Source organism: Platalea leucorodia (assembly GCF_965183815.1).
Source record: "Platalea leucorodia genome assembly, chromosome: W".
Classification (NCBI taxonomy): Eukaryota; Metazoa; Chordata; class Aves; order Pelecaniformes; family Threskiornithidae; genus Platalea; species Platalea leucorodia.
This window is the reverse complement of record NC_138859.1, coordinates 8116902-8176507: the sequence shown is the minus strand read 5'-3', so window position 1 is coordinate 8176507 and position 59606 is coordinate 8116902. Positions and strand designations below refer to the sequence as shown.

Sequence of the window (59606 nt, the reverse complement as noted above, 5' to 3'; positions counted from 1 at the left end):
GGGGGGAGAAAGGAGGGGGGGGGGAGAAAGGAGGGGGGGGGAGAAAGGAGGGGGGGGGAGAAAGGAGGGGGGGGGGAGAAGGAGGGGGGGGAGAAAGGAGGGGGGGGGGAGAAAGGAGGGGGGGGGGAGAAAGGAGGGGGGGGGAGAAAGGAGGGGGGGGGGAGAAAGGAGGGGGGGGGGAGAAAGGAGGGGGGGGGGAGAAAAGGAGGGGGGGGGGAGAAAGGAGGGGGGGGGAGAAAGGAGGGGGGGGGGAGAGAAAGGAGGGGGGGGGGAGAAAGGAGGGGGGGGGAAGAAAGGAGGGGGGGGGAGAAAGGAGGGGGGGGGGAGAAAGGAGGGGGGGGGGAGAAAGGAGGGGGGGGGAGAAGGAGGGGGGGGGGAGAAAGGAGGGGGGGGGGAGAAAGGAGGGGGGGGGGAGAAAGGAGGGGGGGGGGAGAAAGGAGGGGGGGGGAGAAAGGGGGGGGGGGAGAAAGGGGGGGGGGGGAGAAAGGGGGGGGGGGGAGAAAGGGGGGGGGGGGGAGAAAGGGGGGGGGGGGAGAAAGGGGGGGGGGGAGAAAGGGGGGGGGGGAGAAAGGGGGGGGGGGAGAAAGGGGGGGGGGGAGAGAAAGGGGGGGGGGGAGAAAGGGGGGGGGGGAGAAAGGGGGGGGGGGAGAAAGGGGGGGGGGGAGAAAGGGGGGGGGGGGAGAAAGGGGGGGGGGGAGAAGGGGGGGGGGGGAGAAAGGGGGGGGGGGAGAAAGGGGGGGGGGGAGAAAGGGGGGGGGGGGAGAAAGGGGGGGGGGGGAGAAAGGGGGGGGGGGAGAAAGGGGGGGGGGGAGAGAAAGGGGGGGGGGAGAAAGGGGGGGGGGGAGAAAGGGGGGGGGGGAGAAAGGGGGGGGGGGGAGAAAGGGGGGGGGGGGAGAGAAAGGGGGGGGGGGAGAAAGGGGGGGGGGGAGAAAGGGGGGGGGGGGAGAAAGGGGGGGGGGAGAAGGGGGGGGGAAGGGGGGGGGGAGAAAGGGGGGGGGGGAGAAAAGGGGGGGGGGAGAAAGGGGGGGGGGAGAAAGGGGGGGGGGGGAGAAAGGGGGGGGGGAGAAAGGGGGGGGGGGAGAAAGGGGGGGGGGGGAGAGAAAGGGGGGGGGGGAGAAAGGGGGGGGGGGGAGAAAGGGGGGGGGGGGAGAAAGGGGGGGGGGAGAAAGGGGGGGGGGGAGAAAGGGGGGGGGGGAGAAAGGGGGGGGGGAGAAAGGGGGGGGGGAAGAAAGGGGGGGGGGGAGAAAGGGGGGGGGGAGAAGAGAAAGGGGGGGGGGGAGAAAGGGGGGGGGGGAGAAAGGGGGGGGGGAGAAAGGGGGGGGGGAGAAAGGGGGGGGGGAGAAAGGGGGGGGGAGAAAGGGGGGGGGGGAGAAGGGGGGGGGGGAGAAAGGGGGGGGGGAGAAAGGGGGGGGGGAGAAGGGGGGGGGAGAAGGGGGGGGGAGAAGGGGGGGGAAGGGGGGGGAGAAGGGGGGTGGAGAAGGGGGGGAGAAGGGGGGGAGCAGGGGGGGAGAAGGGGGGGGGGAGAAGGGGGGGGAGAAAGGGGGGGGGGGAGAAAGGGGGGGGGGGGAGAAGGGGGGGGGGGGAGAAGGGGGGGGGGGGAGAGAGGGGGGGGGGGAGAAAGGGGGGGGGACCCAAAAAGGGGCAAAAACCCAAAAAGGGGCAAAAAACCAAAAAGGGGCAAAAAAAACCTAAAAGGCAAAAAACAAAAAAAACAAACCCAAAAATCCCACACCACCTTTGGCCCAAAATTGTTAGATGCACCTTATAAAAAAATGTCTTTTCCTAAAGAAGTTAAACATGGACAAAATCTCAGCTTTATAAATATTTTTTCAAATTACTTACTATAAGAAGTAGTGCAATTCAAAAATATTTTGAAGGAGGAATTTCTATATATAAGCTATGTTATAAATGTATATGACATCACCAAGAGCAGTTGTGCTTATGAATTAATGCTACATAGTTTGTACAACCCTGTGGAAAATATTTAGAGAACTAAAATGAATCAAATAAAACTATAAATAATATTAGTTTTTAAATGTGTGATTATAAAGAAAAAGTTCGACACAAAGTAAGCAAAACATATACTTATTGCATAGATATACTTCTGCTGCTATAAAAGCAAGATCTGGTGATAAAAATATTTTTAACTCATTCTGAAAAGCAGTCACTGCTGCCAGAGTACATTTAATATAAATGCAAACAAAACTTACTAGATTTTAAAACAATACCCTTGATGCTATGCACTGAGACAATACTCTAAATCAGTTTATTTTCCATGTAGTGGACAAATCCAGTCAGTGTAATTATTTTTTCTTCATGTGAATAGCAAAAATCAAAGTGCTTATTTTCCTACAAGAAATGTGTTCACTGTGAGAATACTGGGTCTTGCAATACCCCACATAAAGCTTTCAATTTAAAGGTTAGTTCTAGAAATTTGGAACCAAAACATCAGGTTTTTTTTCCTGTTAATAACAATGACTACATTACAAATGGCTAAAGAACAGTTGTGTGGAAGAAGCAGAACAGTACAACAGCTCAATTAAGGAAAAAGTTTTAGTACACTTTACTCATTTTAGCCAACATGCTATATCGCCCTTTTTGCATACAAAGTGGACTCAAGGATTTCCATTGTAAGAAAGAAATGACTTGGCAAGCAAAACACTGTGTCAAGCTGCCCTTTTTTTTTTTTTCCCTAATAGACTTGGACATATTAAGACAGAAGCTTTGCAAGACATTACACAATTCTTTATGTTTTTATTATTAAATGAGAAAGTGATTTGTTACATTGTCACATTGCTAGTCAGAAATGCTGCAGTGATGAAGAAAGTCAATGCTGGGTCAACCCAAGTCCTCATTCTACAACATCTGTTTGCAAAGAAATTATAGTTATGTTCAACACAACATTCCTTGCTTTCTTCAGAGAGAAGTCCCATCATTCTTCCTCTAATGGGGTATGTTACTACATAAATTAGAAAATTTTTTTGGACAACACATCCCCAAATTTTCATGAGAGCAAAACAAGCTTCTACAAATGTTACAGAAATCTTCACATATCATCATCATCTGATGTATCACTACTGCTTGTCTCAGAATCCTCATTCTCCAGAGCAGGTTTGAAAGTGCTGTTTTTCCAGGGGCTAAATTTAAAATCACAGATGAGGCCATTTTTCAAAATGCCATTTTTCCGAAGGCCATTTTTTTGTAACTGAAATGAGAAAACAAGATGTATTCAGAGAAAGAAAAAGCTAAACACAACAGTCTATTGCATTTCAGCATTCTCTACATCATCTATGGGCTACATTAGATCCAGTGCACGACCTATTTTATATATACACACAAAGGAAAATTCACCCAAGAGCCTTCACTTCTGGGCCAGCCACCTGCATCCAAGAACCTCCAACTGTGCTAAACTAAGCTCCTGCAGTGAATAAGAGCTTACCCTCTTCTCACCCACTTCCTCAGACATCTTGCCCCAGTGATCCCTCCCACATGGTCTCTCCTGTGATGCAGTCCCTTTTTCCAGTCTGCTGCAAACACCTGTGCTAAGAAGGGCAGGGTCTGCAGTGAGGAAGGGTCCAGGAAGAGAAGCAGCAGGGAGGAATGGGTATCCCAGTCTGTCTACCTGATGCAGTTGGAAAGTCAAAGACAGTGGAGAGAAGGAAACAACTTATTCTACAAGAAAGAAATTACTGCATTTCCACACATAGTGCAGAAGCTAGGCAATAAGCCAAGCATTTAAGAGTTTAATATTTCAAATGCTCTAATTAGCATCTGTATGGCTAGACTTATGGAAATATCAAATGTTCAGATTTAACATTATGCAGGATTCTCCCTTCCAGCCCCTCCCTCACTGACCCCTATCAGGTATATAAAACACTCGTAATTAAAAAAAAAAAAAAAAAAAAATATTCGAGTCTAGATTGCCTTTTCAGACTTTGTTACTAGTGAATTAAGTGTCCCTCAATTTCCAACAGAGAAAATTCAGATTTTGGAAAGCCAAGGAAGCTGCATAAAAACCTTGAAAGAAAATTCCCTTTCCTCAGGCTAAGCTGAGGACCTGGAAAGCCTGTGCAATTCTACTACCAGCAGTGCTGAAACTACTCAGAACCACTCCCCTACCTTTCCCCTAATATTTTGAGAATAGGCCTTACCTACAACGAGCACTGGTCCCCTATCTTTTTAAAACAACTATTCTTCTGAAAGCACAAGGAGGCAAGAGAGGGGAAAGAAAAAGGATACTGAAATGGCAGCATCCCTAACCATCAAAATTACTGGAGATCCCCCTCAAAGGTAGGCATTTAGGGTAGCCACCTACAAGTTCATAATGGAACATTAACTTAGCATTACCTGTTCACTAATGACCTGGAATTCCCTCATCTCATCCTCTGTTAGTGGAGCACATGTTTCATCATTTTCACTGTCTTCCTGCCAGCCCATTTCCTTTAACAACCTTTAAAATAAAAAAGGACAACATTAAGGAATTTGCTACACACACTCAGATATTTCAAGCTCTGCCTATGCAGGTGTGTAAAGATCTGTAATAAATGGATTAATCAGTCCTTTTTTTTTTTTTTTAAACAAACTCTTACATAAAAGTAGGTTAAAAGCCTTACAAAAGATATAAAGCACAGAAGTTGAGAAGTTCTCAGGTCCTTCACAGATGATCCTGTTTTACTATGTGTTTAATTTCAAAGGTTGCAAAAATTAAACAGTAATACTTTATCTATAGAACACATTCTTAATTTCAAGCATATATCCACACCATCACTTGCACATACCAAGTATTACATTTCCTGCCATCAGGTTTCACACACAAAATAGACCCTGCTCTCTCTGCCAATCCAGTGAACATAAGGACACAAAAGCCAAATTTCATATTACCTCACTTCAGGATCTTTATTACCAGCCTAAAAAAAGCCGACAGTTTTTCATATTCTGTTTCAATTGGATGGCTGCTCTCCAGGACTACAGCAATAAAGAAAGCAAAAGCAAAAGAGAATAGAATTTGGATCATATGCAAGTTCAGCTGTTGATGCATAGGATTTCTCTTAAAAGCATATCTGGTGTTGGGACTATAGACTTTACAGCCCATTAAGCTGTGACCTTGTCATGGTTTAACCCCAGCCAGCAACTAAGCACCACACAGCTGCTCACTCCCCCTCCCAGTGGGATGGGGGAGAGAATAGGAAGGGCAAAAGTCAGGAAACTCATGGGTTGAGATAAGAACAGTTTAATAATCAAAATAAAATAAAATAATAATAAAATTGTAGTGAAAAGGAAAACAACAAAGAGAGGAACAAAACCCAGGAAAAACAAGTGATGCAACTGCTCACCACCCACCGACTGACATCCAGCCAGTCCCAGAGCAGCGATTGCTGCCCCCTAGCCAACTCCCCCCAGTTTACATACTGAGCATGATGTCAGATGGCATGGAAGAGCCCTTTGGCCAGTCTGGGTCAGCTGTCCTGGCTGTGCCCCCTCCCAGCTTCTTGCGCACCTGGCAGAGCATGGGAAGCTGAAAAGTCCTTGACTGGTGTGAGCACTACTTAGCAACAACTAAAACATCAGCGTGTTATCAACATTATTCTCATCCTAAATCCAAAACACAGCACTATTCCAGCTACTAAGAAGAAAATTAACTCTATCCCAGCTGAAACCAGGACAGACCTCCATCATCAATATATTTGTGTAAGAAGTTATCAAAGGCAAATGACTTTAGTACAAATCAAGTGACCCTGGCTACACTATGATATTCATCATATTCCTAAAGTTCAAGCAGGAAGAAAGCAGAATCTAAGTAACTGTACCTTCATTTTAAGACAAGAAATCTCTGTCAGGTGGAAAAGAATGTATCTCCTTTGCATAACTGCTCTGGTGGAGCAGCAGTGTAGGAATGCTGGTGGTGTCCCTCCATGAGAATCAACATCAGAGATGGTTCCTCACCTCAGACCCACAGTATCTTCTGCATCAAGTTTGGAGATGGAGACAATGCACATGGGAGAAGCTGCATTGATCCTCAGTGACAGAACCACAATTCAGGATGCAACAGCCTCATACAGTTTCTTTTTTCTAGCACATGCTAATGTCAAGAGCCAGGACAGGCTTCTTTGCAATTGAGTCTCACCTGACAGCAGATGCTGATATTCCAGCACAGACAGACTACAACTAGGAGTGAGTTTTGGGACGAGGGGAGGAAAAGAAATGGAGACAAATTCCTCTCATGACTAAGCTCGAGATGTCCAAAGATGCAATAATAAAAGTGGGTGCCAAAAGTGGGACAGCGGTATCTGAGCAGGAAGAAAGTGGTTTTAGGAGTGAAGACGCTGTGAAAACACGGGTTATCTGAGGGTGAAGACACTGTGACATTTAACAATGAAGATAGCAAGTTCTCTTGCTGCAAAGTTTTTGCCAAAAGGATTAGCACCTTCTTCAGGCAAACCACACACCTGTTGACCTTAAATGTTAAAGAAGATTAAAGCTATTTCACAAAAAATAGAGAGGTTTCTAAAGTATATGCCAGAACTGACACAAGAAACTGACACTTAGAGCTGAAGAACAGTGAATATACTGAAACAGGGAAGTTAGATGAACTCACAGTTGATGTCATTTGCCAGGTATTCCATTTAGCCAGATGTCAGCAAGAAATGCCCTTCAACATAACCTTCCCTACCAAAAATTCTAGGTCCCAATACAATGGGCATGCACTGGATGTGTCACTGCGGGATACCAATGACACCAATGACTGTTGTTAAAACCATAATAAAAGCCTGGGATTGGGGGGGGGGAGGGGAACAGCACTATTGAGATTGTTTAAAAAAGTTAACAGTAACAGAAATGGAAATTATATCCTCTGTAGCGTTTTAACCAAACTGGACAATGTGACAGCCAGAAACAGTGAAATCCTCAGGAAGCAACAGAAATAATATGCAAGTCATCCAAAACTACTCTCTTTTAAAAGAATATGTGCATTTGTATACACATACAGAAAAAGACTCACCATTATGAACTGCTTTTGGCATTGCAATGATAATTATATTTTTAGCAACAGTAATTTGAGTCAGAAAATTTTACTGTAGGCAAGCTGTTAACAGTATTATGTACAGTAAAGTGAATAGTTACATAGCTCCTGTTAACATAAATAAAATTTAGGGCAATAGCTAATTAATTTTTAAGCAATATCATCTAAAGTTAGCAGGACCACTGTCCCTTTAAAGCAACACTAGGCTTCTAGAATGGTTAAAAGTGTGAACTACGTAAAAAAATTAAGCTTCAGATTAGCAAACTTGACACCAACAGGATGAGTACATAATCACTGCACATTGGAAACTCCCCCAGCAGAAAGTAAGCCCAAGATATATTTTTGTACAAGACGTGCCTATACAGTTATTAGGTACACACAAGTATCCTGTGAGTTAAGCTGGTCACTTCAAGTCCAATTTACCACAAAAAGGCTTACCATAAAACATTTGTCTACATGCATGCAGAGGTCTCAGACAAAGGGCTGGTACAGTACAGAGACACAGCATCTTCTCTGGGATACCACAAGGAAAGATGCTTGCCCAGAAACCCTATGAAGTCCATTCAAAGTCACTTGAACTGACAAATGAGAGTTAGATTTGACTCCTATCTTCTAGTAAAAAAAAAAAAAAAAAAAAAAATTCATCAGCAGCCTCTAGTGGCCAAAGATTTCTGTCGCCATAGCCAATGGTGGAAAAAAAAGGAACATAGCAGGGTGTATTTCACTTTTCATACTCATGAGGTCTAAGAGGTCACGAAAGTTTCCTCTGCAGGTACTACAAAAGTGCTCTAGTCCAATGTATACATAGAATCTATCACTTAAAACAAACAAACAAACAAACAAAACCCCCACTAATTATCACTACATTTCTATAGTTGCCAGAAACAGTAAGAATTTAACAGAGCTCATGACAAGCTCACCTCCAGACTGAGTTGTGATTTCCCAGCAGTATCATTCTCAATATGATATCATTGACAGCGTCAACTAGTCAGTTAGAGAAATAATTAATTTCTTTAACAACAAGGAAAAACTCACTGGAGTTTTACATAAGATGCAGCATTTAAAGGATTATTAATACAAATAGAAATTACATGCATTGTTTTTCCTAGACATGCAGACCAAAATCAGAGAGATGAAGTCACTATGTAATTTGCTTTATTTCTTTATAATGAAATATATCAAATTTTTAGTAAAGCAAGTTTAAGATATCAGTACACAAGCCTAGTAGAAACAAAGTATATTCCATGTTAAATTAGTATATGTCTAAAAGTTAGACTTTGACAGTACTCGTTAAACATTTTGTGTGTTCTCAGTTTTCAGATTCTGACTTCTGAACTAGTAAGAATTTAAGACATGCTCGCTTACCATGAAGGAACACTCTTTATATTATAATAAAGTACATACCTATGCTCTGCCTCAAGTGAGCTTGAAAGAACATCTGCCTGAGGGAAAGTTGAAGATCGAATGATCTGTTGAGATGTAAGAGCATTGCCATTCTCTTGTGGAATTTCATTTTCAAAGTTTCGGTTTATAACTCTCTCATGATAAGGACTGTTGCTGTTATGCAAGTTAAAGGACTCATCGTCCTGTTAAAAATAATTATATATTACAAAATTTAAAAGTAAATTCCATTCACAAGTAAATGTCTGCAAGTGCTGCAATTCAGTGATTCTGTTTAATTTAAATTAAGTTTAAATGGAGATGCTCTATACTACTTCAGGGGTAATTCTGTTCATACTTCTAGAGTTTGCAATACCCGGATACTACAGATATCTTAAGTTATGCCCCTGATTAAGTAATGTAGAAAGCAACTCCCATGTTCAGCCTCAAACTTTTTTCTATAAAGTTTCAAACATATCTTAAAATTCAAACTTCTTATTTCTATAAGTATGAAAGGCAGCTTAAATACGTTATCTGTTGAACTCACAAACAAGGTTCCTAATTAAATATCAGAGCCATGCGTGTCAGGAGAAGTTTGAAAGCAAAAGAGTTCTCAAGTTTGCTTAGTTTAAGGGGCAGGTCACAGCCAACTTACCTCAACCAGCAAATTCATCTGCCACAAGTTCAGAAAGATTGGATACTGCTCTTTAAATTCAGTCAAAAGCTACCCCTACACACATGCACACATCACAGAGCTTCTCAGGCTGTTGTTACTGCAACTATAACTTACTAGCCATGAAATAAGAACTACGAAGAAAGTTTATTTAGAAAGCAGACTGTTCAGGTTCACTCAAATATTAAAAGCTCTTTAATCCTATAAACCAGAGATGTTTCTTTTAATTCTACTCATTCAGCAACTTGTAATTCTTATTTAGTAATGAGCCAAATAGCCTCAGAAGTCTTACCAACTGTAAAAACAGAGGAGAGTATGAACATTATTTAGCTAACATCCTTTTGACAACAAAATCCCTAAACTTGTCATATAAGCATTATCCATAGCAGGAGGCAACTGCTCAATCAGCCAGTTCTGCACTTGTACAAAATCATACTTCAGAGTCCACGATCAAGACCATCTATCATCATTCCCCTCCCACTCACAGCGTTGTCTGCCTCCAGAAATTTTAGAATGCTCAGCAAGAATTTCTTCAGAACAAGTACCCCAGTAAACATATATTCACCTGTTAATCATACACCTGAAAAATGCATCTCATTATCAAAGAAAATTCATAAAAATATTAAACAATTTTAATATATTAGGGCAAAATAGCTTCTTCCAAGCACGATTCAGCTGCTAATCATGATTTGCCTCATTATTTCAGAGGTGAAATCTGTTGCTGCAGGCCTTAAAATTCCATCAACAGGATCATGTTATAAAAGTCTGTTGTGTGGTTATCTCCCTATCCACTCAGTTGCACACCATGTCTTCTACTGATGATCATTAAAATGAATGTTGGAAGTAGGACAACTATTAGTTACATGATTTAACATCTTTTCACACCTGTTAGTGAAACAGCAAGGGCAGGGGACACATGCGCTTACCAACAAATACTCCAGGCTACATGTTACATATACCTGTCCAAGGACATTACAATTTTCACTACTAAAAACCTCCCCTCCCCCCCCATACACTGCTTCTGAAAATCGGCTGCGTACAATGGGACAACAAAATGCATTTGACATAAGTATCATGAAGATATTAAGAACTCAAGACAATTTCAGGAACAGAAATTCCCACCTCACGTTCAGAATTCTGAAGCTCAAGACAGTGCTTCCCAAGATCTTTTTAATCAAATCAAAATTTTGTGTATTTCTTAAACACACATGAACAGCATTACCCCCAACACCCATCTCAGGATGCTCAGCCATAAAATGCCTAATGGAAAGATGCAGACCTTTCCCAACTGACACATACAGCTAAGTTGTACAGTCCCATTACAGCAAATTTTATTTTGCTCAAAATAGGAACAGGGTCAGAAAAGTCCATCTTTTATGAGCAATGCACACTGGCACTGTTTCTTTTTTCATGTCTCTGAATAACCCTTCCTCAAAACCACTCATTTTATTTGTCTGGCTGATTTGTAATTTGTGCCCTTTTTTTTGTTTACACTTTAAACCACTCATTTACAGCAAACATAGGCTTTTAATTGCCTCATCCTGAATAATACATTACTTATCTTCACTTGGACTGCATATGATAACTATGATATGGCTTGTTGGTGGCTGGTAGCACTGACACAAATATTCTCAGGTGCCAGCTAAGCACTGCATAAACTGATCCAGATTGAAAGAAAACTGATACATAATATTATATACAGTATAGACCTCCAAGTTCTCAATTAGGAAGTAAACCCATTTTTTTTATATATGCATAAATCAAACTACTGCCCCTATGACTAGACCAAGAACAGAGAACTTCTGGCTATCTAAACACTCAAATTAGAAAGGAAATGGTTTGAGAAGCAAAACCAAGTTTTTTCCATTAATTGTTTTGTAGGATAACTAACAGCCAAGGTGCAAAACACTGCCCTCCACAAAGATTAGGTTAGTGTACTAAGCTTATTTATTCTTTTTATTGTTGCTAATAACTCAGGCACATCTGTCTTTAACATGTATAAGCAGATACTGCAGAAAGAAAAAAGAAACTACTAAAAAGCACTGGAGAAAGAGTAGTACTTGGAGCAAATTTTTAAAATTCATCAAAAGGTAATTCCTTTCCTTCATTTAGAGATCAAGACCATGACTTAACAGCTGTTTACAACCAAAAGTAGCTTATGTTCAGTCTGAGAACTGTTACTGCTGGATCTACAATAGGTATGAACAAAACTACCTTCTCTTGCCCAGCATGATTCTCATCTTCACGTTCCTCTTCCACTCTGTCTTGTTTCAATGCTTTCAAAAATTCACTCTTCTTATCAGTCCGCATTCTTGTCAATTTTGTTAAACGAGGCTGACCAACTTTGTCAATAGGGGATGACGAATTTGACCGATTACACTAATGTATATGGGGGGGGGGGGGTCAGAAAAAAGAAAGAATATTAGAAGTTTATTCATTTAGAAAACTTTGAATGAAAGATGACGACTCACAGGCACTTGTAGTTTCAGGCTTCATGTATATCCACAGTCAAAAGCAGAGGGAAGATATTTGTATTTCAGTATATATAGTTCTTACGTGTAACCCCAGAGATGAAGGCTTATAGAGCCCTGCTAACAAACAGTGGACCTTCTGAAGTGTATCACACTATTAGTAGTTTTGAAGTTTAAACCTACCAGGTTATACTTCCTAATGCACCATTTTTACTCCAAATCAAACTTACAAAAGAAATATTGCAGTACTTAAAGGCCAGTGATGTACCTTCCATATTTCTCTCTCCCACACTAACTTCCACAAACTTATTTAATACAGTTCTGCATAAAACTTACTGATCCAGTTATCTAACCAAACAAATTTAAAATTTGATAGATTTGATAAAAACTACAGACGTTGCTTTACCTCGTTCACTGAATTCTGTGATACAGTAAATGCCTTGGCAGTTGATTTGAAAGGACTGAAATTGCCAATACCATATGCAGATTCATGAGAAAATGGATTCCCAAGTTTATTTTCTTTTGCTTGGCTTTTCCACTGTGTAGGCTAAACAAAAATTTAAAAACTTAGAGAGTCATTAACTACAATAGGATTATTTTCAGGAATATTTAGAAAAATGATTAAGCAAAAGCAAATAACTACAACCATAATTTAGAGCAAATACCTGTTTTATTGTGGAAAAGAGACTGTTTATGAGCAATTCATCCTCTCTCACAAATACTGTTTACACTTTTTTATATAGAGTTAAATTTACAATTAAGACCCTCATATTTGAGGTATTAAGAATCAAAATATGAGTCTTCAACAGCTGAAAGTAGTGTTTTTAATGTAGTATGTTAAGAGAGTTAAGAACAGCTCCATTAGATGCTCTCAGGAGCACAAAATTCCTGAAACAAAATCAAAAGATGAACATGGAAAGTTGCATATGGAGAGGGACCAGAATGACACTAAGTACGTCTATATCAATAATTGGGAGAAATTCTGGAGGTACTTTTATGCCAACTATAGCTCTCCACTAGGTATCTATTTTTCTGTTAAAAACATATATACAAAAGGCATTGCTATTCTGTAAGTTAAAAACATACTTTTCACTCTCCCTTGGACAGCTCTTGCACTTCTCAAAGGTAAATGAGAAACAAAGAGATCCAATTACAGTATATTTATAAAAGAAAAATGAGAAAAAGTGTTTCCGTTCACTTTTGGGGTGTTCTGCACTTAGCAAGATTTGAAAGCATAATACTCCAGGAACAGTATTCTCAGGGGTGAAATAAGCACTTTCAGAATTAGAGCATGATTTTTTTCAGCATGTTGTTCATGCCACCAGTATCCAAGACTCACCTTTGCAGGTGGAGTAGCAGGTTTAGGGACTAATCCTTTATAAACACTTGTGGCAGTTCCATTCTTTACTGGCTGTGAATGAAGACTTCCTACTACAGGGAATCCAGATATTTGCAGTTCTTTTGTACTGCCCTTTTTAATGACCAGCATTCTTGGAGATCTAGATTTAGGATTCAAAGGGTACTCTGGGGGAGGAAAAAAAGAGGAGAGAGAGAGAGAGAGAGAGAGTGTATACACACACGCGCGCATGTGTATACATTCTTAAGTTCCTAGTTCATAGGGTACTGGATAGCCATATGGTCCAGAACAAATAGGCGTAAATCAGGAACTTGGTCCAGTATTAGTTCCACAAATAACACACTGTACAAACCTGGGTAAACACAAGTTCTGTTCCATTTTCCACAACCACCTTTTATAAAATATTTCACTTGGCAATGCAGGAATTTTACTTTTGGAAAATAAAAGATATCCTTCAGTCAAAGAAGCTAGCTACACAGTTCTTGTTTGCAAATCCAAAAACTCTTAGTTGTTAATAGTTACCCAATCTTCAAAAGAGATTATGGTTTTCATATTTCCCTTTAAGGTTACTAAAGAATTACTCATATATTTATTAACAACTCTTTTTAGAGCCAAATGTTCCACACCAAGGCTCTATAAACATGAGAGAAGAGATGCATACTACGGTAGACCATGGTAATGACCAGTTTCTCTATCTCTATGCCTCAGATGGGCATAATAGAACATCTGAAGCTTACACCATTTCCAGGTTCAAGAGACCACTAATTGGAGACATAGTCAGCTGTCATACTAAGTAACTGACATTTAACACAGTTTGAAAGAACACCTATTAAAAACAGTTCTAAAGTTTTCAAAAAGTGAAAAAAACACTTGATTTTTTGCACATGCATTACAATGCTGCATTAACAACCTTTTCCAAGATTATCTCCTCTCTCTCACAGGCAGAGTTGCCATATCCTACATTTAAAAAAACCTATCTTTAAAGCATAAGTGATCTTAGCTTTGTTTAGCAGGTAGATGTTACAAAACATTTGTGATAACTGTATGCTTAGCTCTCATTAAACTTTATGAAAAAACTTCATAATACTCACATGCTCCCATCCCACATACACAAGGTAAAATGGAATGTAACAAAAGCACACGTTTTTAACAGTCATTAAAAGGGGATGGTAACATTTCTCTTGTCCTGAATATTAAGTTTCCTTTAATAGGGAATAAGAATAGCCTTAATTTCAGTTTTTCAATTACAAAACAAGGCTTGCAATAGCAGAGCTGTAAAAAAGTAAGATACCAAGCTGTAAGCTGTAACAAGCTGCTGCAGCTTACAGATATATGTACCTAACTGAACTGTTCCTTCCTTTGCTTATGAAGAGCGATACCTAGAAAGCCTGGAAAACTTGCCCTCCTTCAGATCAAATTGAGCCACACCATGCAGCAGCCACAGCCAGAGTGCTGCAAAGGTTGTAAAACACTCAAGTTGCTATATAATTTTCCACAACTTGGTTAGGAAAAAAATTTAGCTATTGTTACTCTTTTATTGAAAGATAACTATATTTCATGACTTCACATGAAAGCTGCTAAATACACAAAAATGGAAAGCAATCCAATTGTTTAGGCTCCTGCAGAAGTTCTTAGCAGTTAGATATTTATATTGAGGGGTTGGCCTACACCTAGTGTTACCTAAGAATGCAAAACATACTGGGGAAGTATGAGAAAAAGAATCAGCAAATTAAAGTACCATTTAAAATGAGCAACAAGTTTCAGACCTCAGTATTAACAACAGTTTAAGTTGTAGCTTTTACGTTTAAACTTATTTCCTCAAAGAGAAAGGTTCTTATTTTGAGTAAGTTTATTACTTTAAAACCTGTGCAGTCTAAAGCTACCACCTTCTTAGAGTGAACAATTCACTACTTAAAGCCCACAGAACTGTAAAGCGGTAGCCAAATTTATCAGGTGGAGACGAGTAAACAAACCCGGACTACAGTTCAGTTAAAGGCCCGCTCTCAGGTTTGGCTTTCTTACAAGTAATTCATAAACACAACCAACAGCTTAAGACATTTGCTTCCAGGAAGAGACCTTAAATCTCTGCAAACTAACCTGCTCTTCCCAGCCCTCCTAGGTTTCTCTCCAAGATCTTCCAACAGCTCTAATCAATCAGGAGCATTCTTTTACGAAGTCTTCAGCTAGCAATCGCATCACTAGCTTAGGTGACCCACCTTCATCGCATTTCCTCTTGGGAGATAAATTCTTGACATCTTTACAAAAAGACACATACTTGTTCTTGGAAAGAATCCTAGTTGTGGCTGCATCTACAGACCAACAGATTGATATCCAACTAGAAGCGTCACCTCTCTAACAAAAAGATACTTACGTTGTAATAATATTGAAGTTTCCTCAATTTCAATCTATATCTTTGTAATATTCTAAAAAAATTCTTATGTTTCAAATAACACAACTTCAGATCTCCACTACATTTTTATATTTAGAAACATCAAAAATACTCACCCCACACACTTGCAGCTAAAGACTTATTCTGGTTTGGTGTTCTCTCATATTCAGGATTCAAAGATGGCTGAAAGGAAAATTTATCATTATTAAAAAGAAAATTTAATAAGTCTTGAATTGTGGGACCAATGAAATAAAGAATCACAATAATATCGGAAGTATGATCTCTGTTGTCAAAGATTTTTTAAATGGAGACAGACTAGACACTTCCCCCTGCAACCCAAATAGATCAACGCTCACTTGTTTCTCTTCTCCAACAAAACATCTCAAATAGCAGTTGATACCATTATATGAACTGTCCAGAGAAAGCAAAACACAGTGACGTATGGTTCTTCAAAGAGGAAGTTCACCCTTCCCCTTACATCCTACAATTTTAGGTTGAAGCATGGGACCTCAAACGGCCAGCGGCAGAAAGATCATTTTGTTAGTACTTCGTATTTCCAGTAAGGTACTTGTGTAGAATTTAATACATACACATGCCACAGTAAACTGTGGTAAGATATTATGAAATAAATTTAGAACGCAATTATAGTTTCACTTAAACACTTAAGTGACAATAATAAAAACATAACTGAATATAAAATGAGAAACAAGTTAGTGGACAAATGACTAACACCCTCTTACCTACGGGAAGGGTGATCCCTCAATGATGATCTGTAACTGGTGAAATCTCATGAAGTATCTTGTAATAGAAAAAATGTCACTTGCAGAAACAATGAAACTTCATTTATTATAATTACAATTAACTTACAAAATCCTCAGCCTCAAACTGTTTGGGTACTTCCTTGTCTTCTTTTTTCCCAGTTTCATTATCAGATATATTGTTTTCATGCAGTCCTTGGCCTTTTCCACAGTGGAAAATGCTGGTACGAGTGCGGGAACCTCCACCATGGTATCCCCCACGATAGTTTATATTTTCTGTACCGTTTCTGCCTTGTGAATGCCAACCATTCTTCTCTTTTCTCCCAAAATGCCCTTAGATTTTTAAATTTAAAAAAAAAAAAAAATTAATTACTAACAGCTTTGAAAGAACATTCTACTTTTGCAAAATTGGTAGAGGAGTTAAGCAAGCAGCTCTATACTCTGGGATGTGATAGCATAATAAACTTAGTTTTCATTCACATAAGCAGCAGGGAAGAATCTCACAAAACAGTGCCAAAGAAAGAGGATAGTAGTCCAACATTAAAAAGTCAAACCCCTTTTCTGGCTGCTCATTTATATGTTGTTGGCTAGAGAATTAACTTGACCACCTTCTTAAGAAATACACCTGGAATCACACTACTTTAACCAACCCTTAGTCATCACATTGTCTCCCAGATCTGTCTTTCCATTACCTCTATTCTGCTACAGAATACAGCATTTGGCATAGGATAGCTATTATTATCAGACTTTTTTTCTAGCCAAAGTGCTACAAAGCAACAATGTAAACGTATTTAAAGTGTTCAATGAAAGCTAAATTTTACCTCCATTAGGCCATCCAATGTTAGGATCAAACCCATCTGAAGAGTTGTGCCTTCTGCGATTTGCTTCATAATGATTTTCTGTCCACGAAAAATTTTCAGAATGTTTCTCAAAGTTCAGTGATGACTGTAAAGGAGCACAAGTGGTAGACCTGAGATATCTGATTAATAACAAAACTGAATTATCAGAACTGTAATATGTACATTACTCATGGTATATACAATCCATTTTTAAAAGGACTATGAATGGCAGACAATACAGCAGTTCTCAAGTATGCATATGTTCAGAGTTACGTCATCATCTCCCATGCTAGCAGAAGCTATATCTTCTGATCCAGGACACTGAAACAGTGCTGAGGACCATGCTTGTGACACAAAGTAAAAAAAAAAAAAAAAAAAAAAAACAACTAAGTGTTTATTTTGGTTTGGCAGCAGAACAGAGCACAAGTGACGTGGCAGAAGAGGAAAAATAAAAAAAGGTAACAAAGGATACGAGATCACAGTTTGGAAGGCAGGAAAGAAGTCTGGGATCTTAATTTGGGTGGTTAGAGACTACACATGTGCATTGCATAGAAAGCAAAGAGTTGCTTCCATCAGAGGCAGCTGCACCCAAAAAAGGCTCAGTTTATTAGCCTTGTCATTAATAACTTAATAAAGCAAATGCAACTAGTTATGAAATACAAGTAAAACCTAGAGTCAAAAGTGTACAGATTCACAAATATACTTCAAACTATCAGTTATAAGTAGGTATTGTAGAAATTTTAAAGAAGTAAATATTTAATATACCAGTAAGAAGTACTTTATAAACCAAAACCTTATGTTGAGAATAGCACTCAGAAATCAAAACAGCATCCTGACTAGAACTCATACCTAAGGGGATTAAACCAGAAAAGATCATGTCTTACAGCAGCTGTCTTCCCTATTACTTCTACCTGGCTTTACTATTTTAACACTATAACATTTCTTTCACTGTTACACCTTAAAAATTCAAGAATAAATTTTCATTCTGCAAAAGCAGTGCTTAGCCTTACTGTTGTACATGCCACACATATTCCAGTGAGTGATAGCAGAGAGCTGTGTTACCCAGCACCTCCCTGCCACACAGCCAACCTTTGATGCAGATGCAAAGCCCCCTTCCCTCCAGCACATACTGTGCACATGTCCACTATATTGCACATGTACAAGAGATCCAACACTTCCCAGAGCCATAATAGCTACAAATGCATAAATGCACAGCTATGTGGAAATGTACTATGTGAGCAAAGTAAGCTTAGTGATTCCAGGGAGTATCAACTTTACTGCACCAAAAGTATCAACTTTGCTGCCTGAAGCTCACTCCCTCTCCGGATTGAGTAACATTCAGGAGGAGAGAAGAGAGGAAAGAAAAAAAAAGCATAGCAGTAATGGTGCATGTTTGAAAATGAAAGCCCCAAGTTTATTTCAACAGTTATTATCCATTAATGTCTAAACAACCCATATTAATATTTAAAGTATGCCACTGGTCAAAGTGAGTAGAAAGGGAAAAAAAAAAAAAAAGGAAATAACATTAAAAGGTTTAACTACTTTGGAAAATATGTTGAAGAAAATTATTTCCTTCTCCCCCACCACCACGAGACAATCACACAAAAAATGCCACCTAAGTTCTACTGACAATGCCCCAGCAGAGCTCAAGGTGCTGTTCAAAATCCACTGCTTAAAATTCAAACTCAAGTAAGCAATAGATATGTATTTCCAAACTGTATAGAAGTCAAATGAAAAGGGATTTCCCTCTCAGTTTGAGATCTGGGAAGTGAATTATTTCCTTGACAAACTTGGAGAGAGAGAAAAAACAGAAAACCACAAGAAATTATCAAAAGATCTAAGTAGTTACCAAGTTATCATAATGAATCCCAATATTTAAGTTAAAAATAATTCATTATAAAAAAAACTTTGAATAAAGCTGCCAAAAATTTCTGAAAACTCCAGATCTGGTTATCATAGATGAAATTTTAGAAGATAGCTTCATGTGTTCATTTACATATGACAACCTTTTAATATTGCCTTTAAGACTTTCTTTTCTTTTTTGTATGAACTTTGAAGAACAATCACATTTTCACAAACTATAACTGACAGCACTTTATATAGAGAGTTTGAGTTGTACTTAATATAATGCATCTAAAGTCTCTAAATCACGTGCAAAGATCATGCAGTTTGCATTTTCCTCATGATGGAGGTATCAGTCTATCAAGCCTCTTGTGGCAAAGATGACAGTAAACTTTGTAATCAACAGGAAATCTACTGGCAATTTCTGGAAGTTGAGAAATTATCTGACTTGATTCAGCCAGCCAAGAAAGCAAGCCACACAGATTTTTGAAGTATAAGAAGTCTTATTGCTTAACATGAAGTAACAGTAAACTTGCAAAAACTGCTGAGTTTACCAGTCTATCTGTAATCTCCCCATGCACATTTTATAGCAATCCTTTCTGAGAAGTTTCATCCATATCCCAAGATGGCTTCACTATTCACAACACACTCCCATTTCTGCCTGCTCAACTGCAATACTGCACTGATGCAAATATATTAGTTCCAGACCTGAACTAAAGCTACTGAGCAACGGATACCCAGCTATCTCAGTAGACTTTGCCATATAAGTGACAGGGAGATGATATAAAAGCTTATCCTTAAGAGGAAATAATCAGTAATAAGTGAGATGGATTTCCATCAAGCTGTAATCTCTATCAGTCACATTAAGAAAACTTATTCACAATCCCAGCTTCCTGGCATCAGGTTTTTCTAATGCTAGCCTTTACCTATGTAACAGAAAGCCTTGGCTACCCAGGATCGAGGAAACCAAACTCGTAAAGATGCAATTCCTAAAAGTGCCTCTTTCAGGGAAATAAAAACTGACTGTGCAGGGTTCAGTTTCTCCTTCTCAAGTCTAAATATTGTTGATACCATAGCCTCATCCCAGCTCCATTCTGCAAGAAACATGAGACACCTTGCCTTCCTCACCACATTCTTCCTCTTCATCTCCATCCCTCCTACCTGTTCTTCTCTTCAGCTGCTTTGTCAAGATGTGGGAAGCAGAAATAAACATCTGTTCTAGGAAATGGAGGGGACAGGGAGCAGGGGGGCACAACATTTGAGACCTGTCTTGTAGAGGAATGACAGGATTAGCCTTATTCTGTAAACTAGGAATTACTACACATTGGGTAGAACCAAAAAGACTTTTTAAGCATTTAATATCCAAACATGCTCTATATCACAGAACACTGATCATTGAGGGAGGAGGTAACGCAAGGAAATAAGCTGCATTTCAAACAATGAAGCACAAAGACTATAACGGAGAAAGCATACCACTACAGAGTTTTTGGAAGAGATGAAAGAAAGTCTATCTAAATTCCTTGAGGCAAAGACTCATGGAAGAGAACAGGATCCACAACATATGCTTGCAATTAAATTTCCCACAATTCAGGAATGAGGTGACAAATACAACCCACATCCCAGATATATTCGAGTAGTACTAGGGTAGTGATGGAACTTATTTTTATCCTGCCATATTGACATTTTAAGTATGCAGGTAAAGCTCTTCCAGCAGATTCTTGAAATATGTAGAGAAAGATTGTTTGCAATTGTGACACCATATTAAACTAAGCTCTGATTACTTTTCTGATTGAAAATGTATTTCAATTGGAAAAAGCAGATCAAGAGTTGAATATCTCAGAAATCAAACAGAATGAAAACAAACAGATCGCAGGAATCATCCTGGAACACATAGGCCTGATGTTCCCAGAATAGCAACTGACAGTTGCTGACAGACTATACTAAACAAAGAAGCTAGCTAGATCAGCGTAGAAAAAGGATGAATAGAGCAATATAATAAATAAGGACATTCAATGATCTGACTTAAAAAACATATGCGTGTGTGTGTAGACATATACAAGTAAAGCAATGGGAACGCAACTAATACTGACAGCTGACTGCATTTAACAATAGCATGAACCTATTTAGAATCACAGAATCACAGAATCATTTAGGTTGGAAAAGACCTTTAAGATCATCAAGTCCAACCGTTAACCCAGCACTGCCAAGTCCACCACTAAACCATGTCCTTAAGCGACACGTCTACCCATCTTTTAAATACCTCCAGGGATGGGGACTCAACCACTTCCCTGGGCAGCCTGTTCCAGTGCTTCACTACCCTTTCAGTGAAGAAGTTTTGCCTAATATCTAATCTAAATCTCCCCTGGCACAACGTGAGGATGTTTCCTCTCATCCTATCACTTGTTACTAGGGAAAAAAAAGAGACCAACACCCACCTCACTACAACCTCCTTTCAGGTAGCTGTAGAGAGCAATAAGGTCTCCCCTCAGCCTCCTCTTCTCCAGGCTAAACAACCCCAGCTCCCTCAGCCGATCCTCATAAGACTTGTGCTCCAGACCCTTCACCAGCTTCATTGCCCTTCTTTGGACGCGCTCCAGCACCTCGATGTCCTTGTAGTGAGGGGCCCAAAACTGAACACAGGACTCGAGGTACGGCCTCACCAATGCCCAGTACAGGGGGATGACCACTTCCCTAGTCCTGCTGGCCACACTATTCCTGATACAAGCCAGGATGCCATTGGCCCTCTTGGCCACCTGAGAACACTGCTGGCTCATGTTCAGGTGGCTGTCAACCAACATCCCCAGGTCCTTTTCTGCCAGGCAGCTCTCCAGCCACTCCTCCCCAAGCCTGTAGCGTTGCATGGGGTTGTTGCGACCCAAGTGCAGGACCCGGCACTTGGCCTTGTCGAACCTCATACAGTTGGCCCCGGCCCATCGATCCAGCCTGTCCAGGTCCCTCTGTAGAGCCTTCCTACCCTCCAGCAGATCAACACTCCCACCCATCTTGGTGTCATCTGCAAACTTACTGAGGGAGCACTCCATCCCCTCATCCAGATCATCAATGAAGATATTGAACAGGACCGGACCCAGTACTGAGCCCTGGGGAACACCACTTGTGAACGGCTGCCAGCTGGATTTAACTCCATTCACCACCACTCTCTGGGCTCGGCCATCCAGCCAGTTTTTAACCCAGCAAAGAGTACGCCCGTCCAAGCCATGAGCAGCCAGTTTCTCCAGGAGAATGCTGTGGGAAACGGTGTCAAAGGCTTTACTGAAGTCCAGATAGACAACATCCACAGCCTTCCCCTCATCCACTAAGCGGGTCACCTTGTCATAGAAGGAGATCAGGTTAGTCAAGCAGGATCTTCCCTTCATAAACCCATGCTGGCTGGGCCTGATCCCCTTGTTGTCCCACACGTGCCGCATGATGGCACTCAGGATGATCTGCTCCATGACCTTCCCTGGCACTGAGGTCAGGCTGACAGGTCTGTAGTTCCCCAGATCCTCCTTCCGACCCTTCTTGTAGATGGGCGTCACATTTGCTACCCTCCAGTCAGCTGGGACCTCCCCGGTTAGCCAGGACTGCTGATAAAGGATTGAAAGTGGCTTGGTGAGCACTTCTGCCAGCTCCCTCAGTACCATTGAGTGGATCCCATCCGGCCCCATAGACTTGTGTGTGTCTAAGTGGTGTAACAGGTTGCTAACCATTTCCCCTTGGATTATGGGGGCTTCATTCTGCTCCCCAGCCCTGTCTTCCATAAGTTCCATTCCCATAAGTTTATAAAGGCTAAACATTTTCCACAGACATGAAAGACAGCAAGAAACTTACATAAGTACATTAAAGCAAGGCAATGCCACTCTCATAGCTGCAGATATGGATATTGCATTCAAAAGATTATAGTGAAGACAACAGGTCTACAAATAGGGAAATAAAACAGATGACAGGAGTTTGAAGTATCCAGTGCTGCCTCTGCTTCTGCATTCACACAAATTAAGAAAGAGTAGAAGGATAGGCCAGAAAAAAGAAACATTTATACGAGAGAGACATATTCAAGACTCCCTAGAATACTTACAAATTGTAATGATTCAGAGATTGCTATTTCTTGTTTCCAAGCTGTCCCATTGTATCAAGTGATTAACAGTAGTCTAGATGAAACAACCACAGCGAGAACGCACAACTATTCGAAAGCACCACACACTACCAGTAGTAGCAAGCATCCCACCAGCAACTGAAGAGCCATTTCAGAAGGTCTATTTCAAAAGCATTTTTTTTAATCACTTGGATGACAGAATAACACTTCTGTAAAACGTATAGGACACGGAGCAAAATCAGAAGCAAGAACATTGAGCACATGCCTCTGTCTCATTTCTTCTAGCACAAAATACTATAATTCATTTTAAACTCCTGATGAAGGCAATCTTAATCCAACAATAGCTCTGACTATGTATCCAGGCACATACTTCAGATGAACACATGAACTCAGATGCTCAAGCAAAAACCCCTACCGGAGGTACGAGCTTGACAACCAAGGTCCAACTATTTAAATCACGACAACAAGACTTGATAGATATCATCTGTTATCACCCTTCACATATTCATAAAGAGATTTGTATTTTTACTATGATCAAGGTTATGACATTTAGACTTCTCTAATAATGAGACTGCCTGTTCAAAAGAACAGCAAAGAACATACTTTTGTTGATGATGGCAGAGTAGGAAAATTAAGCCAGGCTGGAGCAAAGTCATGCTGCGCCATTTAGGTCCAGTCTCTCCGAATCAATGAAACAAGGCTTCAGCACCTCATGGCAAGTCCCTGTAATTGGAAAAAACAAGAAATGAGTACTTTTCAGATGCTTATCTTACAAGAGGATTACACTTGTGGTGTTTTGATCATTATTTCCCTTCTGTTTTCTGGTATTATTTTCTCACACATCTGTTTTTAGAATCTAACTAGCCTCATCTCATTTGTAGCATCACATCTGCACTTTTATTACCAAAGTGTCACACTAATCAAATATATCACAGGTATCATGAAAATACAACTGTAACATTCACTCCTTTATTTCCTCTTATAAATGGGATGAAGCATCTTGCGTAAGGTCTGATCAGAAAGCTATGGCAAAATTAGCTTGTTTAAATATTTTCCAGTACTATCTAGAATGGATTGCAGGAGCTATTTCATTAGCTTCCTAGAAGCAGCTGATTTTTCAAATTAGTCCCTAAAAGTTAATCTTAGAGGGCATATTAAAGTTCCTTAATAAAAGACTAGATGCTCAGGACCACCACAAGCCCCATATTTTCTCTAGATTTAATGGAAACAGTGTTTACACGTTCAGAAATACTGCCAAAATCCAGTAAAACTCTCTAGTTTGAAAACGGGCAAGAAAAGGTAATGGCTTAAGATAAAACCCAAGAGTATTTTTTCTACCCCATGCTCTCTCCACAGGTGGGAAAACATCTCTCAGTAAGCAAGAGAATGCAAGATAATGCAAGCTATATTTCTTGAAGCTGAACAATAGCACAGAAGGGAAAGAAATAGATGAAACTACCTGAATTATAAGGGTATGTGAATCATGCTCTGCAGCTAGATACTGCAAAATTGTCAATGACTCAAAAGTATCTTAAGTAGAATATACACACTATTAGAAATTCAGCTAGTGAAAACATAATTAACATCCATGTGCATTTTACAGGGAGACCCAAATAAACGCATATTCCACATCTCTGCACAACAGAGTGCAGATCTGTTAGTCAGTGAGCACAGATATAGTTCACTTTAATCTAAAGCTACTGTAATTTAAGTAAGTTTTAGTAAGAGATGTAGAATCTGAACTTGATAACTGATAATTATTGTTGTATTCTGGCCTGAACTGGACTACTGCAGACTTCCAGTGACAGAAGAGAATGTTCCAACTTCTAAAAGGTAGTATAGCAGATCTGTAAGCATTAAACTGAACTACTTAGTTGAGCTGCTAGTTCTTTTTTATGCAGTGAGCTCATAGTAAAGTTTTTAGGTACCTCTGATATCAAAGTTAAACTATAAGATGTACAAAATCCACTATCATTAAATAGAGACAAGTTTAAAACTATGTGCCACCCAAATAACTTGTTATAAATTACACTACTGAAGTCATCCAACACTCTCTTCTAAATTAACTTCAAAAGAAATTCCAGAGAAATTTTCTAAAGAATCTGATTATGTCAGACTAGTAAAAAACAAACAAACAAACAAACAAAAAAAAAAAACCAAACAAAAAGAAGGAAGTTCTAGAGTCACAGAACCATCACAAAAATGGCTTCTCTTTCTAAACAGGAACCAAGTTCACTTTTACTGATTAATCACGTTCAGCAATGGTATAGAAACAGAAAAGGGTAGATGTTTACAGATGAACCAATACAAGAGATGCTAAATTAAGAAATAGCAAATTAAATGTGAATAGACTACAGCAAGAAAAATATTTTTTTTTCCTCCTTCCCTCAGATACAGTTCTCATCTCCAAGCAAGAGTATCATGAAATTTTTAGAAAGGACCAAGACAGATATCAATACTGGAAGATCAGCACAACAACAACATCATAATCTTCAGACCAAGGTACTTACAGTCTAAAAAACAAATGGAGAGATTAGGTTCGTTCCAAATAAGAACGTTCCAAAGGATCCAAAAAGTATTACCAAGTTATTGGTGAATCAGCTATTAGGTATGGGACAACAAAAGCACTAACAAAGTGATTTCTTAACAAATTAGCCTTACTGTTTTTAGAAAACTAGTCAAGCTTCCTAACACTACTGTTTATCCAACTGCCATGAAAAAAGTTTATTCTTAACTTACTAACATCCCTACCTTTTACCTTTGCACATAAATCAAGGGCTGAGGTGAGACTTGGTGATCACCAAGTTTTTAAGGATTGGAAAGGTGTTTTTAACCAAACTTTGTCCACAGCTCACTGATACTGGGTGTATATTTCTTCCCACAAAAATTATTCTAGAAGCAGATTCAAGTCTTCCCCATGTTCTCAGTTCTCCAACTAAAAGCTCTAAAAAGGTTTTTGATAGTGCTGCTGAGTCAGATGAGTCAATCCCTTTCCTCCAAAACAGTATAGTGAAGTGACAAAGAAAGAAGCCTGGGCCAAAACTAAACAATACTCAGAGTGCAAAGTCAGCAGCAGAACATCTGTAAATTTCAATAAGCCCATAAAAGAAACTCTTTTAGGCCTAATTCTTCCAGCTAATTTTGATAAAAGAACAACAATAACAAAAGCATAGATGTATTTTTAGAACCATTTTCATAGGTTTACAGTTAAAGACTACCAAGAAAAGCAACTACTGAAGATACTGATCTCCACACCACCGAAGTAAAGAAAACACTTTCTCTTATCTGATTGTACATATTATTGGTCTGGCAATTAGACACAGGAAAAATCAAGTATTTTCATTATTAAACTTTATTTACTCACTAACTTCTAAAAGGCACAAATACCCTATCCATAATTAAATTGGGAAACACATAGCAGATCAGGAAAGGTCAAATTTTTTTTTTTTTTTTTTAAACTACATTTTAGATTACACAGCCTACCCAGCTTTAAGTTGACAATACCATGTTTTACCGGGCTTCATACATACTCTTATAGATGCTACCTTTCTGATGTTGCCAACAAGTTTGTCCCAGAATGTATTTTAATATAAAAACATTTTCACTACAAGCATGAGGTCTGTTTTGATGATCTAGCAAATATCCAATGGCTCTAGGATACTCTTCAGTCTTAGGAAGATATTTTTGGTAAATTGAAAATAGATCACAAAAAGAGAGAATGGGATGTCAGCAAGACCACTCTGCTGCCACAGACAGGATTTGCTATGCTTAAACCCTTTGTGATCAGCTTGGTTGCCAAACATCAGTTTGATTGATTCTTCGTTGCTTTCCAACTTAAGTTAGACCAACAACCGAGACCATCACTTTCTTCTGCAACATGCCCCAGTATTGAACTACTCATACATCACTAGAAAGGTATCTTCTATAAGATCATAGACATAAGCCTTTTTTCTTTCTATTCAAGTCCATTACTTCTTAAGCTATCCCCAACAGAGACATTTCTGCATTCTGTGTCCCCCCAAAAACTTGCAACCTCTATTCAGATTCACAGATCTACAAATTTAATAAGTGCACATTCCATTTCGTAATTGAAGTTATTAATAAAAATACTGAAGAGACTTCTTTAGAAATTCACTTGATACATCCTTCCAGATTGACATCAAACAAGAGCTGCCTTTACAAAGACTGAGGAGCCACTAAGGCAAATAGGCAACATTGAACAACAATTTAGAAAAACACTTCTGCCTTTCACAAACATGGGACTATCCTACTTTTAAATAAATTAAAAACAAAAATTCCTTTCAAGTATTTGAATAGAATGAAAGTTAATAATATGCACCCATACAAGCATTTACAGGAATTTGCTTTAATTATACTGACAGACCATGAAGAACTCATTTGTCTGCTAGCAAGCCTTCTCTTACATACACACACCACACAACAGATCAACCGCTGTTCATTAACACTGATAAAACAGCTGTTGTACTCCCAGCGTTAATACAGCTATCAGAAGTAAGCTTATTGAGGTAAGCTCCACAGATCTGAACACTATTCCACTGCTTTCAGAAACTCTCTCGGTAACAAAAGATCAGGCCCAAAATTCATCATTGAATGATGAATTCATCGTTCCCTGGTAGCACAAACTCAAAATATACCTGCCATTCTCTAACAAAAGTATCGTAAAAGCTAATTTGGTTCAGGTTGTCTATTACTGAAGCAGAGCTGCACAATTCTAGAAAGGCAAGAAAAAGACACTGAAATACTGCTATCCTCATACTATTAACACTCAAATACATTTAAGTTTCTTTAATCAGATTGGTCAAAATATTCAGTCTAATCTCAGCAATAGTCTCTGGTGTCAGATTCAAGTACTGCATAGTGACTTCAGAAAAGAAAGTCTTCCATAGCCCATAAATTCAGATAAAATTTATCTTTTGCTGTGTTGTGGATAGCAGAATAGTTTACAGCAAAGAAAAAAAACACACCCGTTCTTAAATTTTACTTCTTGTGGGGCATATCTGAAAGAAGTCTGTAAAACATTTTGTTTCAGGTAACATGCAACAATTATTCCAATATTCAATTACATAAAATTTAAGTCTATAGTTTTGTGAAGTATGATCTCCAATAATAAGGCAGTGAATGCCAAGGAATAACGAACAGCTGGTTCCAAATGATGTACAGTAAAGAGATTTGTCATAAATATAACTCAGTCACCCACTTCGAGCCACATGAGCAGCTGAAATAAGAACACTGCACCAAGTATGCTTAACCAACATCCAAAAAGGTTGGGCTGGGTAGTTGTTTGGTTTTTTTGTTTTGTTTTGTTTTTTTATGGTTGAGTCAATAAGGTCCTTTTGTGACAGAAAGTATTTTTCACCAGTTTTAAAGCAGCTGGAAACACTCACTTTTTAAACAAACTTATTTGTCTCATCTGAAGAGCATTCAGGAAAAATTAATATATTGCCTCTGTTTTAGAAAAAGAAGTAACATGCTGAGAAAAGGGAAGCAGAAAGCCACTGTATGAATCAAAGTCAACTTCTGCAAAAAAATGACCAAATTAAATGAAGAAATCAAACAGTATAGTCAATTTTCCCTGCACTACTACATTTTTCTTTTTTAAATCACAGAAAAAGATACAAGTAAAATCACTTAGAATAACAACACAGAAATTTAAAATTTTATACTTAGTCAATAATTAACTATTTCAGTAATCAGGGACAAGAAAAGTTTAAGAAAACTACTTGGGCTTGCTTTGCCTCACAAAATTAGGACCTAAGATGTATTTAAACAGTGGTTATAGACATCTGAAGGACTAAATTCCACCACGAAAAAGAGATGTCTTAATCCAAAACACCATAAGAATCACAAGAAGATACCAGTCATAATAGATTTAGGCCAGACATACAGTTTTGAAGATCAGAACAAAATTCTGGAACAACTTTATGACTTAACACAAATATTTGAACCTATCAATTCCTATTATCCTTATAAGTCAGAAACTAATAATTGTAACTGAAGAGTTTAACATGTAACTCAATGCATGTACACAAAGATAACATTGTAATAATTAATCCAGTTTTTCCCATCTTGGGTGATAACCATAGGAGAATACCATTCCCCCAGCAAGTTTTTTTTCCTCTCTCCCCTGCTACTTTAAAATCAATATAGTGTTTAAAAACCAAAGTTTTTAAACGTGAAGACCACACACTACAACCAACATATAAATCAATTTTTTTTTTTTCTGCAATAACACAGATAGACTTCAACATGGTACAAAAGCAGAAAACACCCTGTATTCATGAACCTTCAGATTAATTTACTTTCAGATTACTTTAGCAAAGTGCTTCTTCAAGCTTCATCTTATATTACAATTTTCACATTATCTGCAACTTTTAATTCACTATTACTGGGAAAAAATATGAAACAGCCAAAATGACTAACATTTAATTTTTGTTTGCAAAGCTTGTTTGTAAGCTAAAAACCTCCATGTAGTTAGCACATAAAACAGGGGCATGAAATATATAGATCAAGGAGATCCAGTTGAATGAACTATCCAAAACAGTGTTATGGAATACATCTCAGGTTTAACAAACAATTTCTCACATTTTAATAAGATTTGTGTAGTTTCTTGTAGTAAAAATATTTTTTTTTTAAATCTCTCTTTTTTCCCCCCTATGTTTACCAGGAGAAAAAAAAAAAACAACATAGGATGCTTACTCATTCTCATACCATTTGTCCTAAATTAGGGACTCCTGCCACCACAACTACGTCAGTTACAGATTTCACCCTCCTTCACCCCTAAACAATTTCACCAAATAGGCAGACTGGCAATACATGGCAGTAGTTTCTAACCACTAGAGAAGCATGAGAGCGCGCATTATAGGCTAAGCATACTGCAGAATCCTAGCAAGCATCCATTAATCCAGGTCATATCTCTGCATAGCACATAAAAAAATGGGAATACAGTGCAGGCACATACCAGACTCATTACAAACAGAATCAGGTGCGTTTATTAACTCACTTAGCTGCAGCACTAAACCAGGAAGCAGTTGTACTGGCAAAAGCCATAGAGCAAAAAGATAAGGCAAGTAGACAGACCTAGACTTTTTTGTTTCCATGCCAGGCATCTATAAAATGCTGGAAACAATTAGAACTGACAAAGCTTTAAAACAAAACAAACAAAAAAAGCCCAAGTCTCCAACTCAAACACTGGAACCCTTATGATCTAACCTGACTTCCTTCATATACTAGAAATTCATATAATGTCTCCTGCACTGCTCCTGCTAACACAGTGGAACAATAGTAATTTCCTTTACAAATGTCTCTAACCTGGCCTTAAACATATCATCAAGAAAACAAAGGATAGTGAGGTCTGGAATAAACTGGTTACACAAAAATTAATTTAAGTGATCACTTCTGCTCCATTATAAAGATGATCCTTTATCCAGAATTTCTTTTCGCTTCACTTCCATTCATCAGATCTTTCTAGCATTAGAAATCCTCTCTCTATTTGTCTACTCACACAACACTAAAAAGAGCCAAACAGCATCTCTGGAAGTGTGCAATACTCTTCAGGAGTTGGAAAAGTGATTCCCATGAGAATTCCTCTCAAGGGAATCTCTGCCCTGGCTGCACAAGTGGATGTGAGAGTCCGTGGGGGAATGATCTGGGATATTTCAGGGACAAGAGAGCAGAGGAAGCAGTTGCAGTCGAAGCATTCTGAATTTCAGTTCCATGTTTTGTTTTCTATAAAAAAAGTCAAATAAGGAAAAATGAGCCTGATTATTAAAGTACAGATTCCTGAAAGGATTGTGACATATAAGGTAATGTAATATGCACTCACATTTAACTGCTGTGATTTTTTGAGACTATTTTCATTTTTGTTTTCAATGGTTTAAGTAGCTCTAACTAGAGGAAATGCATTTAATATCACATTTTTAATATATTTAACTATAAACACTATAACAATTTTGTGACTCATAAGAATCAAGTGCAAAATCATGTAATCCTACTTTTTATTTTCCCATGTCCACATCCATTACAGATTATAGGCGGAATGTCTCAACAACACAACTCTTCAATTTATCCCAGACAGGGTTATGAACTTTAAGCATCATCTTGTAATGAAACATTGCTACCTTGTAACATCCTTTTGAAGGCATACTTGTCTATTCTTGTCTCAACAGTCTGTAGTCCTGTCAACAGCATTAACAAATACAAAGTCTCCCTCATTGTTTTCACCTTCACATAATTTTACATGAGAAAAATATGATTTTGATGGCTTACTAATTCTAAATCTGGAAAGTATCTTCTGAAAAATTAAAATATAACATCCATAGAGTGTTCTGAAAGACTGAGAATCAACTCGTACTTCCTTAGAAGATCAAAAAGAATATCAGCCTCTCCCCATAGGAAAGATACTCCAGTCCTTTAATCAACTTTGTGGCCCTTTGCTGGACTCACTCCACTAAGTCCATATTTTTCTTGTACCAGGGAGCCTATAACTGGACACAGCACTCAACATGTGGCTTCACCAGTGCTAAGTAGAGAAGGATGAACTCCCCTCAACCTGCTGGCAACACTCTTCCTAATGTAGCCCAGGGTGCTGTTGGCCGCCTTTGTTGTGAGGATGCATTGCTGGCTCATGGTCAGCTTGTTGTCCAACAGGACCCCCATGTCTTTCTCTGCAGAGCTGCTTACCAGCTGGTCAGCCCCCAGCATGTACTGACATATGCAGCTACTACTCCCCAAATGCAGGATTTTGCATTTTCCCCTTTGCTGAACTTCATGAGGATCCTCTGTCCAGTTCTCTAGCCTGTCCAGGTTCCTCTGAATGGCAGCACAAACATCTAGTGTATCAGCTACTCCTCCTCATTTTGTATTATCTGCAAACTTGCTGAGGGTAAACTCTGCCCATCATCCAGGTCATTAATGAAGTTGTTAAATAGTACTGGCTCCAGTATTGAACCCTGGGGGTACAACACTAATGACTTCCTTCAAATGGCCTTTGTGCCACTGATCATAACCCTAATGGTCTGGGCCTGGCCATTCAGCCAGTTTTTGATACACCTCATTGTTCAATTCTCTAACACATACTTTGCCAGCTTCTCTAGGAGAACGTCACAGAAGACAGTGTCAAAAGCCTTACTGAAGTCAAGATAAACAACATCCATTGCTCCCTTCACCTACCAAACTAGTCACCTCATTGTAGAGGGCTACTAGCTTGGTTAAGCATGATATCCCCTTCATAAAGCCATGCTGACTGCTCCCACTCACCTTCTTGTTCTTCATATGTTTGGAAATGGTTTCCAGGATTAGTTGCTCTACCACCTTCCTATGGACTGAAGTGAGGCTGACCAACCTGTAGTTCCCTGGATCCTCCTCCTCCTCCTCACCCTTCTTGATGACAGAATTAACATTTGCTCTCTTCTAATACTCAAGAGCCTCTCCCAATCACAATGGCCTCTCAAAAATAATCAAGAATGGCCTTGCAATGACATCAGCCAGCTCCCTCTGCACTCATGGGTGCATCTGTCAGGCCCTATGGACTTATGTATATCTTATTTAAGTGTTCCCTAACCTGATCCTCTTCCACTGAGGGTGGAGAAAAAAGCACAGCAGAACTTTAAGATGACAAGGACATGAGATCAGAGACCGTCCCCACCCAATTTTAAGGGCATGTTGTTTAACTTGTCTAACCAGTATTTAGCTGGCAGAGGAAAGACAGTCCCATTGGTATTGAACAGATCCAACTTAAGGAAGGTCTCTTCAGTGTACAAAATAAAAATATTTCCCTAGCCCAGAAAGCTGTCTTCAATATTTAAGACAGATTTCATTATTGTTGGCAAGATACATTTGATAACACTATTTGTCTGAACTACCTACACTAATTTGTCTAACAAATTTTAAAATAATGCTAAAAATTAGAAAAAAAAAAAAAAATCCTGTCAGCTGAACCCATCTCACCAGAAACGAGAGGTAAGGAAAAATAGTTCTGCATTTTCAACTTCTATACTTCTCACACTCTGTGGATAGCCTAAATTATTTTACAGGAAGCAGTTTCTGTGACATTAGGTATTTCAGAGGTTGTTAGAAGAAGAATTTTATTGTTAAAATTTTATTGTTAAAATAGAATTTTATTGTTAAAATAAAAGGCAATATAAACTCAAATAGGTAGAAATACTTGAAGCTTGTGAGTGGAGGAGTAAAGTTATTAAAAGAAAAAAAAAATTAAGGAAGCTTCAAGACACAAACTCCCAAAGTTAGAAAAGAGATACAAGTTCAAATTTCTTGATACTCCCTGAAGACCAGTTTAGAATCACAGAATCGTTTAGGTTGGAAAAGACCTTCAAGATCATCGAGTCCAACCATTAACCTATCACTGCCAAGCCCACCACTAAACCATGTCCCTGAGCACCACATCTCCCTGGCTTTTAAATACCTCCAAGGATGGGGACTCAGCCCCTTCCCTGGGCAGCCTGTGCCAGTGCCTGACAGCCCTTTTGGTGAAGAAGTTTTTCCCCATATCCAACCTAAACCTGCCCTGGTGCAGCTTGAGGCCGTTTCCTCTTGTTCTATCGCTCGTTACTGGGGAGAAGAGACCGACCCCCCCCCCCCCCCCCCGGCTCCAGCCTCCTTTCAGGCAGTTGCAGAGAGCGATGAGGGCTCCCCTCAGCCTCCTCTTCTCCAGGCTGAACAACCCCGGCAGCCCTGCTGCAGCCCGACTCTGAGTTCAGGCAAGGCTGCGCTGCTGCCCGCTCCCAGCAGGCCGCTGCGGCTGCCCTGCCTCTTACTTTACTCTTTAGAACTTCAGTCTATTGATTTGCATAGAGAAATCCATGAACAGAATAAATGTTAAAAGCATATGAATATATGCACATACATCATTTTCAGAAAATCAGTAAAATTAACACATACGCATATCTAAGTGGCACATACTCTATGATCTTTTACCTAATGCCTCACAGATTAATATTAGCATAAGTACAGCACACCACAAACTGCATGTGGAACCTTAACTCCACCCCTCAGCTACATACTTGTTTGATAACCCATCCTCACCTTGTCATCATAATTTTTAGTATAAAATTTATAAATGGGGTAAAAGAAGGTTGTAAGCCATCAGAATTAAAATATAATGTAGTGCTGTTATGATAGTGGAAAAATAAAAGGTTATATATTACTCAGTGTCTCAAGTCTGTTGCTACTGCTGCTGCTTTGCTTCCTTGGTAATGAGCTACAGCAAGTGTATCACATCCTTATTAAGTCAGAAAGACAAACCAAGCATATATGAATTTCAGAGGAGCCCAATAAGCAAGTCTGTATGACATCTTAGAAAAGAGCAGCCATCTACAAGAAGGGAAGGGAGGCACACAATTTTCTATGAGGGAATTAAAACTGAATGTTCACTATCAGAGATATGTCAAATACCAACTGTACTGCATTTCACAACAACAAAAAGAGAAAGCTATTTGCCAAGGTCAATTGTTTTTTTTTTTCTGAAGAAGCAGCAGCAGGCAAAGTTCTCACTAAAACAGAGCAACTCTAGAATAACGGAGCTACAGAATAAATTGACCCTTCAGTTCTCCCATCTTGGGCCAGCTTCAAATATTTATTTCACCTATTTAGCATCAGCCACAGAACTACAAAGTTTTGCTCTGAATTAGGCAAAGAAATTATATGCTCAAATCCCAACCATCAGACTACATGGTCTCTCTTCTTCATAAACAGAAATGTTCAGGATTTTTCTCAACCAAGCAGGCCATTAAAATAACCTATTCCATCAAAAGTTTTTTCCTTCTGCCACAAAAAACCCACATTTTCTTTTAAACTGAAAATTTCTTGTGATAAAATATCCTTCCCTGTTATCTCTAGTCAAGAGTAGCGCTAATTTGAAGTGTAAGCTTTAAATAATACTTTCATTTAAACCCTATACATCTCAATTTTTATTCCTCTTCAAAAACACAGCTTATTAGAGATCTTCCTTGCTCTGTCATTCATTTAGTTTGAACAAAGCAAAACAAGCTAATTTCAAGTTGTTCTTTTGCTATCCAAAATTTGTATGTTAACAAAAGAGAAAAGAATAATTAAACCCTAACACAAGCTTTACGGAGTTTTTGAAAATGGAAACATTTCTACTGATCACAAATTGCTGCAAAAGTGTGACAACTACTTGAACTAAAGATTATTTATTTTCCTTATTTTCTCTCCATGTAAATGCACAGCCACAACAAAAGAATAAGCTTCAATCTTTACAACCAACCTTTTAACACTTCGAAAGGAAAATGTGTGTGTCGCCCCCCCCCTACATTTCAATGTAGAAGAGGGTTTACAGACATATGATAATTTACAAACAAGGTTAAGTTTGGATATGGTAATTCTCTCAAGTTCTTTGGTTCTCTAAAATTTATTGTCAAAGACTCACACCTCCAATAAAAGGAAAGAGAGTTGAACCTTTAAAGGTCTTCTCTCCCACTGGTTCAACAGACGTTAAAAAGTTCCGAACAATTCAGCTGAAGACTCTTCTTTCTCAACTGTGCTACTGCAGAGCAAGTAAAATCTCCAGTTTTAGTCTCACTGTCCCCACCATCCAATACAGTACTGTTCTGATGAGTATTCTAACAATGGACAATGAGGAAGAATAAAAGACAATATCCATTCATTTTTTTAATTTACCTTCTTGCCTCATCTTTAAAAAAAAAAAAAAAAAAAAAAAACTATGAGAACTAAGGCTTCCTGCAGAACACTGAGGATAGGACGAAGTCCTCCGTCAAATTTGAACACCTCCAAAAGTCTTATGACATGCCAGGATACAAGAAGTGTATGGAATCAAACTGTAACAGTCAATTTTTTAACCATAAAACCCCAATACATTCTCTAGTAGAGACACAGCCCTAAAACCTAGCTTTACAGTGACTTAGCAGAACCAAACACACACCTAAGAAAAACCCACCTTCATTTCTACTTAGGGCTCAAGTTCCCTACATGAGGATGAATCAACTAAAGTGCACTCACTACCTTTGTTTTGCATAAGGATCTAGAATGTCAGCAGACTTGGTGGGACACCAGTGTTCTAAAAATCTCAACCACTGCTCCTTATCGTATGGTCCCCTTTCTGTATATAGATATGGTTCACAAGCAAGAGGGTTTACATCACTTCTGTGAATCAAATATTATTGTCACAAAAATCAAAACATCTTTTAGGAAGTGTTTTAGAAAGAGCCAAAGTTAATGAGAGAGCTTAGAATACCTTGATCATCACTTTTATCGAAAAAAGTTTTTCCTTCTTGCACTGTACCAAAATGTAAATTAAAAAAGCTAACTATTTTGTAACATAAAATAACTTCATATTTGAAGGTAAACTACAACCAGGTTCCTTCTGCTTGAAATCCTACACTTGCAGTACCATTTAGCAGAAAGCTGGAAAAACACTAATCTCCTGTCCTCTGCAAGGTTCAAAGTCCAAAAGCCAAAGTGTTAGTGCACTAACATCACCACCCAGTTCAGCATACATTATGTAACAAAATCACCGGGAATGCTTTTGCACTTTGGAGTCTTCACAAGGATCTGAAGAAAAAGCAGTTGAAAAAGGTGGCAGTTTTAAAATATCCTGAGCATATAAAGCAGAAAACCAATTCTATATAATTTCAGCTGTTTCCCAGACTATGTTTACCCAAAATATGAAAGGAGATGATTGTGGAAGAGTTGATAGCACCACACAGGGCATTATCATCAGTCACTGTGTAATACTACTGCTCAAAATCACACAGAAACAAAAAAACAAACAAACAAACAAAAAGCAAGCATGACAAGTCTCATTCAAGTTCGTTTATAATAAGGTCTGCAAATGGTTCTCCTTGCAGGACAGAATTTACTCCTAGTACTAAAAAATAAAAAACTAAGAGCAACTTCCCCAGAAGTTACTGATGAACTATCACTGTCAAACTGTTTTATCCATACATTTTAAACAGAAGAATCTCACTAGAATGGGGGGGGGGGGGGGAACTTAAAGTACATTAGCTTGTGAAGTACTAACAAAGCTAAATATCTACACAATTTCCCTATATCATTTTACAGATTTATTTCCACTTAAGCTTTGCTGCAAGTTTAAAGTCTGCTTATTCTTAAAAGCTTCCACCAGAAGTTTTTTCACAGCAGAGCAGCCTATTCCACTGAAGACAATTTCTCAATACAAATGTACCCATTTTAGGATTCTACCAGAATAAACACATCAGTAAGAGAGTCAAGTTGCTGACAGTTATTCCAGTACAAAAGCTATGTTTACATCAAGGCTTAAAGTATAAGCCCTCCAGGGCAAGGACCTTATCTTCATAGGTGTCAGCAAACCACTTAACAGACTGTCAGCATTATACAAGTAAAAACCTAAAGAAGGCATTAAAGTGGATCAGCATGCTAGGCATTTTCTCCTCAATGGTCCTCACCCAAGTATGAATTTTGCTTATGGTACAAAGGCACAGCTGTAAAACATGCCTAAATCTGTGTCAAATACATATGCATACAAATAAGAACAACTGCACTTCCCAAGTGCAAACACAGTGAAAAGAAAAAAAGAATTATCCTACCAGCAACCAGAAAGATGTAAAGAAAAAGTTAATTTAATAAAGCTAAAAAAGCAAACTCTTCAAAACATCCAGAAGAGAAAGAGTCCAGATAAAGATGTCACCCAAAATATTAAGTGGAGGGAATGCAGTTCCTTGATTTCAGCGAGAACCTCTTGTCGAGAGGTAAAAGTGTCTCATAGCACTGAAAGTTAATAGCTTGAAAAAAGACAGACATCACTTTTTCTATGATTTAAGCAGCAAGTACTTGTATTACTATGTTTATGGCCATATAATAGACAAAAATCTAATGAAATGGCCACTCACACCTGAATTCTTCCTATTTAACAACTGTTTTCAAGCAAACTAAAAGAATGAGGAAGACAATTCTATTCTGTTAGTTTGGTTCCTTTACATGTGGCTCAGTTCATTCAGTCAATCCCAGCCACACTGAGACTCGACGTAGAAGAGCCCCAAGCCACAGCCATGAGAGATTACAGAAAGACTCCTATTCATGTTCCACAGTTTCCATGTTTTCAAAACAGCAAAATTGAAATATAAGTTAAAATAACAAAACAGCAAAGCCATTCAAAGAAAGCAAAATACTGAAGCTAGATTAACTTTTAGATACTGACAAGACAACACACAGAACAGAACTACTTCAGTGAGCCTAAGAATTTAAAATACTTATTTACATGCAAGTCTTTCATTTATGGTCAAAATAACAAGTTACAAGGGGGGGGGGAACGGGGGATGGACAACAAAAACACACAAAATGCAACACCACAGTAATCTTTAGACACAGTTTCACGTGCTTAAAATTACTTTTCTACAAGGCTTTAACACAAGCCATCTTCCCAAACATCTTTGCAGTGCCCTTAGAGAAAACCATTTTTTTCATTAGTTCACTATTAGTAATACTTCAGTATTGCAGAAGCTCTGAAAATTTTTTGAAAAAGTCACGACTAAGGTAAATGCGTCACCTTTACCAGACACTCAGTTTACAGTCTACCTGATAATGCTTTAATTATTTAAAACTTTATGAATAATCAAGGTGGAGTAGGGGGGGAGAGAACTTCATAAAATTACCACTGACTTTTGAATTAAGTTGTTCTGTCCATCTTAATTTTCTTTGAGACAGTAGTAATTCAGCTGAAAGCAAACCTACAAAAAATATATTGTAAATATATTAATTTCAACATTTAAACTATATCCATCTTCAAAAACATTTAACCACTACAGGGGGAAGGGGGCAACAATACATCTAACAATAACACGTACAATTGGTTAGTTCACCACTATATTTTGTTTTGAATCCTTCCAAAAAGGTTGGGGGGGTTTGTTATGGTATACTTTCAAATCAGACTCATTCATTCCCATTACAGAATAGGAAATTACTCTGAACCCAACCTTAAAATATCAACACACTAAAAAGCCAGTTTGCACAGGCAGTAAATTAATTTTGGTAAATTTATTACCAAATTATTATTATCTGGCTTCCATAAGTGACAAAGAACAGTGGGAGGAAATAAAAAAAAGCAATGCTACATTATCAGTACCTTCATGCTGCAAAAGTGTCTAATGCAAATGGAAAGACCGAGATGCACAAGCCATCCAGCAGACTTGTTCAATAAGTATAACAGCTCATTGTTGAGATTACAGTATTAACATGAAGGATAAGTTACCTACAGATTCAGTCTAGATGTACATATTTTTTAATCTCCCAGAAAAATCACACTCATACTTACAAATTCCTCTTTGTAGCAATACATGTATTCTTCAAATTCTTAAAAATATTCCATTAATTAAAAATGGCAAGTAGAAATTAGATTCTGCAAGCTCATTTCAATGTTCTCAAAAACAAAACAAAACAAAACCAACAAAAAACAACCCAACATCCTCTAGGCAGTAAATGTTACTGGTTTAACCATTCTACTGATAAAATGTTTATTCAAGTGTAAATTGATTTATGAACACTACAACACTTACCTAATCCAAGAGGACTGCACAAGGTATTAGTACTGCACGACTTATATTTTTCCAGTTTGTTTTCCTTGAGATAATATCCAGAGTTCTTATCAGTACTACATTCGTAGCTGTTTGACATAGATTTGACCTCACAGAAATCAGCTACCCATCCTTCTTGCTTACAGATTCCGCAAGGCTATTTCCAAAATTTGCCAAGTCTCTGCCTTAAGCTCTTTTTTTTTTTTTTTCTCTCTGACAGCTTCTTCTCTTGTCTATTCCATGTACATTTCACTATAAGAAGCATCAGCTACAGGTGAAATAAATACACTTTTTACACCACTAACTGTGAAGCCAAAAATCCAAATTTCACATCTGAACTGAGGAACATTTCCTAGCTTCGGGTAACAGAGGCATTTGTAAACAGTTATCTGGATACCACCACATTGCTCATTGGCAACAACATTTTTCAACAAAAATATTAAATAAAATATAAAAGAAAAAATTATAAACAAATTTATATTAGACACTTCATTTAGAAAATATGTTTCATTGCAAAATGACAGAAGGGTATATCAGAAAATCTAAAAAATAAAATAAGGGTAAAAATATCTGCCATGAAACTTTTCAGCAATGTCTACACAGTGACTCAGGCTACATTTAACCTGGAGCCAGTTAGCAAAACTGGTTATGCCTATGACACACAGAATGTTGCTTGGAAGAAAAAAGTAACTAAAAGCAAAACAGCGCTTTATCTTAGCAGCCGAAGTATTCAGAATTTGATAAATTTAGCCATATATCCATGCCATGTGGACAAAAGCATCCAAGGGTGAGATGCTCTGCACCGCTAGAAAGAAAAAGCTCATGACTTCAAACTTCCAATTCACTTCTCAGATGCCTAATTATTGTTTCAGAAGCTTTTTCAGGAGGAAGCACTTGGATAAATAATCCCAGATCAGCATCCAATATTTCTCCCCTTTCACAAGAAGCAACTGGTGCAGGATGGTTTCCCGCTTTTTTCCTCCCTACCAGCTGAAGCAAAAGGCTCCAAATATCCAGGACTCTGTAACTCAAATTGCCTACGGGAAAAAGAACCAGAACAATCAGTTTTCCCTTTTGAAATCTGAATTGGCGTTAGACAAGTACATAAATCTTAATCTTAAAAAGCAAACACACATACAATCAGACAGCCAAACCCAAGTACAGAAGCCTCAGTTAAACATTCACTCACATTCTGGAGAAAGCAGCAGGCATATTTAACGGAGAACGCAGCCTATCAGTGAAAACGTTTTCCCGTTTCTAATTTCCGAAAATAAAAAACAACCGGAAAGGAGCATGTCTCATTTTATTGGGAAAGATAAATAGATCTGCAGGAAGCACCTGGGGAGGAAGGCACTGACCTGGGCCAGGGACACCGAGCTTAAGCACAGAACAAGCCCAGAGGAGCGGCGGGAGCCACCTGGGGAATCCCCCAGCGCGGCCCTGGGGGAAGCCTCGCCGCTTCGGGGCCGCCTGCCTGTGAAGTGCGCAGGCAGACCCCCAGCTTCCCGGCCCCAACCAGGCCTTTTGTTGCGGCGCCGCGGCGGGCCCCGGGAAGGGCTCCACCGGCCCGCACCGGGCGCTCACCCTGACTTCCAAGGGGGCTGCGGCCCGCGTTCAGGCACTCACCGGCCGCGCTGCGCCACCCCCACGCAGCAGCAGCCACCGCCGGCCGCCGCACCGGGGGCAGCTCCCCTTGCCCTCCCCAATTACGGGCCTCGCCCCGCGGCGGGGGAAGAAACAGGGCGGCCCCTCTCACGCCTCTGGCCCTGGCGCCCTCGACCCTCCACCACCAGGCTACCCCTAGTGGTGGCTGCCCCCTCCCATCACCCCAAGAACCGTGGAAGCCCCGAACGCGAGAACGACGCGCGCGCGCGCGCACACACCCCCACCCCCCGCTCGTCTCACTCCCAGAATGGCGCTGCTCCGAACCGCAATCCTCTGCGCGCCCAAGCCTCACAAGATCGGCCGCGCGAGCCCGCAGGCGTCCGGGGCGGAGCTTCCCGGCCACCACCGAGGGTGTGACCCCACCCTGCTGGCGGGAGCCCCCCTGCCGTGACGTCACAGGAACAATCCCGAACGTTCCGCGAGGGGCGGCGGGGGAATCCCCAGCGCGCGCCCCGCCCGCGGGAGTCTCCAGCGCCGCCGTGCTGGCGGCACAACTCTACAGCGTCACTCTTATTGGCACCAGCGCTCAGGAGAGCGGCCTGAGGAGGAGGCGGGCACTCGGATAGCAGCGGCAGCCCCGGCTGGTGGTACAAGCCGCTGCGGCCTGGGCTGAGCGCTGTAGTGTCGAAACGGGTCACCGAAAATGAGACGCGAGCCCAGGGCGCGGTCGTACGAATCAGCCTGGGCGAGCGCCGCGAGGCCCTAGCTGGCCGCTGGAAGGTCCGTGCGCGGCCTACGGCCAGGTGCTGGTCTCCCTGCGGGCCGCCGACCGCGGGCGTGGGCAGGAACAGCCGATGAGCGCGACCCCGGTCCACCGGCCTCGAGAGCAACCTGGTCGGTGGCAGGGAGAGCCCCACTGCTCCCGTGAGTGAGGCGCGTGGGCGGTGGGGGTACAACGGGCCTGCAGCTGTAGGCAGAGCAGAGACCGAAGGTCATCTGCATCTAAGCAACGCTGAGCAGAGCTCACAAATGCAACAGAATTAAATCACGGCGCCAGCGGGACCTGAAGCGAGTAAGAGAGTCTATAACCACCATTTAAACAAGAAAAAAAAAAAAAAAAATTAGCATCTTCATTGAATTGACAGAAATAGCTTCAACTTACAAACTTAAGAGTGGAAATATGTTTAACATATGTGCAGTTATTCAATGTGTGCCTTTTTGAAAGAAACTTTGCAATTTTGAAATCTCATTTCCATTGCAAGTCAAATTATTTTGCTGTTAATTATGTGAAAAATTAAATATACAAAATTATGTTTAAATACCATTAGAAAATGTACTGGCAAATGTTTTTTAGAGCCTGCATTTGATTATGTATTTTCTTCCATTGGTTGTTTCCTCTATGAGATTTAAATTATTGTAGGAACCGAAATTATGTGCTGATTTTTTACAAAAAAGTCTCAGAGTCCTGACAAATAGTATTTTTTAATGTATTTTGCAGACATATATATGCTTTTAAAATAACCAATTTTTATCATTTGATAAAATTACTAGAAAGCAAAAATTAACAACTGAGAAAATCAGAAAGTAGAAAAATACATGAGTTTAATCTTTAAAAAAATTGATAAAATGTTGGAAAGTGCTATAGTCTTATTTGCCTTCAGCTCAATTCTGATTAGTCAACCCCAATTCCTAACAACAATGGCATTTTTTTTAGGTGCCTATCACAATCTTGACTGCATTCCAATCTCCTTTCTCTACCTCATCATTGAAATTGTTTGGCCTTTTATTTACTTTGACCTGTGCTACAAAAGCGAGGCTTTCCAGGTAGAGTGATGGAGCATACCCTGTGCCACTAGGTTATTTTCACAGTCTGTTGCCAAGCCTGAAACCACAAACAGGAAAGACAGGGCAATGCTCTGCCACCTGGCCCGACTGTGAACCATGGTGCCAGCCATGGAGCCAAGTCTGATGTGTCTCTGGTCACTAGGACCATAGTACCAAAACTGTCCACACTCTCAAGTTTCTTTATTAAAATATTTTTCAAAATAGTAATTTATAACCTACACATTGATGAACTCATATCATACATATGTTGCAGTAGCAGCTAGAAGCCAACAGGTTTGTTCAACCAGGAAAAGTCACCAAAAACATCTCAGGACTCCAGGAATCACTATGCTGAGTGCTTCAAACGTGTAATACCAAGAAAGCTCTGACCAAAAGGATCATATACAAGTCCCAAAGTGACATATACAATCCTAAAATACGATTGGTAACAATATTTAGGAAAATAAGAGATGAACCCAAAGCAGCATGAAAACTAAGTGTATAGAGTCAATAAAGCATCTCCAGGCCACTCTGACAACACACACTTAAGACTATATTAATGATCTGAAATGATCTTTCAATTCATTTGAGTGAGTTATGGCTAAAGCCTCCACTCTGCACAACTATTCTGATCATCTTCTGGCTTTGCAATACATTATGTAGAATAGTTCAGTTGGAAGGGACCTACAATGATCATCTAATCCAACTGCCTGACCACTTCAGGGCTGACCAAAAGCTAAAGCATGTTAGTAAGGGCATTGTCCCAATGTCTCTTAAACACTGACAGGCTTGGGGCATCGACCACCTCTCTAGAAAGCCTGTTCCAGGGTTTGACTACCCTCTTGGTAAAGAAATGCTTCCTAATGTCAAGTCTAAACCTCCCCTGGCCCAGCTTTGAACCATTCCCACGCATCCTATCACTGGATACCAGGCAGAAGAGATCAGCACCTCCCTCTCCACTTCCCCTCCTCAGGAAGCTGCAGAGAGCAATGAGGTCGCCCCTCAGCCTCCTTTTCTCCAAACTAGACAAACCCAGAGTCCTTAGCCTCACCTCATAGGACATGCCTTCCAGCCCTTTCACCAGCTTTGTTGCCCTCCTCTGGATGCATTCGAGTACCTTAACATCCTTCTTAAATTGTGGGGCCCAGAACTATACACAGTACTCAAGGTGAGGATGCACCAACTCTAAATACAGAGGGATAATCACCTCTTTTGACCAGTTGGTTATGCTATGTTTGACACACCCCAGGATGCGGTTTGCCCTCTTGGCTGCCAGGGCACACTGCTGACTCATATTGAGCCTGCTGTCAACCAGCACCCCCAGATCCCTTTCTGTGGGGCTGCTCTCCAGCCACTCCTCTCCCAATTTATACTTGTGTCCAGCATTACTCTGTCCCAGGTGCAGAATCTGGCATTTGGTCTTGTTAAATTTCATGCCATTGATGCTTGCCCAATGCTCCAATCTATCTAAGATTCCTCTAGAGAATCAACAGCACCTCCCAGTTGGGTATCATCAGCAAACTTGCTAATGGTGCATTTGCATTCAACTCCTGCATCCAGATCATTGATAAATATATTGAACAGAACTGGCCCTAGGATTGAGCCCTGAGGAACACTGCTGGGGACTGGTCGCCAGCCAGATGTAGCCCCATTCACCACAACCCTTTGAGCCCTGCCCTTCAGCCAGTTCTTCACCCAGCGCACTGTGTACCTGCTCATCGCACAGTTGGACAACTTGTCCAGAAGGATGCTGTGAGGAACAGTATCAAAAGCCTTACTAAAATCCAGAAAAACCACATCCACCACCTTCCCTTCATCCACTAGGCAGGTGACCTTATCATAGAAGGATATCAAATTAGTTAGACAGGACTCTCCCTTCGTGAACCCATGTTGACTGTGCCTGATGATTGCATTGTTCTTTAAATGCCTTTCAGTAGCACCCAGTATGATGATATATTGTGAGTATCAAGAGAGAGACACAATAAATAGCAGGAGATTATGAATTCATCCATATCAATCCTCCTAATAGGTTTCTGTTTGTGTTGCCTCATATATGATCCTTCTATTTCCTTCCTGTGACAGTAATCACATCAATATTAGTAATCACAGGAAAAGCTGTGGTAGTCATTGGGGAAATTAGTAATGGGAAATGGGTTTGATTTATCTCTAATTATTTCATAAAAGAAGGTATAATGCCATTTCCACTTCACGAAAAGCAAGGCCTTGACCGTGCAAACAGCTGAGGTGATATCCTTACCTTACTGAGATCAGTGGCAAACCTCACACTGAATTCAAATCAAGAGCTCTACTCTTTTAGTGCACTTTAGTTTACGTGTCATGAGCATTCAAGCAGTTCCAGCAAAGTCAACAGGACCATTCTTAGCATGTGAAGATTAGTTTAAAGGAATTAATTTTTAAACCTGCTGGCATGTGAATTTGATTTGTGAAGAGGTTCCTGCCATGCACAGCATAACTATCAGCTGGTTCTCCTGGTATACACAGAGTTTATACCAGCAAAACAATGCTTCTACTAATACAGGTTGTTTTGCTTGTGTGGGGAATAATTAAACTACACTGATAAAACCATATGTCTTCCTTTACTGATTAAGAAATCCTAGCATAAACAGAGTCATTGTCTGTCATGAAGAACAAGAGGAAAGACAGAAGATATCCAGACTGGTAAATTTGTGAAGCAATATTTATAGCAATTTTTGTTGTAAACCATGTTATTTGGTCTTCTGAATCCAAACTGTACTTGGATCTTCAGAAGTATGTAGAGCATAGAAGAGAGTGAGAGCATTAAAGTGATCTAAATTTAACAGAAACAGTTTCTGAAACTAGGTAGGCTGAGCAGAACACATCTATTGTGGAAAACTACTATAGGAGGCTATGATGACAGTTAAGTTGGAAATTAATATAGAAAAGAAAAAAATTTATCTCCATATGAACAGTTTTCTTTTGTTAAGCAAACTTGGAAAGGTAGGCCAAGATTTTTGCCACAGATGCTCACACATGTTTTTAAAAGTCCTTTCAGTGAACCATGACATAAGCAAAGGGTAACTCACGCAGAATTTAGACAACAGTTGAGATTTAAGAACAAAGCTAAGAATTGCTGGTTTTGAGTGACTAACATACTTCTGGGTAGTTTGATGAAGAGAAGAAAAACTCATTTAGCACTTTCATCCAAATTTAGTATTTTGAATACTATATGTAATTTAAGGTTCAGTTTCGTGTAGATCAGACTACAGACTGAGATAAGTGAAGAGATATAGCTCATTCCATATTCAGGGACTGTCTGTATCAGTATATGAAAGCATTGAATAAATACAATGAAACAAAAATGTATGGGAAATGCTGAGGTATAAGAAATAAAATCAGAAACATTTTAACTCCCACCAAATACTAACCATCAATATTTAAATACAAGTCTTAGAACTCATTTTAATATGAAAAATGTATAATGAATTTAAAATTAAATGATTTACTGCACAAACTTGGATGACAGGATGAAGTATGAGACCAAAAGTTAAAAACGTATTTTGGCAGGCACTTGAAATGTCTTTGACTTTCATTTGTTCTAGGAGTAGAATACAATATATTTATGCGAGTATATTATACACTCAGATCGTTAATTAAGCAAATATTAAAGAAAAATATGGAAACATATTTAATTCCTTACTATTACACATTTTTGTGCCACTTCATGAAGATATATAAAATACTTAACCTTGTACTAAAAACCCAGTGTGCCTAATATACAATCAATCTGAACCAAAGAATCAAGCAGGACAAAAAAAAAAAAAAAAAACCACCAAAAAAAAAAAAACACCAAAATTTTCATATAACAGGTTTAAAATCTGATTAATACAGTTTTGATCCAGAAAGCTTCAGATGCAGTGAGCCCAATATTTAAAAACTAGAAAGAAAATGGCCACCTAATATTAATAATAAAACCCCAATTCTAATGTATGTTCTTCTCAACAGAGTATTTATACAATCAGATCCCAAACAGAGTGAGAATTCCTCAGTACAAACACAGTTCAAATAAACAGTCCTTGTTGCAAAGTTTTAAATATCTTTCAGCTGCATGTTCACAATATGAAACATTTTAAGTAACAAAATTAAAAGAATGTAAGCATTATACAAAAGTACATAGCAACATCTAGTCATTATCATTTGCAGTAACACGATGAACTCTAGCATAAAGTATCTGTGCTTGTCTATTTATATCTATTATCCCTTCTAGGAAAGGAAGGTAAGATGACTTTTTCAATTGCTTCAGGATTTCAATGTGTCTACTTACACAAATAAGACAATGGGATTTGACTGTATTAAAGAAATGACCATTATAATTTGCATCATAGGATGTATAACCTCTAATTATTTGATTTTTCAAGAGTTCTGAGCATCTCAGTGTCCAGTGTACTTTAATACAACTGACAAGTGCTAAACAGCTCTGAAAATTAAAACATGCTTGTTGATTCATTCTTTTCTGAAGAACTGTAATATTAAAATTACCACTGACTCTGATGGGAGCAGCATTCTGGGCAAAAACTTCAATAAAGATGTAGGTAATAGTTCATATTTTGAAGAAATACCTAGGTATTAATTTTGAATTATATATAAGTATAAATTTGACCTATATTATTGAAATTAATTGATCATTTTATCTCTCTCAAGATAATGACTGTTTCTATTTGAAAGAATCAATCTCTTGGTGACACTAGTGAAAAGCCAGGATAAGAACTCAGAGGCCATTCTTTTGTTATACTAATTGGAAGGTAAAAAGACTATTAAGAATCAAGCTTTTAAAAGAACAGCTTCTCCATTTCAAGTTTTTCACCCATGTTGTAACTGAAAATAGCCTGACTAGTAGCTTTTTCCCCTTTAAAAGCATACATCTCTAAGAAGGTGTTTCAGAAACATTAGGTGGTATTAAATCAAGGATTATATGAAACTATTTTTAATGCTTTATCTTCATTAAGCAGTATTCCTTTCATGTAAGTTATCCAGCTAATGAATTGATGTTAAAAGGGTGCAACTGTTCTTCAAATATGTCCCAAATGAATGCTGTCTACATGACATTTGTTCTGTTGAAGGATAAAGTCATGCTATACACCTTCTCTAAAATAATAAGCAAGTAAATCCTAAATATACTCAACTTCTGCTCTGTTCCATCCAGGAAAGTGAAATAACAGCAAGTGAATACCTACTGTTCTAAATTTCATAAAGAGCTCAAAATAATAACTGTTAAGCACAAGGAACAATTTAGATGAAAAGGAACAAGTTGAAGGAATTATGAACTGAACATACAATACTAAATTACTATTCTTTCATAAGCTACTTATCTTTTCTCTATAAAATGAAATTCCTGTATTTTCTCTAAAATGCACCTAGCTAACTTGTGAACTTGGAGCATGTTAATTTTGAAATAAGGAGACCAGATGACCAGCATGATGATAGGATCTTGCACATACTTAAATATGAGCAGATCTCATATTTTAATGCAGGTTCATTTCACAGCCAAATCTATTTGCATTATCCCTTTTTCTTTAAAAAAATCTGTATTGACACCAACTTGACATTTTATTTCCCCCATTTTTTAACAACTAGATTCATCTAGAAACTTTTCATATCCAAGTAAAGTGAACAAACCCATTTTTGGAAGGATTTTCTGTAAGTTTTGCCCACAACATACAAACTACCATGTTTCTTCAAAGTATGTGCAGTTACTACAGAGGCTCACTTTAGGAAACTGGCCCAACATATGTGTTGTTTCTCTACACAGACAGACCTGATGAAGGAATTGCATGTAGCTCATGCTTTTGCAGTTCCTTACCTTTATTACCAATCAGCCTTAGAGAGAAAAAATTGTATCACATATGACCAAAATAAGATTCACCTACAAGAATTTTCAAGACTAAAACCAGCTTTCTGACTAGCAGAAAGTTCCATCCGTGTTTAAACCAGGCTGAAATGCCCCAGCAAAGCTCTAGTATTCTAAGAAGGTTAAATGCAAAAAGTTAGAGAGTAAAATCTACCTTTTTCTCAGCTGCTCCTCTTTCTCTATTTTTCCCTTCATGGACAAAAATGGGCAGCAGAGGTTTCTCTTATCTGTTGCGTGCTTCTGTCATCTGAAACTTTGCCAAAAAACAAAACAAACAAACAAAAAAACCCAAAAAACAAAAAAAAACCAAACACCCCAAAGAAATTAATGGTATGAAAGGCTGTGAATAGGGTCAAGTGCAAATGAAATATTTTCTCAGACTTGTCTTCCTGGAGCTATGTTATGCTCTTTTCCAGATCCCTCTAAACAAATTTCAGAGGCCCTCTTTTATTTGTTCAGAATTGGGAATTTAGATATATGGTTCCTTCCTACTGGATACCCACCCAACGTAAGTGATACTTATACTCTTATATAGTGGCATTTTTGCATGTTGCTATTAAAAACTCCTGGTATTTGTAAATAAGTGGAAAATAACTCAGAATTTGAAATCCCTGAAATACAAACTTCAGTCTATGAAGATGATGCAATAGCTTCAAATCAGCATTGTCTTGTTTTGATTTTCACTTCTGCCAGAAATCCTGCTTTAGACTTTAGCTGAGTTTTTTTTAACTTTTCTGTGCCTTAGTTTCCACATCTGCAGAATATAAATGATTGTTTCTTTGTGAACTTTTTGGAAGATAATGATGATACTTTTTATAAACTTGCTAATTATTATAAATTGGCTCAAAAGAAATAGGCAAAATGCTCTCAAAACACAAGTACAAGTACACATTACTTTACTAAGTAAAAGCAAGATTCCCGCAAATATTTTTCAAATTATGATGGCTATTATGTATGTGTTTAAAATATTCTAAGAGACACTGAAAAGCACAATGTTTTTTCCTTCATACAATGTGCCACATTTGCCAATGCTATAAAATGAAAATTAGCGAGGTATAATACTATACTTGGGAGAAATTGTTTCTCATCATGCTCTTAATTGTTTACAATTTAATCACACATATACCCTTTCATTAAAAAACTCCTACACTCCTTGCCCAACAGTAAGGCATACAGAGGAGGTACTGGGTCATCTGTTTTTCTATGCATAGCTGGCTAACAGTTGTTTTCAGTTATATTGCAAGTGAAGTCACATTTCAGTGTGCAGAGATGTTGTGCTGACCACAACAATCAGAAAGCCGCTTTCTCTAAGCAAGAAGCCTTTCCTGGGGAAAGCTGGACCCTCAAGGGAGCATGGGACTCATCCCCTTTGCACCAGGATTATCCCATCCCTCCAGTGGTAAAACCAAGAGGGCTGTAGGGTGCAGCCTGAGGTGAGTCCCTGATAACAAGCCTTCCTTAGACCACCTCTGTAAAATGCCCAAGGGAGCTCCCGTGGGCAGGAGCTTCATGGGGGTGAATCCCTGCTAAGAACAGGCAGGAAGGTGCCATCTGGACAAGTGAGAAGACATGTTACAGAAAAGATGGGGAAGACTCTGGAGTCTAGAAAGAGGGAGAAACTCAATACAAGGGCTGTGCAAGCAACATGTAAAAGAGGCTGAAGGGCAAACTGACCAAGATACTGGCTAGCTAGAAACCCCTTGGCACTTCAAACTGAATGACAAATACAACCAAACAAAACCAGTGATTCCAACTAAGGATTATTTGGAAGGAAGTGCTCACTAAAAAACTCCTCCTCCTGGTAGAGGGGAACTGAGGGAGTGAATTGGCCAGGAGAGTCAGGCTGCCTAAGTTCCTACTACAATAACTACCTTTTTGTTTACAATTATTTATGACTATATACAAATGAAATTGTTTCATTTCATAAAAGAAACTCTACAAATTCCCCTAAATTAAAATATTTGTTATGCACACATTATACCATCTCTTATGTAATTACCAGTGATGTCATTACATGCATGTACTGTATCTGTAAGTCTGGGTAAAACATCCCCTTGCTGTAAATCTGCTGACAAGATTCACAAAAAATAAGCTGCTTTGCCTATTACTAAAATTATTATTATTACTATGAAAAATAAATCAGTTAAAACTTTTTCTCTATGTTCTTTAGGGTGAAATTAAAGGGTTTTTTTATAAAAAATAGCAGAATACTAAAAGTCTTGGGAAGGAGGTAATGGAAACTATTCCCTTTGAAAATTTGGCATGAGAGGTAAGCAAGCAAGACTATTTTAAATAGTCTAACTTTCTTACATTATACAGAAGTCCGGTTGGTACTGCAGAAAGATGTGTTACATGGACTCATGAAAATTAAAGCACAGGGAGACAGATAAAACTAGGGGATTTAAAAAACTTACTTCGTGTGTCTATTCTTTACTGCAAATACGATCCTCAAAACCATGGTATCTGAACAAGCAATGTGATTAGCAGTAGTAAGTGATGTCAGTAATACACAGATGGGGTTCCTTCCTTCTTTCCATCTCAACACTCAAAAAGTATAGATTTGTGGGAGATGGTGACTTGTATTTTTACAACATACTCTCTGCTTTTCCAGTAAATTAAATAGCACTGGCACATGGTCACCCATAACATCAAACTATTAGGATGGTCCCCACATGCTTTGTGCCCTGCTCCCACCAGCCTGCCTCTTCAGTACCCTTCAGGAGTTATTGTGTTCAATGGTCCGTCTGCAACAAGCAATCTCTGAAGGAAGCAGAGGTTTTGCTAGCAGAGATGTGCGCAGTTCTGTGCTTTTTGGTGGTTTTAATGTCTAGTAAACATCCCTGAGCATATTAATTTACTAGTAGAGATACAGCCGAAGGGTCTAAGACCAGCTCCATTTCCTGAACAAACAGGCTTTACTTTTTGTTATTATGCCTACAGAAAAGGGCTATTTGAGGCCATTAATCTAGGGCTTTGGGCAACAGGTTTGCTGGAGGAGTGTGGACTAAAGTGAAAAAGTATCACAACATTTACACCACCCAGATACAAGACCAAGACTTCAAACATGGTTATGGTATTCTCTGAACACCATACATCTGTTGGATGTATCCATGATAGCGTATACCTAAGAGTGCAGAATGTAAAAGACTTAATACTTAATTTTGTCATTCTTTAAGGGTAAAGGAGAAAAAATGCTACAGATCTCAAGAAATTTTCTTCTAGAGCTTCTGCACTCTTTATCTTACAACTCCTCATCTATAACTGTTCAGCTTCATTGCATTATTGGTTTTTTGTTGTTGTTGTTGTTTTTTTTAAAAACTAGATTCTTCTCTTAATACATTTTAGTTTTCCTTTTTTTGATTGTTTCAAATTTTTTTTTCCTTTTTTTGATCTAAGATTAACTTGGATGATAAAATATATTCAAAATATGGACACAAAATATATCTTCCTCCATTACTTGAGAAGGAACAGTTTAGGCAGATTTTTGTCCCATCTTCTTGATTCCAATTCAAGAGAAAAGACACCTTGAAATATAGAACTCCATACATTCTTGTATGCCCAGTAGCTATGGAAAACTGCATTTGCATTGATGTAGCTATTTGACTCACTGTATATATGCATATGCATATTTTGTTCAGCCATCTCTAATTCAGAGTCCCTGTAAAATGGAAAGAGCAATCTCACGTTGCCCTTCTTGCTCAGGGAAGCAAGACAGAGAGCAGAAGCATACCTGTGAAAGCACTGGGCTCCAGCACACTGGGCTCTTGATGATGCAGCACCATACCAGACTCCAGAAAAGCATGAGGTAGTTTGGTTTCCAAGCTACACTTTAAGAGCACATCACGCTCTCACCCGTTTCTGGAGAAAAATGCTAATTGAGAAAGAGGTGGTGCAATTGCATCCTTGTTCCTTTACATCCCCTTCAAACAAGCTTACCGCAGTAACTTCACCATCCTCACTCTTTATCTTGATCTGTACTCAGTGAAAACCACTGGGAGGTAAAATGTGTTGTAACAACATAGAACATAATTGCACTATAGATATTGCTATCAAAATCTAGCCCCAACTCAGATACAGGATCATAGCAGTCCTTTTCATATCTTCAGGATCCAGTTTTTCACCAACCTTTTTTTTGTTGGTATTGGAGTCGGTAAATATTTGTAAGTTTTTCTGTATAGCTGCAATTTCCAAGTGCAAAATTGAATCTCAGGAAAAGACAAGAAAAGAAAATGCTCGTTTCTATCACTGATACGCTTTAGAACCAGGTAAGTTTTACTTTTTTTATTTTCCTGTCTTGCAGCCCCCTGTCCACTACAACTCTGAGCACTGTAGTTTTTTCAGAATCCTTGCTGCAACTTATACGACAGCTCTGGAACACACCTAATGACCTGCTGTGGTAGAGCTATGAGTTTATATTATTTTATCGAAGTGGTCTGAATTATAATTAAAAAACTTCCCTTTGACCTAAATCTGATAGAAGTTTTAAAGTGGCAAATTAACAGCAGAAGATTTATCTGTAAAATTGCACACAATTGAAAAACTTAATCACGTTAAACAGTTGAAAGACTGTGAAGTAAACTACTTCAGAAGTTAAGGAGATAGCTAATTGCATCCAAATCAGGGAGAATTCCTATTGAGAAAATGTGTATAGTAGCAAATATGTACTTCCCTGAATTGGAGATTCTTCCTGCTGCACTTTCTGTGCTATTATGTCGATTAGATGAACAGATATGTGTGTGTGTGTTTTACACATTCTGTGTTCATGGGAAGATATTTTGCCTTACCAGAGCTGAGGCTTCAAGGGAACTGGGATAGGAACTGGATTTGCTCTATCTGGAGGGAACAAAACTGAAAAATGCTAAGGAGCATTAGTGGGTTATAATGGCATTCCAGATCAAAGGTGGAAAGTATTAAATCTTCCTTAATTTCTGAGTACATGCAGTATGCTCTGACATAGCCTGTCTGTTGCTGATCATTTTTACCTGATAACTCCCTAATCTGTGTATACAACTTTGGAAAAAGGGCAAAGATGGATCAGAGGATGAGGTACTGCTAGAGTTGCTTGTGACTGCGACAACTTCCCTAAAAAATATGTTTCTGCAAAGTCTTGGGATTTTTATGTTGTGAACATCTTACCCCTAGGTACATCAAGGGCAGATATGTCTACAACTACATGCTGTGTAGTTTGGAGGTACGCGAACAGTTTATATATTGGAAGTAGACTAGACTCAGCAGTGCAGCATGTGATATAAGTTAATTTACTCTGTTTCTCAGAGCAACAGGTCCTGGCAGAATAAATTAAACAGTATAGAGCTCCATTACTTAAGTACCTAAACTAGCTTGGGATCTCTGCACTGTCTGCAAACCCAATTTAGGACGCATCCAGAGAAACTGTTCACTTCAGGATACAGCCTTTAGCCTTCTGAATTCTCAGGATGGGACACAGCCTGGGGCACTATTGCAACTGAGCGTCACTGTGATGCAGACCACCCCTCTAGCAGATCAAAGTAAATTTCACTTTCTCTTTTTAATCCACAGCAGGCAATCAACAACAGCAAGGTTTGAAGGCTTTGACATTTTGTTTCCTGCTTCAGACACTTAAGATGCAAGGTGTTAGCATAACTATTAGCCCTCCTCCACACCAGCACCTAGGAAGGGGCTTAATACGGAGTGAAAAGCAGATCACACAACCGGGTACCATTCGGTCGCTGGGTAACGTTTCCGCACAGTATTCCTGGCCCCGGGACAGAAATGCAAGTCGTAGTGAACATGAAGCGTTAGGAAAGCTACGAGGCAACAGCGAGGGCCCCAGAGACTCCCGTTCGCATCGCCCCGGGACGGGCAGCCTCTACTAGCCGAGGCTTCCCGGGCGGGCGGCGGCCGCGCCCCTCAGGCCTGGGCTCCGCGGCGGGCGCTGAGCGTCCTCTCCGGGCGGGGCAGGGCCGGGGCGCAGCGGGCAGAGCACCCTCGCTAGTCGGGACGGGAGGCCGCGGCGCCGCTGGAGGCGGGGTCCCGACACTGCCTCCTCCACCCCAGCCCGGTCCCGCCGGTCCCTCCGCTCCCTCCCTCCCTGACCGGCTCCGGCTAGAGCTCGGTGGCTGCCATTGGCTTAGCAGCCCCATCCGGGCACTCAGCGCAGCGCTGTTGCTCAGCCCAATCGTCCCAATATGGCGGAGGTGAGCGGGGAAAGTGGGCTGGGGCGTCGGGGTTCGGCCGGCTCCCCGCGGGGCCCCGCCGCCGGCAAGCCCTCCGCGCCCGCCTCGCCATCCCCATAAGGCGCTTCCGGGGCGGCTCGGCGGTGCGGGGTGGCCGGCGAGGCGGCTGGCAGCGCCGGGGCAGTGGGAGCCTGCGCGACTAGGCCGCACGGCGGGTGCCGCGCAGCGCGGGTGCCGGGTTCGCAGCCCGCGGGCAGCTGAGAAGCCGTAGCCGGGCGTGGAGGGGGGCGCGGCCGCCGCACCGGGCCCCGGGGAGCGCGGGCCGGGCCGGGCCGGCGGCAGCGCCGCCACAACGCGGGCGATGGAGAAACGCCCGGCCGGAGGGAGGAGGAACGAGCTCTGGGCTAGGAGCGGGAAAGAGATGGCTGGTCCGGGTCCGGCTCCCTCTGCCGCTACCTGCCCCTGTCATGCCCCGCCGGGGCCGGAGGGAGCGGGAGCGCCGGGCCAGGCGCGGCTCCTGGGGGGCGTCTGCCAAGGGAGGAGGAAAGGAGAGCGGCAGGTGGGGAGCGAAGGAGGGATGGGAGAGGGTGAACGGGATGGAGGGGCGAGCAGAGCGGAGGCCGGGGGCGAGGCCGGCAGGAAGTGCGGAGCGGCGGAAAGCGGGGACGGCGGGGGAAGGGGGCAGCTCTGGGGGTGGAGGGGTGTGTGTATGTGAAATGGAGATCCCCCTACCTGCTGCTGCGCTGGAGGGAACCCGCGTCTTGCCTCACTCTCTTCTTTCCCCGCAGGCTTCCTTTGGGAGTTCGAGCCCAGGTTCGTCCTCGCCCACCTCCTGCCCCGGCACCTAGTCTGCTGCCTGCATGCTGCTCGCTCCTTCCTGCTCCTTCTTAAAGTTACCCCCTGTTGCCTCGTAGCTTTCCTAACGCTTCATGTTCACGTGACTAACCGCCGGCCTGATTTTTAAGAGAAGGAGATAGGCGCTGTGGAGTTCTACCCTTAACTCTGGTCGTAGTTAGTAATTGGCTACTCGGAGCCCAAAATGAGAACAAAGTTTTGTAGCGCTTTTAAGTCAGCATCTTAGTAAAGCCATGTAGCCTGAAGAGAGACTGCTTCTCTTGTTGCTGATAATTGCAGGCTTGTGTAAATTTTTGACTTCTTGATAATATCAGAAAATGTTTAAAATCATAATGATATGTAATTGTTAAGGCTTTAACTACTGTTAAGGTTCTTTGGAATACTTTACACAAGCAAGCATATTTAACATCAGTAGAGCTACTCATGAAGAAGTGTTTGGGGAATGCATTTGCTTCTGTGTAACTGCTTTCAGCATTGGCTGTTTTTAATCTTTTTTTAACTAGTCTTATTAAATTTATTGAGCTTGTATTATTTGAATATGTTTTTAAAATATTTTAAATCAGATATTAAGTGTTCAGAGCTACTAAAGAAGTGGGACTTTTTTATCTAAAGTCTGAGAGTGGAATAGAACTTCCACTTGAGTTACTCAAACATAAAACGAATTAGAACAGTGATTAGAAGCAGTAATCTTGAGCATATATATAAATATATGTTATATTAAGGCCGTTGACAGTTCTTTAAAAGCCATAGGATCAGGATGTGATGGCCAACAGTAGAAAAATTCAACACATAATGTTGTAATTGGAGTAGTATTATCAGCTCTACTGAGAGTTCTATGAGACCATAATATGAATAGCACGTGAATAAAAAGCATTTTTGGCCTGAATGTTTCCCTATGGTATGGTGTTATAAACTTTCACAGTATTGTCTTAAGCAAGCTAAACAAAGTTTACTTTAATTACCTGCATATAAGGAATGAACACTTAGCATAATTGCTGAAAAATTAATTAGATGCTTTAAGACTCAGAAGTGTTAGCTTTTTTTTTTTTTTGAAGAAAAACATTGAAAACTTGTAGCTATTTCCTTCAAAGCTTCTTTAGAAGTTCTTATGTGGAAATAATTCTTAATAAACATTTTCTTTGCTGCTTGTAAGCCAAGAATTGCAACAGAGCACTAGTATGTAAGAACTAGAAGGGGAAACCAGAAGTGAAAGAGAAATATCCTAATCTGTTTCTTTTCTCCATTCTGAAAACCTTAAGAAAGTGAACATAAAAGAACAAAACAACCCTGTATTTCAGTAATTTTCATTGTAGAACACTGACTTTGCGGTGCAGAATATTTGCATCTTTAAAACTTGTTGAATCTAATGATAACCTTTCTAACAGTTGACAAAATGCACTTAAAATAATAACAGTACTTTTTTGATGACTTATGAGTATCCTCTTGAGTAAAAAAAAAAAAAGTGTCTGTTAGACCACAGAGCTGTCACAATGTGATCCATTAGAAGCGTTTTGTTATTTCTGGTATATTTTCCTCTATTTCTTGAAACTCTGCTATGTTTGTTCTTCCTTTTTAGATCAAGTGCTAAGAATTAAATTAGTTTTAATAAAAGATCTCCTCTGTGAGGCTAAACTAATCTGAAGCGAGTCTCGCTGCTTATTTTGCTGTTAGTAGGAAGCTGATTTGCAACCTGTTAGCTGTTTACCAGTGAAAAACTATGCTAGTTACCATATAAATAGAATCAGAGTCTATAAATCAGTGTCTTGCAGCATCTGAAATTTTGCAACATGTGGACTTTATACCTTAATGATGATTTCAAGGATGTTTTGAAAAATCTTTTATTCAGTAAAATGTTAATTTGGGATTGTACTTTCTGAAACTTTGTTTCAGTAGTTTAGATACTTCTCCCAAGTATTCTATACTGCAAGAGAGAAAACTGCACCTATTACTTACAAGTACAAAAAGGGAAGGCCAGCTAAAATAGCTGAATTTGTCAGGTAGTTAGGGATTTGTTCCAGTTATTCCATTGAGAGTTCTGACCCTGTATGTAAAATTTCACGCAACCTTACTTTTTTTCTGTGATGTAATTTCATATGTTGGTATAGAAAAAAAAATTACTCAAATTAGGGTTTTTTGATAGTTGGCTCTTTATCATCTGAGGATCATGACTTTGACCCTTCTGCTGAAATGCTTGTACATGATTATGATGATGAGCGAACTCTTGAAGAAGAGGAGGAAATGATGGAAGAAAACAAAAATTTCAGCTCTGAAATTGAAGATTTAGAAAAGGTAAGAGTGACTTGCTCTCTCCTAAATGTCCATATATGTTGTACCTTTTTTAGTGAAAAGAACACTCGATTTGTTCTTTAGTTTGTATTGTATAATGCAGTTTCCTGCAAAATGCCTTTGCAGTTTGTTTAAAAAAAGAAAAGAAATCAGGTTTGGTTAGGATATAGCAGTGCATCCTCATAAAAAGGCTGAACTTAGCTTCTCAAAGATATTAGTGTTATGTTAAGTTCAGATTCTTCTTTTGCATTTAATAATCTTTTCACTTTGGAAGAGAAATTACTGAAGCAGGTTTTAGAGTCCTGTCATCTAATATCACTTATCACTTATAAGTTTTATAAGTTGGAAATAAGTTGAAATTGTACGTTTTGTATACTATTAAGTGATGGCTATCTGTGTTTCATTCTGTTGGTCAGATTTTGTTTTTCCAATCTGGAAACACAGTCCTGTTTTGGACATGATGAATCCACATTCATTTGCTACATAAATTGTAGTTCTATGTCTCAGTTTCATCAGTTTGGCATTTGGTGGGTGTACAAAATGATCAGTGTGCTCTTTGGCTTTTCCTACTACCTTTTGCACTCTTTAATTACATGTTTTTTTCTATTTACACCTCTTGCTCATCTGTGGCAGTGCATCACCCATTTTAAATGCTTGCTGAACATCCACAAACTGATGCTGCTTGCATTACTGTTCAGTGACCCACTTATACCACTCAGCATAACTGCAGATTTTGGTCAACAGAGTTCCAGGAAATTGTAATTTTTAGCATTAAATATGAGGCTGTGTTTTTGTAGTCCATGTAAAAACAAATTTTCTAAATGTAGAGTTGACAGTGTTTATATTCCTGTTTTGTGTTTGGGGTTTTTTTTGGTTTTTTTTGTTCTGCTACCTTTACAATTACATTTTTGCTGATTATGAACTTGCAATTATAATACTGAAGCAGCTTGCCAAGTCTGGTGGTTAAAATGGAGCTGTTACTCCACAAAATGATCTTATTGCTTCTATAACAGAAGGAAAAAGAACTGAGAGACACTCATCTTAAACACTTTATTACTTCATGTCCAGATCCTGGAAAGACTTGGACATGAGTTTATGTTTACCCATTGTGAAAAGTCTTTGCAGGACTAAGACCTTAGCTGACTAAAGAAAAAAAGTAATTTAATCAGTGTATGAGTTCAACAAGAAATTTTTAAAGGTAATATAACTTTTAAAAATATAAATATTGGAAAATATTTCTAATTCTTTGATGACTTCAGTCAGGTAACTAAAAAAAATCTCCATGGTTTGTTTTATTAATTATGTTAGGATGCAAGTATGATGATATTTAGTAAAATCATTTGATCAAAAGCTGTTGGAAAAAACACATTGTAAACCAAGCCTTTCTCTTGATTTTTGCTTCTGTATCATTAACTGTCTTTCTCCTGTTACCTTCTGTACTGGTTTTGGCTGGGACAGAGTTAATTTTCTTCATAGTAGCTTGTATGGGGCTATGTTTTGGATTTGTGCTGGAAACAGTGTTGATAACACAGGGATGTTTTAGTTACTGCTGAGCAGTGCTTCCACAGCATCAAAGCCTTTTCTGCTTCTCATACTGCCCTGCTGCCTGGGG

At 39.5% G+C, this 59606-nt stretch overlaps 2 protein-coding genes across 7 annotated transcripts in view; one reads left to right on the top strand and one right to left on the bottom strand.

The window, feature by feature from the left end:
* Positions 1-2801: 2801 nt before the first annotated feature.
* Positions 2802-41182, bottom strand: LOC309601661 (vasculin-like). 6 transcript variants are annotated; one of them, XM_082334821.1, is made up of 12 exons: positions 39365-41182; positions 38472-38539; positions 23421-23540; positions 16868-16991; positions 16156-16379; positions 15405-15471; positions 12882-13066; positions 11949-12089; positions 11286-11450; positions 8423-8604; positions 4348-4450; positions 2802-3205 (listed from the first exon to the last, which is right to left on the bottom strand). In XM_082334821.1, exons 3-12 carry the CDS (start codon positions 23481-23483, stop codon positions 3047-3049), a joined length of 1413 nt encoding a protein of 470 aa, XP_082190947.1. In that variant the 5' UTR covers positions 23484-23540; positions 38472-38539; positions 39365-41182; the 3' UTR covers positions 2802-3046. The 6 variants fall into 6 exon arrangements, 4 of the variants coding, with proteins under 4 accessions (XP_082190947.1, XP_082190949.1, XP_082190948.1 ...); XR_014230577.1 differs by lacking the exon at positions 2802-3205 and adding an exon at positions 7457-7630 and having other exon boundaries at positions 4363-4450; XR_014230578.1 differs by lacking the exon at positions 2802-3205 and adding an exon at positions 7457-7627 and having other exon boundaries at positions 4363-4450.
* A 16698-nt stretch (positions 41183-57880) lies between these two features.
* LOC309601650 (mesoderm induction early response protein 3-like) overlaps positions 57881-59606 on the top strand; it is a 21688-nt gene continuing 19962 nt past the window's right edge. The window contains exon 1 of the mRNA XM_082334808.1: positions 57881-57997. Coding sequence (XP_082190934.1) covers positions 57896-57997 — 102 coding nt within the window. The 5' untranslated portion in view covers positions 57881-57895. The remainder of the gene's footprint in view (positions 57998-59606) is intronic.

Bases quoted from the DNA above. Each gene is read 5' to 3' on its own strand.
- LOC309601661 (XM_082334821.1), bottom strand. From the start codon at position 23,483: ATGGCGCAGCATGACTTTGCTCCAGCCTGGCTTAATTTTCCTACTCTG. The intron at 16,992-23,420 runs GTATGTTCTTTG...GCTCCTTTACAG, and splicing joins CTCTGCCATCATCAACAAAA to TCATCACTGAACTTTGAGAA. The intron at 4,451-8,422 runs GTATGTACTTTA...TTTATTTTAAAG, and splicing joins TCACTTGAGGCAGAGCATAG to GTTGTTAAAGGAAATGGGCT.